Consider the following 72089-nt stretch of genomic DNA (forward strand, 5'->3'; position numbering starts at 1 on the left):
AAAATAGTAACAAGCAGTCATTATGGTCTACAGACCATTAGTAAAATTGTTTTGTTCGGGTCGGGAATAATTTAACTCTTTGTAACATTAAATAAAGTAAAATGCAGTTTTGTGCAGTAAAAACAAAAAAAAAAACATGCGTCTGTTATTGAAGACTTCATCAAGCCCAAACAAATCTTAACAACAGCCAATCAGAACTTTTGTCCGTATTTGTCGGATTTTGAACCCATAAACTTAGTAAACCTGCATCGACATTTTGATGGGAAAAGTTGTTCATCAATTGTTTTGTAGGGTCTTGGCATATAACAACTTTGAGCATTGGAAATAAAATTGTACCACACTTCAGATATCAATCCAAACTTGTCAGTTGTCAGTCTTTGTGTTCTTGTAGATCTTCATAATCTCCCCAAATCTATCCCGAGACATGGTGGCTTTTACAAAATCATTTGACTGACCACAGTGCATCTTGCGCCTACTGCCCCACGTACATAAATAATAGCCAGAAAAGCTTCGAGCTCTTCGATTGTTATGATCCAGTCAAGAGAGTGAATACGTCGCGCTTCTGCTATGGTGCAAGATAAAACATATTTCAATTTTTTTTTGTCAATCGTAACTCGCCAAGCACTACTACAGGGTTCATCCACATAACGTTTTGCATACGGAGTAGGTCCAGCATGAATTTTGATTAAAATTGACCCAACCGTACTTAGAGGTGAATTTAGATTTTTAAAAATATGTATATTGCATTTACGTGGTTCAAGTCTCGTATAAATAGTAATCATCATATTTCATGAAAAGTCATAAAAAATTACGATTATACGCCTAATAAAATATTGACTATAGCAGGAAGAACTTCGAAATGGGTCAAATTTGGGACGCCCGCGCTTCTAGTGCTAAAGGATAACTTGAAGAGTTTTTTTCCCTAAAATAATGAATTAAACGCGGCTGACGCACATGTTTTTTTTAAGGGATAGGTCGATTCAGGCGGTTGCTGACGGTTTCACCTCTTCCTCGCACTCCATAAATGCTGGCGTCCCACAGGGATCGGTTCTGTCTCCGACTTTGTTTTTGTTGCACATCAATGACCTTTTGACATGTGCACCGATTCATTGTTACGCGGATGACAGTACAGTTCATGATAGCTTTTTGTTTGATAAGCCCCCAAAGGGCACACAAACTCCAACGGCTCGGAGGGCTTTGAAGCAGAGAATGGACGGTTATCTCGAGAGTATTTCCTCCTGGGGTAAAAATAATCTCGTCGAATTTAATGTTTCAAAGACCCAATCCTGTCTGATTACGTCTAAAAGGGATCCAAATGATAATCTAGTCTCCTTCAACGGAAGCAATCTTCCGAACAGGCCTTCCATTGATATGCTTGGTGTAACTATAAGTGACCAGCTCAGGTACGGGGGCTCCATCGAAGCCAGAGTAAAGTTGGCCTCTCAGAAGCTGGGCGTACTGTACAGGGCCCGCAGATACTGCAGATAGTACACAACTGCTCACCCTGTACAAATCGCAAGTGCGCCCTACGGTCGAATTTGGCAGCCATCTCTGGTCTGGAGCCCCTAAATACCTGAAAAAAACCCTTGACTCTGTGCAGAAACGGGCGGTCCGTTTGATAGATTCCCCAATCTTAACAAACGGACTGCAATCTTTAGAGCACAGGCGTCAGGTAGGTATGCTGTCCTTGTTCTATCGGTATTACAATGGAAGATGCTCTGAGGAACTAGCGTCATTGATCCCTTCGGCACCGGTGCGTAGTCGGGATACACGCCAAACGCGCGCCCAACATTTGTCACATGAGAACGGGTCGCTTCTACGATTCGTTCTTAAGTTCAACAGCTCGGCTGTGGAACGAACTGCCGGCCTCTGTGTTTCCTCCCTCCTACAACATGGGACTCTTCAAGACCCATGTTCACTCCTTCCTCTCCACAAAAAGACCCCCCACACAGCATCCCCAAAGATGACATAGGCCCTGAGGGAAATTATTTTCTTCAGGGCCTCCTGTGTGGAGTTAATATAAAAAAAAAAAAAAAAAATGTGTTATACTTTCCTGACATTGTAGATCTCCATCCCATTTGAATTTTAATGGAAAGGAATGTCGCCACAATAGACTATATAGCACGTTAAGGCCTGATTGGCCAAACATTTGAATCACGAAACACGTCCTCAAGCATAGATAGCCAAATTAATAACCTAACGTGAAATCTGAGTATCATTTTGACGAGCTGGAGAACGCTTTGAATAAACTATTACACAATTCATATTTTGACCACCGAAGAGCGCACATTGAAATAACCAGATCATGCGCAGAAAAGTAAAGTTAACTACAATAAGGCAAAGGTTGGCAACGCTGTCCATAGCGGGACTTTTCAATCCGGAACCTGAAAGCGTGTTCTTAAACAAATCAGCCTGGTTTCTCCGATTTGGGATATGTAGTGAAGTTTTTTACGCAGCCAGCAATTTGTGTGTCATCGTAAAAAAGACTAGTGATTCATAAGCAGATTTTATTCTTGATGTCCGAATGGTGATATTACAATGCGATTTGTTGTCATAGTCCGATTAATTTATTGACAAATCGCAGAATCGTATTTGGATCTGTACGTCCACATGTTCTTCTTTATTCTACGATTGACATCATATTATTATATTAAATATTCAAAGTACAAGATAAGTGAATGTTCATTTTCCATATTTATCTGATCATCTGATTGGATCATCAGTCATAAGCCACTGTTTCCATCAAAGGATACTTCGCATCTCCTGTTAAGTAAAATGAACACATCATTTAAAAAAATTTTAATTGCTTCCAAATTATGTATATTCCATTTTAGTATGAGAGAAGGCAATTTTATTTGTTGTGTTTTTATTGTACGATTATTAAAAATGTGTTTTGTAATTTTAGTGTTTTCTATTTATAAAAAGGAGAGTGTTTGTGGCGGGCAGACAATGTGAATTTGGTTTTTAAACGAATCTACAGTTTTATTCTGAGATTGATGAAATTTTGCACACTTTGCCTAAAATAAGAGAAGGTCACTGTCTACCTACACGAGATTTAGAAACACTCGGTGTAAAGCCTGCGCAGTGCCGGAAATTTCAACCAGCTGTCCATAGGAAAATGGGGTGATTACTAGGATCCGGAATCGCGGTGGCTTTTTGAAGAATTCCAGGGACGCTCATTATTAAAGGCAAAACAATTAAATTATCGTTATTCAACGGGTTAAATTCGTTTTAAACATACTGTCCTTTTGCAGCTGCATGTAGTATACATACTAGAGGCCTGGTCTGAACAAATTCTCAATTTTACATTATTTTTTTAAAGAAATTAATTTTCATACGGGGAATATTATTATTTATTGGATAATTTGTATAGCGCCGCTTTTGTGAGAGGGGCGCTTTACAGTTGATGCAGGTATTACAGAAAATATAAATATTACAAAAATAGAGTGAAGTTAAGTTAAGTAAAATGAAGTATAGGAGCAGGTGACACGAAAATAGACGATGGAGACTCTGCAGCAAGAATCCTAGGTGGTGAAGAAACTGAAACATTCCACTTGAAGTGAAATAACACAGAAGTGCGCTATATAAATGTCATGTTATTATTCTTATTCCCTTTCCCTTCCCTTCTCGCCCTGCTTGTTTCGACACTAATCGCGCGCAACACTAAAATTTAACAAAGTTTCATCACAATAGGATGAATGATATAGAAAAAAGAGAATTTTGATCAAAATTTCATAACGCAGAGCTCACCATTATTTACAGAAACCTTTCCTAGTATCCACACAACTGGCCAAAGTTTCATTGCTATAGGAAGAATGGTATAGGGAAAAAAAATTATGCACACTTAATTACGCCAGAGCTCACTTTTATGTATAGAAACCTTCCCAGGCGTGTGCACAACAACTTGCACAACAACTCGCCAAAGTTTTATCGCAATCAGATGAATAGTATACGAAACAAGGGAATTTTATACAAATTTCAAAACACCAGAGCTCACCATTATATATAGAAACCTTCTCTTGCATCCACACAATAACTCACCAAAGTTTCTTTGCAATCGGATAGGAAACAATGGATTTTATGCACAAATTTTATGTTGCCAGAACTCACTTTTAGGTACATAGAAACCTTTCCAGGTGTGTGAACAACAAATTGCCAAAGTTCAGACATCCAAACATACATTGATTTTTATATATATTGAAAATATGAAATCAAGGTTAAAATTAAATTTAAACAATATTAATAAAAGACAATACAGTTTCCTTGTTGGTATCACTATGTAAGCCAGTACTGTGATTCAACTACGGTATACAAAATTTGAGTTTATGTGGATAGGTTTATATCAATCACACTAAAATAATATTATGTGACGTACTGCTCTTTATCCTTTTTGTGGTAAAAATGACTTTACTTGACCTGTTAACTGAAGCTCGGCCCAGGAAATATGAAATCCGATACTTTTGTTTATCGTACCACGTTGGCAATCGATAATAATAATTTCTTCTTTTTCTATTCAATGAACAAAATATGAGAAAGAAAAGAGACAATAAGTAATGGTAAATCGGTATGTTTTACTTTAAAACAAATATTTTTAAACGACAAGCTGATAGGAAATATTTCATTTTTTAGAAGTTAGTTACGAATTAGTATTCATCAATCATCACCACGGCCGCGTTTATAGTACCTTCAATTAATCTAATAAATAAGTGGATAAAACCCCATCCTGAGCTAAAATTTGATCGTGGGGTGATTTATTGTGACGTGTGTGATATTTCTTTAAAACAATTAAAAAAATATACAGTAACTAAGCACGTTTCAAGCAGAAATCATTTGATAATGAAGACAAATGATAAGTGTAAAACAGATTTCTATTTTGATTTAGCTATGTTTTTAATATGTTCTAATATTCCATGGACAAAACTAGACAATTTTAATTTCCGTCTTTTTTTTCGAAATATTTGTGTTGTAAATGTTCGACTATGGATCTTCCGAGTGAATCTACTCTCCGAAAAGTGTATTTAAATAAAGTGTTTTGTAGTGAAATTAACGATATCAGAAAAAAATTAGGACATTCATATATATGGGCGACAGTTGATGAAACGACCGATAAGTTTGGACGCAATATAGCTAATCTGGTCGTAAAACCACTAGGAGACATTGTAACTCGGTCATATTTGATTGCTAGCAAGGTTTTACCAAAAACCAATGCCGAAACCATAAAGGATTTTGTAAAAAACAGTTTAATTTTTTTGTGGCAGGAATCTGCAGTTGATAACTTCGAAAAACTTTTAATTTTAACAACAGACTCTGCCCCTTATATGCTAAAAGCCGGACGCGAACTTAAAGATGTGTTTCCCAATATGATACACTTTACCTGTTTGGCTCATTCACTAAATCTAGTCGCTTCAACTGTGCGGGATAAATATAAGAAAGTGGATGATCTTATTTCCTGTGTTAAAAAAATATTTTTGAAAGCACCAACAAGAGTAGACATATTTAAAACCATGATTCCAGATATTGCACTACCACCAGAGCCGATATTAACGCGTTGGGGAACTTGGCTCAAAGCTGCTGTTTACTATGGTCAACATTTCGAAAAAATAAAAAGTGTCATTTCAATTTTAAATGAAAAGGACACTGTGGCAATAGCGAAATCTAAATTATTGTTTGAAGATGCGAGTATTAAGGGTGACCTAATTTTTATAATGGAATATTTCGGAACAATTCCAAATGCTATTAAAAAACTCGAGGATCCTAAGCTTACTATCGTCGAATCGTTCGAAATTATAGATGAAATAAGGACTCTTTTATCGTGGAGCAATGAAGAGTGGGAAGAAAAAAGATTCGATGCCATATTAAATAGAAACCCTGGCTACGATTAATTACGGAGCATTAGTGAAAATTTAAATGTTACCATCGATTCAACACAACTCTATAAATTTGCTCCGCTGACATCTGTCGATGTTGAACGATCATTTTCTATATATAAGTGGATTTTTGAAAATAGGTATAATTTATCACCAGAAAATATGGAACGGATTCTTATACTGTATTATAAAAATAATGTTGACGTCAAAATGAATTGATCCTGCATCATGTACAATGTACATTCTGTTCGAATTCACAACAAGTAAGCATTAAATAAAGATACTATTAAGAGGTGTGAAAGTTATTTCTAATAGGCTTCTCCGAGAAAACTTTTCAATGTCGACAACATACTTGACTCCTGGCATACTAAAACTGAAAAGCGGTCTATAAATAAGTGTTTCATAAGTAGGTAATTATTTTCCCTTGAGTACAGCACTGGTAAAGCCACCGCGATTCCGGATCCTAGTGATTACTTTTTTGTTAAATCATTTGATGTAAAATATTATAGGATATTTATTGTACAGGTTTTAACTCGAAATATTATGTGTAAAAAGAATTGTTTTTTTTTTTTTTAATAAAAATTTAATGTAAATCAAACTTAATAATGTTATGTTATTTAGTTGATTTAATTATTAAGTTTTTATTATTGTGATAGCTGTTTTGGAGATCAATGCCACTTTCAAACTGTGGTTAGGTCACGTTGGGATGACTTATTTGTAAAGCGGACATTGTGCTATCTGCCATTTTACCTCATTCCTTTAACAGTCACCCGGTCCCTTTTATAAAGTTCACCAGGGTTGTCATTGGATATGTGGCTATGTCTTCTGGTTCCACAATGTGTCTTCCCGGGTTTCATCTCTCCTCTCCAATCCCCCTTGGTTCCCTGAAGGCCCCACAAGGGAAGAGTTCACGGAGGTGGCCTCCTTGGTTCCCTAAAGGTCCCACGAGAGTAGAGGGTACCATCTCTCCTATCCTCCTTGGTTCCCAAAAGGCCCCATGGGGGAAGAGTCCACTTCCCGTTGGTTCTCTTAAAGGCCCCATGACGAAAGAGTCCACTCCCCCTAGGTTCCCTGAGGGGCCCGTGAGGAAAAAGGGCCTCATCTCTCCTCTCCACTCCTCTTTGGTTCCCTGAAGACCCCACGGGGGAAGAGGACTTTAGTTCTCCTCTCCACTCCTTGGGTCCCTAAAGGCCCCACGATGGAAGAGGATTTCGTCTCTCCTCTCCACCCTCCTTGGTTCCCTGTAGGCCCCGCGACGAAAGAGTCTACTCCTCCTTGGTTCCCTGAAGGCCCCATGATGGAGGAGTCCACTCCATCTTGGTTCCCTGAAGGCCCCATGAGGGAAGTCCTAATATTTTTGTGTTGCTACGTTTGCTGTCTCACTTTATTGCGACATAAAATCTTCTACAAATAATTATATTATTTTTAAAAAGATTTAATTTGGCAATCATTTACGCAATTTAGTTAGAGATCACAACCTCACGTGAAACGTGACAGTTTCGTACTAAATCCAAAGTACGGCAATCACCACATCTTTTGCTTGCTACTTTGACATCTGTACAACGTGTTTATAAGTTTTGTAATTTCGTTGCATTTAACTAAATAAATAATACTGCAAGGCCAGCTTTTATGGACAAAATTTAAAAAAATACTCTTTTATGGTTTGGATAAACACAACGGGATGGAAAAATGATTTAGGAGCATGTTTGAAGCAAGCAGTAATTAACTTATTTATGTTTATAAAAGATTTTCCTATATTGCTTGGTGTAGGAGCCGCATTCAGAATTATTGATAATAGGTCTAAACGGCTTTAGCTATGTTAAATAATAATAATGAGTTAATTCCGGAATGTGTGGAGGTTTCTGCAATCCATATATTCCATAAAACACAAAAAGAAAAGAAAAAATATAGTTATATAACAGGGCCAACACCTTTCTCCAGCGTGCTGCGATGCTCGAGTCTAGAGTCTGGCGGGATTCCATGATAAGGACATTTTTGGAGTCGTTTGTCCTCCTTTAAATCTGCGACCCGGGCTCTTATGAGGGCTGCAAAACCTGGTACCCTTTTGTGAACATGTTGGAAGCACCGCAGTATCAGGGAAGACCAAACATCAGTAATTACTCGCGCAATCACAACATACACCCATTACGAAAAATTACTACATTTAGACATCTTTCATGATTCCTTTCTAACATACAAAACTAACTTATTAAATTTCTTAGCGTGACATATTTCAAAAATATTTTCACATCATTTTTCAAAACTCCTATGTATTAACAGTCAATTACAATTCGTGAGCTTATTATAATTCTTGTTTTCAATTCATTTATTATTATCTATCCACACACTTCCTTCCTTTCATAACAATCTCAGACGAAATTACGTAATGATATTTTATGGACATACGTAATAGGTACTAAAACTATGTAATAACTAAAAATATCTAACAGTATCTTATTGTACTCTGTATGTCTTAACAAATAAATAAAATCATGCGGTAGGCGTTGTTATACGGCACGCGTAGCTTTTCCATGCTTATCTTCTTAAAGTTGGCCCAAAGCTCGCACATATAAAATGATGTACAAAATGTAAGGTATAGCATTTTTTTTGCACGTGGACTGCAATGCCGAAACCTTCTACTGAGCACAGTCGAGTTTATGCTGAGCGCTCCTCTTTGCCGGTTGATGTCATCATCGTCCGTCAGCTTACTGTTGATGATGTGACCTACATACTTTGTTCTATTACTTTGGGAAGCTCGCCTTTCTGTAGAAATGGTGGAATTAATGACCAGATCTGAATAGCCAGGTTCTTCGCAACACATCCCAATTGGGGATGGCATAGAACTATTGGGAATCTTGTATAGTATAGTATTTAAAAAATAAACTAAAACAATTATGGAGATTATTATATTTTTTGGTAAACTAATGTTTAAGACAAGATTTTTTTATGCATAGCACAAAGGGTAACAATTATTTTACAAGCAATAATTATTCGCCTGAAACACTCATCCACATTGAAAAATCTCCTGATAAAAGATACATAACGCCAACGGGACTCGAACCCGTGTCCCTTCGATTTCCGGTCGACAGCTCTGACCACTGAGCTATGGCGGCTTATCTCTTATCCGCGAAATAATTCAATATATACTAGTGTTTCATTCAACAATTACTGCTTGTTACATTTTTTCATCTGAAAACAACCAACTTTATTTTATATGAGAAAGGCATTGTAAGTGCTAACTCTCTCACTAGATGGCGTCGAGACAAATTGTCTACATTTTTAGGTGCAATACTAGAACTTGTCAAATATTAATTTTTTTTTTTTTTTGGTAAACTAATGTTTAAGACAAGATTTTTTATGCATATAAAAATGTAACCAGCAGTAATTGTTGAATGAAACGCTAGTATATATTGAATTATTTCGCGGATAAGAGATAAGCCGCCATAGCTCAGTGGTCAGAGCTGTCGACCGGAAATCGAAGGGACACGGGTTCGAGTCCCGTTGGCGTCATGTATCTTTTATCAGGAGATTTTTCAATGTGGATGAGTGTTTCAGGCGAATAATTATTGCTTGTAAAATAATTATGGAGATGTTTTATTTGACTAGATATGGCAGTATTTTATTTATTAAATTAAAGACAATGTGCATAGACGCACAAACTGCGGCCCAATGTAATATGTTAAGATTTAATATCTTTTGATTTAAGCAAAAGCTTAAATGCGCCGATAATCAGCGTTATAACATAATACAACGCCCTTGAGGTAATTTTTCACAAAACGGCACTATATAAATAATCCAATTATTATTAGTAAATAATATATTAGATTAGATCACTTTTCAATAGTGTTCTGTTTGGTACTGTAACCTTCAAAGCACCTTAACCCAACATTAAGACCCTCCATACAGCATCCCCAAAGATGACACAGTCCCTGATGGAAATTATTTTCCTGTGAGGAGTTAACGTAAAAAAAACAACTATTTTACACTGCTTACAATCCTATTTACTTGACTTTTTTAGCGAAAAGTCCGAATCTAAAATATTAATGTTGTTGGCAAAAGTTGATGTGAATGTGCAATAGCTTTTGCAAATGGCGTCAAATGTCATTTTATTTATGGTTATTGTGTTTTGACATTTATGTTGTAGGTTGTAGACAGATAGAAAATTAGTTGTCAACAAGCAATGGAGCAATACACAACTGAAGAACGCGGAAATAGTGTTAAGGCTTATTCGACCAATATCCTTACCTACGTGGAAATGATTGATAATTATTGGTTGGAAGCGAATAATAATCATTCCTTATTTATATGAATTAAATAAAAAAATATAAGTAAAGCAACAACTTTGTGAGGCTAGAGTAAAAAGTATTTATTTTATTTTTAGTAATCACCTCATTATCATTAGGTACACAGTAGAATTTTTTTTATTTTGGTAGAGAAATCAATTAAGATAAGCTGCAGCCAGAAAAATAGAATGTATTTTCCCGTGCAGAAGTGTATATTTTCCACTCGAAATATGACTTCCGTGGATTGATTTATGAATGGTTATTTTTACTGTGAGTCATTATGTGCCTTATGAAAGATCTTTTTTGTATGCATGAATACGTGCAGTCAGAACATGAAAAAGGATTTTCTCTACTGTGAGTCAACATGTGAAATTTTAAATATCCCTTTTGAGGACACGAATAGACGCAGTTGGAACATGAATAAGGTTTTTCTCCGGTGTGAATCAGCATGTGTCTCTTCAAAGTTGCTTTTCGAGAAAATGAATAGTTGCAGTCGGTACATGAAAATGGTTTCTCTCCGCTGTGAGTCAGCATGTGTCCCTTCAAACCTCCCTTTCGCGAACAGGAATAGTTGCAGACGGTACATGAAAAAGGTCTCTCTCCACTGTGAATCAGCATGTGTCTCTTCAAATCTCCTGCTTTAGAACATGAAAAGTTACAATCGGGACATGAAAAAGGTTTTTCTCCACCGTGAGTCAGCATGTGTGTTTTCAAACTTCCTTTTTGAGAACACGAAAATGTACAGTTGGAACATGAAAAGGGTTTTTCTCCAGTATGGATGCGCGAGTGCCGTTCTAACGTTGACTTGTTTAAGCAGGAGTAATTACAAAGAGTACAAGTGAAGCGTTTTCTAGCAGGTTGCGTCTTCAGGTTTGTCATTAAACCTGAAAAAGATTACAAATAATTTTTAATTTATAAATGTACAGCTGATTAATAAAAAAATTAAAATCAATACTTAAAAAACAAGGTTTTTTATTAGAATACATCTATTTTTAAACGTATATATTTATACTTTAAAAAAAAGTTTCGCTGATTGAGCCTTTCTTCACAGAGAATAGCATCAATCGCGCTACTAATCCCATCAGATGCGAACAGGTAGGACCGACATTTATTTCGTATATTAATTGCTGTGATGTCGATCGGATGAAATCTTAAGAAAAGATACAGTACCACTCCAGATATTAGTAACTACCCACACAGTTGACAAACCAGACATCGCCCAGCAGTCAATCGTTAAGTTATACGGTGAAAAAGAATTTATAATTTTTAAAATAAACCAATTACAGATTTCCTTAATCTAATAAATAATTAGAAGAAATTGACAGAACAAATTGTAGTCTTTTTCAGTAAAATTCACCTTTTAAACCTTTGGTCGATCACGGAACGGTTTTTCGAAGACAACCTAAATTATAGAGTGTGTGATGTAAAAAAGAAATCAAATACAGTATAAAACTCTCGTTTGGGGTAAGCGTATTGCACCCGAAATGGGGGTGTTAAAATTATATTCTTTTAAATACGTCTTTTTGAATTTCATTTTTGTTTTCGATAAAGAAATCCTGGAAGCGGAAATTAATCCACTTCCCGCGTGTGTTTCTTTTAGTATAAGAAACAACTATTACGTTGAAGCGAAGTGTAATTTCCATAATCTGCGCCTATTGAAAGTGCGGCGTTTAAGTAAATATTTACAAAAAAAAAAAACAAAGAAATACCTGCATTGTTTTCGGAAATGGATTCCGGACATTCTTTTGTGATACAAGGATATTCTATGTCGATTTCCGTAAATATAACAGCAACACTCTCTTCCGCACTTGTGCCCGGTTCAACCTTGATAGCAGTGGAATCCATACTTTACGTAAGGATCTGGTAGTTCTGTTTTTGACAAAGTAGGAGAATTTGTTGAGAGAATGAGTGATGTTTTTCATCCAAGGTTTACAAATTGACGTAAGGGGTTAGGCCAAAAAAATATCCAACAAAAAAGTGACAGCAAGCATTCGGAGGTGGCATATAAACCACTCGGGGAGGAAGTTTATCCATAGATACTGAAGAAAAGAAAATAATTCTCGAGTTTATGATTAAATCAAAGTGCTGCCGTTTTTTAATGATAAACTAATGTTTATAAGACAAGGTTTTTATGCATAGCACAAAGGATAATAAATTGTTAAAAGCATTAAGCTGAAAATATCTCCCGAGCAAAAATAAATGCCGCCGACGGGAATTGAACCCTCACCTTCTAATGTCCGGTCAGGTGCTCTGGACCACTGAGCTACGTCGGATTATTCCTAACCCAAATGTACAAGTACTTCAATCGACTAATAATATTTTACAAGTCAAAATATTTCACGAACAAAAGGAAGATATAATATATCTCGACGCCATCTAGTGGGAAATTCAGCATTTACAAAGCCTTTCCTACAAAAATAAAGTTGGTTGCTTACAGGTGAAAAAATATAATAAGCAGTAATTGTTCCCCTGCCAAATGTGTTTAGCCCTCCATGGAGTTACCTGCATTTACCCTTCGTTCAACTTTTTATATTTATTATTAAAATATAGCAAGTTTCTGGTTTTGGTGCCAGTTATAAACGCCCTTTTTCCTGGGAGGCTGCTGACGCTCATGTACGTGATACCCGGGCTTGTCAAATTTTACAGATTTCAGTCATATTAGGTGTAATATTTGATACAGGTACTCTCAATGCTTTGTCTAAATTGATACCTAAGTCTTTTGCATTTCATAGTTTTTTTATAATAATTATTGTCGAGAAACAGATCGCATACAAATATACAATTGAAAACTGTAACAACATTCAATAGCAATTGTTCCAATCACGCTACCGCGCTACCGATTAATCAATATTGCTAGTTGAGAGCATTGCCACTCGACCACGGAAGACTAAGGAGAAAGCAAGGGTGCCCAGGTTCGTGGGGTGAGGTTTGTCAAAGTCTTGGCGGTAGATGCTTTTGATTTCTTACTGCGTGGTGGGCCGGATCGGGAGAGACTGGTTGAGGGAGACCTGTTGAACTCTCCAGCCGGACTCTCTCGACCCCTCACCTTGCACCGCAGTTGGAGGGATGAATTCATTCTTCCGTCATTCCTGGACACATTGACCCACTCCTCGTACCTTTTTCCTTCCCAGAACTTACTTTATTTCCTTCCCTCCACGTAGCAACCCTATAGATGATGTAGGACCTGAGTGTGGAACTATAAAGTTGGCCCTGTGTGGTACAAATTTAAAACATATATGTACATATATAGAGCCCTTGAGGTGATTTTTCACGAAAACTGCACTATACAAATATTATTATTGATTTATTTATTTGAGACACAAACAGGACAATTATAGAATGCTTTTATGTAATACAAAAATATGAGTATTCGATTATAAGCGTCGCTAGCCTACGCTATGTCTTAGGCCACATTTGCACATTTACAAAAACAAACACATGAATATAAAATTTGACAGTAAACGGCGGGCAAATACATACGTATGCCGTTTATAATATTATTTCTTATAAGCAAAATCGCCCCAATTGCATTGAAATCGGAATTTTCTTTCAGTTTTAATAAAAAAGATAACGGCACTGACACATAGCACTTAGGGTTAGAAAGCTATTTAATATACGGACCACAAATGGTAAAAATAAACTAAATATTCCCTAAATCACTTACAAGTAAAATTAGGATACCTCAAGGCACCCTCCTTGGACCATTTTTATTTGTAATATACAAACAGGATATTTTCCAAGAAAATTTGTGGTGACTTACTGTATTCTTAATTAAAAATCCAACATAAAAATAGTTTATAAATATATTATACTTTCAAACTATGTTTCGATAATACTTAATGTAAAAAACAACACATGTGTTAGTCTCATTACAGAAAATTAATATTATAATCAACATAATGTTTATTTTTATAAATATCAACAAAGTAACACAAAGCTCTCTAAGCATTTTCATAGTACCTTAAGAAGTTATTTTGTACTGTTGTTATAATATACAATTATTGAACTCCTTTGTACAACAGCACACTCTCTATGATAACTTGTATTGTTCCTGCTTATATCGTTCGTACTCGTTTACTAAGTTATATTCTATTTACTTGTTATTGTACTCCTGAAAACTCACATATAATTATATATATATGTAAAAGATATCAAGGCGTAAATAAATAAATAAGTTTTTATAACTATGTTATAAGTTTTGCATTTTAAATAAAATTGAATGTTGACAGAATGCCTCTTTCTCAAATAAGTTTATCAAAACAAATTAAAAGCTTATCTTTTTTATGGCAAAAAAATTTTTTTGTGCGCAACTATTTTGGTAAAAACTTAATTTATTTGTTATGTTTGGAATGCTTCAGCATGACGTGTCTCCTTAGTAGAGCCTTCGTTGCAGATATATAGTTGCATTCGAAACACGAGAAAGGTTTCTCGCCAGAGTGCTTCAGCATGTGAATCTTTAAATATTGCTTTTGAAAAGACGAATAAGTACATTCAGAACAAATGAAAGGTTTCTTTCCAGAGTGTATAAGCATGTGTCTATTTAAAACATATTTCGAAGAATATGAACAATAACATACAGAACAAGTGAAAGGTTTATCTTCAGAGTGCGAAAGCATGTGTCTCTTTAAGCATGTACGTCGAGAAAAAGAACTTTGGCATTCAGAACAAGTGAATGGTTTCTCACCAGAGTGCGTTAGCATGTGACTTTTTAAATGTCCTTTTCTAGAAAAACAATAATGGCATTTAGAACAAGCGAAAGGTTTCTCCCCAGAATGCGTTAACATATGACTTTTTAAATGTGATTTTTCTGAAAAACAATTATCGCATTCAGAACAACTGAAAGGTTTCTCACCAGAGTGCGAAAGCATGTGTCTCTTTAAGCTTGTATTTCGAGAAAAAGATTTTTGGCATTCAGAACAAGTAAATGGTTTCTCCCCAGAGTGAGTCAGCATGTGACGCTTTAAATGCGATTTTTGAGAAAAATAACGGTTGCATTCAGTACAATTGAAAGGTTTCTCCCCAGAGTGCGTCAGCACGTGACGCTTCAAATGCGATTTTTGATCAAAATAACGGTTGCATTCAGAACAAGTGAAAGGTTTCTCCGAAGAGTGCGTTTGTCGGTGTTTCCTTAGTTCGTATTTACGAACACATGAGTATTTGCATTTGGAACATGAGAAACGTTTTTCTACGGAATGCGTCAACATGTGCATCTTTAAATCATGTTCACGAGCACAAGAATAATGGCATTCTGAACAAAGTAATGGTTTCGAAATACTTTCCTTTATCGTATCAACTTTATGAGCAGCCACATAAGATTTGCTTCCAGTAGATGTATGTTGATTGCGTTCTGTTGAAAGAAAAGATTTTTTTTAAACAAGGAGACTTTTGAATTGTTTAACCTTAATTTGTAATAACGGATGTCAACGTATCATTAAAAATCATAATAAAGTTTTATTCAAAAATATTAAACAAAGCAATTGGAAATTCTCGAATACTGCTGAAAAAACTAGACTACGTTCGAAACGCTAAAAATGAGGTTGAAATTACAAAACAAAAGTACCTACTCGTAACTCTGCAGAAAATCCGCTTTATGTCAGTTTTACAAACTTTTTAACCTCCCCTCGAATAAGATATGATTCGAGATATTCATGGCCAAAATAAATACATATCGGTTTTTTATTTTTGCGGTATTGTGCCGTGTTGGACTACCTCCTTATTTATCCAAAAATCACATATGCCCCATACACTGTGCATTAACATCTGCCCTGGACGCCGTAACGCCGTTCGAAACGTTGGCTAAAGAAAGAGGTAGCGCAACACGGCATAAAACCCCAAAAAATCACGATAATCCTCATGAATTACTTTTTATGCGAGTACCGTATAACAATTCAAAGAGCTACCAAAAGTCAGAAGCCAGAGAGACTATGTCATTCTAATTGACATATGTTGTGAGACTGCAAGTAGTGGGGAGGGTAAGGAGATGGGGAAAAGGAAGGGAAGTACCTGGCTATTCAGATCTGGCTATAAACATGGCTAAAGCAATTTCAAGCAACATTTTGATTCTGAATGGTGGGCTTTCACTAGGGCGATATTGGACGTGCCGCAAATATACAATGTATTATTGGCGTTTTAAATTGTGAAAAAACACGGAATAATCTGATAAAATTCGCGCATGCCGGGATTTGAACCCGCGACCTCCATAATCGTAGCTGAGGATCGTAACCACTCAACCACGCAGGCCGTCGATCAGTTTTTTTTCACATATTTCTTACCTGCCACCCGATCAACACTTTCGCTGTACTCCAAACACTCTTTCTTAATATTCTGCAGGCCAACATGTATGTTCGTATCCGGCATTTCACCACCGACTCCCTCTAGAGTGCCTGGTTCTATCTTGATGGAAACACTATCTGTGTTAGGAAGGTCCATGACAATGCTTTAAGCTGAAGGTTATGATGACTTGTTTTGTAACACGTGATGATCACAGCGTACAGTAAATACCTAAAACATATAGTTAAATTGCAAACAGCTATCAAGTGGGATGTATTGTATGCATTCTGAAATCTTAGAATGTCACATTGGATACAGTTATTAAATAATTAACTATAATAACGACAAACCATAGAGTTTATTATTAATGAAGGGTTTTAAGCAATCAACGGCCTCGTTAAAAAACAAAAATTAAAACTCGACCCACGGGACGGTTATTATTTTAGTTTTAGGTATACAATATAGTGGCCGGATAACTCATCACAATGACAATGCAACACACCTATATGAAGTGATATGAAGTCTTGAAAGTGATGAAACAAAAAAAAAAGATTAAATAGGTTACGTAGGTTTGCAAGTTGGTTTAAGGGGTGTGAGATATTATGGAAGGGTGTGGGTCAATAAAGAGTACCGTGAAATATGGCTACTTCGATCGATTATATATAGAAGACAATTGGTTGGAAAAAGGATACCTAAATGTTGCACCAGTAGTGCAAACAGAATAAAACTTTCCCAAACTTGTCAAATTCCGCCTCACGCTTAGTAGGCAAAAATATATAAATAGCACTTGGTTCGAAGTTAGGCCTTAGACACATTAGGCAATATTATATATTACGAATAAGTTGGGCGTGGCATGTATGTATTATATATGCTGTGCTACAGTACGCTATAATATTCTTCAGGAGATGGCGTCAAATGGGACTGCTGCGGAATATCATTTGTTCGTATGGGAGCTGTCACTTTGACAGATGACAGTAAATTGTTCTGCCGCAGGTAGGAGAGGGGGTCGCATAATTTTCAAATAAAGCCTGGCTAGCTGATCACAGCGCATATCGTTGCCACGCCCACACTTATAGCACAACATCTTTTTAGGTGTGACAGGTCTGTATGGGATTGTATAGCGATCAATATGGAGTTATATAAACGCTTTGAACTTGTAGCGTAATCTGTCACCCCCTTTAATTACTACAAGAAATAATTATTTATCTGGTGGGAGATGATAAAAAATGCATTTTTCTTTGTCAAAGTTAGGTTTGAAGGTTAGAAAATATGCACAGATTATTAAAATAACCCAAACTAACACCTTAAGAACCTGTTTTGTGCATTTTTACTTAAGCCCCCGACATAAATAGTTGTCTCCATTAGATATTTAAGTTGAATCAAGTGTTGTCTTTTTAAAGAGCCTTTGAATGCAGAGAAAATTGGAATTCGACAAGTTTATCGAAAATTTTACATTGCTATATTGATAAACGTGTATTGAAATGGAAAATAAAATATATAATATCAAAGTCACACCCCATGTTGCGGCTGATTTGATCAGTGATTATTTTACGTACAGACGTACATAAGCTCAATTAATTCGGACACAAAATATGTAAAAAGAATAAGATAACACTAGTACGAGTACTATGCTGAAATGACTCTCGGAATATTTCGACGCTAAGTAAATTGTACTTACTCACTAGTGGCTCTTCAAAACTCATTTGAAATTCATCTTCATGTTTGGAGATTTAAAATCGGGCCGTAAAACGTCCTGTTCCTTTTTTGACAGCTGGGCCATAGAAACACGTATTAAAATAGATGGTTAGTTTATGACCGCACTGCCAACACGTATACAGACCTTATTGATATTTTCAAAACCTCACCGTCTTGCATCAAGGCAAAAATACTTGGTTGTGAATATAAATGATAAGTTTGTGAAATGTTAAATGTCTGTTTGTACCTACTGCATCATACTGACATGTTCTTCTTTATGTGTAACATATGTATGGTGTTCTTATACATATACATTCCACATATATACATATATGTGAAATACATATACATTCCACATATATACATATATGTGAAATGTATATGTATAGCATCTATATAAACTGCTTGCTTCAGATGTCTTATAATGTTGGCTAACGGATGTATTATTTTAATGAAAAATGTTATTTTTAATTGTCAAGTCTCTGACAGCCCTGGATTGTTGAAGCTACTTTGCCATACCCTCCGGCCGTAGTGGCCAAGTGGAGATAAATTTGATTGTAACAATAAACTCACTACTATTTGCGTTATTATAATATTTTGCTAGATTATATCTGTTGGCAAGTCACCTTTTCTGTATATTTTATCCTGTTTAAATGAAGTGTTTTCTATTATTGTAGCATTCTATGCCTTAAGAAAATTTCAGCTGTATCACATTCAATGTCGTTTTGTATACATATTGTTGTGTTCTTAAATGTAATACTATTATTCGCCTATGTACCACTGTGTACTTATAATCTCATGTATCACATTATTGTACAAGCCTTTTATGGCGTTTAATAAATAAATAAACGACTCGCAAAACGGTAGGTAGAGAAGCATCAAATTTAAAAATATATATTTTCAAAGTCACACCTAGATATCAATGCCATTCCATTTAATGGGTGTCTACATACTTTACGGAATATAGAGTAATAGCTGTTTTACATGACACCTTTTTTCATCTAGTTTGTCTAATCGGGATGAAAAAACGGACGTGTTCTATTCTGGTAATTGGTATTACCAATTGTCGTATATTTTACGATGGTGGACGTTATTTGATGTCTGCCCTGCCACCTGTCACTGTTTTAGGTAAGTATATTACGTGAAAATTTTACATGTATATTCACTTTTATATTAAAAATATTAGAAAAGACTACAATATCTATTTATTACTGTTTGTGTGTGTGAATAACTGTTAGATTTTGTAATTTTCGCGTGTATGTTTGATGATTTGACATTTTGTTTTGAGGAAATAATATACGAGAACTTTACATACGCACAGTCAACTCATAGAATAAAGAATATCTACGAATTCAAGTGTCAAAGCTCACAAATGACAATGGCAGATGATTTCATGATTGTAATATATGGTTATGTTCAAGGTCCTGCCATTTTTTGACGATTTAGTAACGTCTCAAAATATTATTTCATCTCTAATGGCAACTGTTTATATGATATCGTAAGTATGCTCATCTGTTTAAAAATAAAACACATAAATTTTATGAAAATACTCAAAATATTGTAAACACGAGGCACAAAACCAAAGAACTGATACAAACACCTAAAACAAACACAACATTTGGGCAAAGAAATTTCAAATGCATTGCGTCTAAAATATACAATAACCTCCCTGAAAAAACAAGACAATTGAATAATATTAACAAATACATAATCCTGATCAAACACTGTCGTGCAATAATTAGTCACCTCACCCAAATATAATCCTCTATCTTATTATTGTTACCACCACTTACCAACCTGAAAATTTTTGTCAAATATTTTTGCTTTATTGAAAAATGTACTTTATTTTAATATTATAAAATATTTGTAAACTAGTCTGTCTCGACACAAAGCCAAAAAAATATATGTAAACCTTTTTTAAATAAAAAAATAAAAAATCGTGTAAAGCGAAAATTTCTCGTGTGTGTCCAGATTAGGGGATCGGTATGAAAAAATTATGGTGTAAAGCAGTCATAAGGCCATCCGCTCACGGGGCAATTAAAAAAACAGTTATATTTCAACGGCGGTCCGCGCACTACGCATCTTCTTAAAAATAAGTTTTCAACGCCGCACAGTGGGCTGAAAATCGCCTTTCATAGACATAGAGACTTGAATTTTCAAGGGTATGTTTTTTGGCTAGAAATAGATTCTGCTGATCATTACTATGCTATAAAATTTCGTACGAAGCAATTGCGTGTACAAATGAAGGAGTTATAATTTTTTTAAGAAAAATTTGTATGGCACTGACATTAAAAATGAGGCTATCTCTGGAATCATAAGGTTGGAAATTCTATCCTTACATACATATATATTACTATTTATTTTTATTTTGACATACTTCGTATTGTGGCGCAACTAGCGATTTTTTTTTTTAAATCCTCAAGTTGAAAAAAAAACTTTTTTATGTTTATGATTCATTTTAATGCTTAAATGCTTTTAGGCTTGCAGTGTAAATAAAATATGGTAAATTAGAAAAAGCATACTCATATGTAAAGCATTTAAGCATTAAATGTAAATAAAATATTGTAAATTATTATATTCGGTTGGGGATCAAACAAAATTAATATTATTATAAAAAATAATTAATATCCTGAAACACCTAAACTAATTGAAAAAAATCTTCCGAGAAAAATAAATGCCGCCGACGGGAATTGAACCAGGAGCCTTCTTACTAACTGTCAGGTGCACTAGCCACTATGCTACATCGGCTTATTTTGAAACCGGCAGATAATTAATTAATTATTGCTAATTATATTTTTTCAATTTATATGTGCGTTTCATGCTAATAATTACTGCTCATAATATCTTGTTATCCTTTGTGCTTCGCACAAAAACCTCGTCTTGTAAATATAAGTTTAGCTTTAAAAAAAAATAATAATTCTGTTCATTAAAAAAATGGTATTTTTTTATTTTTTTTGGGTGAAATAAATTCTGCTGTAAAATTTTATGTATAAATATATTTATAGAATGCGGAAGGTGATTCCTATAACGTCAAACAAATTTTAGGCTATAATGAAAACCACACAACATCACATAAAAAAGCGTTTTTAAAATATTATTATTAATAATATTTAATGAAATTATTGAATACATTAATTTAATTATTTATAGTAATAATTACTTAGTAGTTTATTAAATTTCCTAGTTCGAGAAATACACATAAAAAAGTAATAAAAAAAATCAATACAAATGTAATTTTAGGTATCCTATATTTCTTCAGATCACTTTCGTTCAATGACATTCAAGCTTTTATGGAAAATGACTTAGAGACAACTACACATAAGGAACATCAACAATACATATTGATCGTGGACTGATAAATACAACACGGTAAGTAATGTATTGATATTAATAGTTTAAAATCATGATTTTTTAAAAACCTTTTCACTATTTATGGAAAAAACAACAGTTGTCTTATTCCCCTCACAGAATATTAATCTTTTAATCACTTTGGAGAATTCAATAAATAATGAACACATGATCTTTATTGTACTAAAATCAATTCTTCTTTGGAAATTCAAAACCTTCAGTATTATTGATCAAAACCTAAAGTGGAATAGGCACATTACAGAGCTAGTAAAGAGAATAAGGAAATGTATATATATATATATATTGTTAGGTTAGGTTAGATTCAACGTACATGTTCAGTCTTTGCTTATCTACGGCATTATAGGATGGGGAGGATCTTACAAAAAAACAATATAAATTCAGTGAAAGTTTCACAATGATTCATCATACAAGTTGAACAGTGGAACAGCTACATTACAGAGCAAGTAAAGAGAATAAGGAAATGTATATATATTTTTGTTGCAAAACAAAACAAAATAAAATGTAAATTTGGTAAAAGTCTCACATACAATCATCATAAAAGTTATATTTAAGAAAAATTCTACATTTTCAACAGTTTCAGTGCCGGCAACCCGGGCGTTTATTTAAGGTTGGTTCTGTACAGATGTTTTTTTTTTTCATTACCCTCATCACTAGACATAGTCTGTTCTGAGGCTGGCAATTAACAATTTATTTATAAACCAAATGTTTAGTAAAAAATAGTAAAATAAAAATAATAAGAAAAATAGTAGTAAAAAATGAGTCATATAAAAATAAGTGTAGTACTATATGTGTTGAAAACAAAATCAATTTTTAAGCTGTTTCCAAGAATTTTTAGAATTACGGAATTTTATTTTCTTTATTTTGTTTGCAAGTTTATAAGTCTTATTATTGTGTTTATTTCAGTAACATATTTATGTCAAATAAATTTTAAAGCAAATTTTTATTTGGATTTAATCTCAATTAAGATCACGAATACTACAATGAGAAATAAAAATCAATTTTATTTAACACTAAATATTAAGACAACCCAAATTAAAAACTGTTTTAATTAAAAAGCCATACAAATACAATAATCTCCTAAATTGCGCTGAATCATTGACCAATCAGAATAAATAAATAAAATTAAAAACACAACTCACAAATGCACAATAAAATCAAAATAAATATTATGTAACAACCAAAATAAGAATCGTGGCTCCCTTATCAGCAATGACCTAAAAAGCCCAGGACGTAGCGATTCGAGAACAATTTGAAGCCGCGGAGTGACAGAAAATCGTAAGCCGTTATATGCATTAACAGCACAAAAATAAAATAATTATACTTCATTATGCACTACTTTGAATACAAATCAGCTCAAAAGTTGATATTGATCTGGCTTCAATGCAAATCATACAAAATCACACTAATGCTCTGTACAGGGATTAGTTACATGCTTATCAGGCATGAGAGTTCCTCTTTTCTGTTAAGGTATATGCAACACAAATGCACAATAAAAGCATACAATATAAATATGTTATTTTGCAACATGCGTAAAAACAATATTTTTATATTATAATAATAAGTTTTTTCAACATAAAAACCGCTGACAAACTACAACAAAGTTCTTTGTTGGAATGTTTTTATTATTTTATAATGTTTTTATTATAATTTTTTATTTAAGTTTTAATCCAGCAGGACTGGGAGGATAGTGCAATCCCAGTCTGCCATATTACATGAAATGCAGTAAAACAGGGAAACAATAAAATAAAAAAATTATAAAAATGGAAATAAGATAAAACAAAGAGAAAAAAATACTAGGCAGGTACCTAAACATAAAATTAAAATATAAATCAAAAATAAAATAGTCATATACATAGGTAATACAATAAAAACAATTAGATTAAATTAAACCGTCCATCAGGGAGGCGCCGCATCATCTGCATCCATCGCTCATTGAGTGGGGAACTGAGCCACTCGGATGCAGCCACAACTATGATGTTGGTTGACTTCCGAGTCCTACCTCAGAAGCTGGCTAGTCATTGGCGAAGTAAGGCGGGGAATGAGGGCACCCTCCCTTCAGTAAACATTGTGGAGGCACTGCAGAACCTCGTTTTTAAAATGTATTTTTTTTTTAAATTACACCGTCCCATTAATAACATTTTGCTATTATGGGGTATGTATGAGACGATTACAGTTTTTTTAACGAAACTTTTATAACTAGCTATATTAAAAAAAAAATCAAATGCGTCAAATCACCTAAAGATATATACTATGTTCTAATAGAATGGAACCTCTCTTTATGAAATATTTTGATCAAAACGCACTAAAAGTTAGTTTTTTAACATGAACCAAAAAAACTGAGTTGGTGCAACTATTTTGGTACAAACATGTTATGTTTGGAATGCTTCAGCATGACGTGTCTCCTTATTTGTGCTTTGCTTACACATGAATAGTTGCATTCAGAACAATTGAAAGGTTTCTCTCTGGAGTGCGTCAGCATGTGACGCTTTAAATTCGGTTTTCGAGAAAAAGAATAATTGCATTCAGAGCATGTGAAAGGTTTCTCCGGAGAGTGCATCAGCATGTGTCTCCTTAAATATGGTTTTTGAAAACACGAATAAGTGCATTCAGAACATGTGAAAGGTTTTTTTCCAGATTGTGTAAGCATGTGTATATTTAAAATATTTTTCGAAGCACGTGAACAATTACAAACAGAACAAGTGAAAGGTTTATTTCCATTGTACGAAAGTATTTGTTTCTTCAAGCATGTATTTTGAGAAAAAGAATTTTGGCATTCAAAACAAGTGAATGGTTTCTCCTCAGAGTGCGTCAGCAAGTGACGCTTTAAATGCGAAATTCTAAAAAAATAACGGTCGCATTCAGAACAAGTTAAAGGTTTCTTCTCAGAGTGCGTCGGCATGTGACGCTTTAAATGTGATTTTTGAGAAAAACAACGGTTACATTCAGAACAAATGAAAGGTTTCTCGCCAGAGTGTGTCCGCATGTGACACTTCAAATGAGATTTTTGAGAAAAATAGCGGTTGCATTTAGAACAAGTGAAAGGTTTTTCCCCAGAGTGCGAAAGCATGTGACGCTTTAGATGCGATTTTCTAGAAAAATAACGGTTGCATTCACAACAAGTAAAACGTTTCTTCTCAGAGTGCTTTAACCGATGTCTCTTTAAATCGTATTTACGAAAACATGAATATTGACATTCTGAACAAAGAAATGATTTAAACCTCACATTCTTTTTCATATGATCTTCATGATTCGTCGGATAGGATTTCCTTCCAGTAGATGTCTGTTCTTGGTTGAGTTCTGTTGAAAGAAGAGAAAAAAATAAGGAAACAATGAAGTTGGTTGGTTTGACATTTGTACTGAAATATTTGTAATAATTGATGTTCAAGAATTTAGACCCGATAAAAAAATTCTGACGTGAGAAAAAAAATCAAAAAAATATGAAACAAAGAAATTCTCGAAAGCGATGTTACGCGTTCAAAATGTTAACAAATAAGGTTGAAATTACAAAACAAAAATACTCAAACTCTGCAGAAAGTCACCTATGTCAGTTCTAGGAGCTTTTTTTTAACTCTCCCTATATTATTTTTAACCGCCAGGGTCGAGGGTCCAGACCAACTGCTCCTAATCTCCAAACCGATTCTGATTGGTGGACTATCAGCAGGGCGATAATGGAAGTATCCGCTCGCAAACATAATATAGATTATTTTCGGTAAATAAACTATGATAAACGTAATAAAAAAATAACGCGTGCACGCCGGTATTTGAACCCATGAATGCCGCCGTAAAGTCTATTTTTTCATCATATATTTCTTACCTGCAATCCGATTAACACTTTTGCTGTATTCCAAACATTCCTTTTTAACATCCTGCAAGTCTATATTTATGTCCGTATCCGGCATTTCACCGTCTTCTTCTAGAGTACCTGGTTCCATCTTGATGCAACCAACATCTATTTTAGGAAGGTCCATGACACTGCTTTAAGCTGAAGGTTATGAGTTGTTTTGTAACACGTGATGATCACAGCTTACAGCAAATATCTAAAACATATAGTAAAATTGCAAACAGCTATCAAGTAGGATGTTTTGTATGCCATGATATTGCTTTAAGCTGAAGGTTGGGATGAGTTGTTCTGTAAAAAGTGAGTCTTAGAGTAAACACCTAAAACAGAGTTAAATTGCAAAAAGTTAACAAGTGGCATGTATTGTGTGTTTGGGGATGGTAAGGAGACGAGTGAAAGATGAGTGTGTGTCATAGCGGCGGCTTTATTGATGTAGTCAGATTACAGAGCCCAATAGAGTAGCCAGAGTAGTTACAGTTGTTGCTGACGATGAATGACAATGTCGTTGCAGTAGTTGATGAGCGTCCAGTTAGCGGCGGGCGCTTCCCTGGGACTGACCGGCTGAGTGCAAAAGATTGACTAGGTACCGCGACATAGCCGCTTTACATAGGAAACACCCGCGCCTAGTAATATCGAGAAACTTCTCAACCAAAAGTAGGTCGGCGGGTGTTTCGCCGCTTGTCCGTAGGTAGTAATGCTATGCGCGTTGCATATATCGATGTTCTAGCTTGCCGCTACATACACATTCCGAATTCTTAGAATGTCACATTGGATGATTTATTAAATAATTATTATTAACGAAGGGTTTTAAGCAATCAATTGCCCAGTTAAAGAAAAAAAACAACACAACTCGACGGATGGGATGACGGTTATTTTTTAAATTATAGAAAACAAAAGTAAACTTTTGGAAGTATTCATTCATCGGTGCGCCGATATTTACATAAGGGGGAATGGAAAATACGACATTTTAAATTACAATTATGTAATAATAATAATATTGACACTTTGGTATGTCAACATTCCAGATATTACGAATTTAGGTTAAATAGGTTTCTAAAACCAATGCCTAAATGAGTTTTGTAACAATAACAAAAAGAAGTTATAACAGACAGACGCGGATAGCGACTTTATTTTATACCTTTTTTATTAACTTTTATTTAAGGTTATTAACAAAATCGTGTGTGCTACCCGACCCACTAGACAATATCTGTTCTGAGCCGGGTAGCAGTATAATTAATTATATATATATTTTGTAAACAAATCAGGGCTTAGTAAAAATACAAAAGAATACATAAAATAATGTAGATATAAAATGTTACATACATATATATAAACAAAAAAGTTCAACAAACTTTAGTGTGAGAGTTCTTATTAAGATGGAGTAACCTATAAAAATTTATCATATGTATAGAGTAAGGTTGTATTTAAAAGTAAAAATAAGTAGGAAAAATGCTACTAGTTAGAGATTCGAAATGTCAGGAATATCAACATACCGAAATTTCATAATATGTACAGAAATTATTGTAAGACAATATGGTGGTCGTCCCAAAAAAATTCTTTTGACATACCTAATTGTTTTAATTCATTATTAATTTTAATTGCAGTATTTTCCACTCCCCCGAATGAAAATATTTTATATTAACTTTGTGCTTTTTCAGAAAAATGTTCGTATTGAGAGCGGCCATCTGTTCCAAAAGATACTGAAATAACAAACTGAGAGTACCGTGAAATTGCGCACTTTGATCGATTTCTTTTGAATTGTTAACTTATAATTTCGAAATTGACAGAAAAATTATTTGATAAATGATACCTAAATATCGCACAAGTAGTGCCTGCCAAATAGAACTTTTACATTGCCAATATGATAAACATTTATCGAAAAGGAAAAATCTGTAAATACACAGAAAACAGGGACACGATTAATACGCACTTAAAAAAAACCCTTTCTAGTAATTAGATAAATGGGACGTAAGTATGTCAGTTTATGAAAATGGAAAATAACGCATTTTAATGGTTATTTATTTAAAATTAACATGATAGCGGCCATTGTTATTGATGTCAAAGTTTTAAGGCTAGTTATTTCCTTCTCCTTTGAACCAAAATATTAACCTAATAAAAAAATAAAACTATTTTTAATATTTTTATGTCAAAACATGGCGTGAAGGAATGAAGCAAAATTATAAACGTGCACATTACGTTACAATATCTAAATCACAACGCAGGTTGAGGCTACGTTGACAAATCGTGATCTTACGTAAAAACCTACATAACCCAATTAATTTGGACACAAACAATCTATATATACTGGAATAATTACATGATAAGGGCACTAACAATAATGACTTACAGGCAAATGTATATATACTGAAGTAACTCTCGGAATAATTCCATAATGGGCACTCACAATAGCTACTTACTCACAGCCAGCTCTTAAAAATTCACTTGATGTTTGGAGATTTACATAAGTAAATGCGATGAGTCTTGTTCCATTTTTTGACAATAAGTCAATAGTCCATAGATGCTGTAATAAAATAGATGGTTAGTATACATTTTCAAATGTATGATACAATATTATACCACACTAGTGATGGGAATAATCGAAATATTTATATAATCGATTTTTTTTAACCGAAACATCAAAAGAATCGAATGAATCGCTCGGAGTGCGGGAGCAATAGCTACGGACAGGGGCAAAAATTTTCCGTTGGGGGGGGGGGGGGGGTAGGATTTCGAAAATAGAAACTCGAATATCAAGACTATTCCTATCGTAAAAAATGCATATTCCGGTTGTAATTTATTTTCATTAGTATGGGGCAATATTTTTGGTAAGCAGGTACTAGCGAAATTTCAATCACTAATTTTCATTCCTGGCAATGATTACCTTGTTGTCTGCTTGCAAAATTAGTATTATTCCTGTTAGCCACGAATTTCAAATATGTATGCATATGCAATTAACATTTTTATAAATAATTAATAAGATTCGAATATCTACATACGTACAATTAAAATAAATTATTATACAAGTTACACCGATGTTAATTTCATTCATGTTAATTTCAAATAAATTAAATATATTTGTTCTTAGCATAGGTAGCAGATATATTATGTTTATATGAACGAACACATGTCACTTGATGAGTTTAATATATACTGAATATTGTATACTGCCCGAAGAAGCTACGGTTGTAGTGAAATCCGATCAGCATTAAATATAAAAATGGTGTTTGCTAAGTTATTGGTTTATTTTATTTTAAATATACACTACCCGAATGTCCCGAATAGATGATACAAAACCTTAAAATAACATAGGTAGGTATTAAACCTTCAATTGTGAAAAACTATCACCATGAAAATCTTTTACACATGGAAACGTAAATCGTCACCTAAATGTATTAATTCATAATTTACAATTCACACACGAGGTTGATTATAACATCAACATGCTTCAGTAGGCAGCCAACAATGTACTTATAAAATATTTCTTTTGTCAAGCAATCTGAGATATTTTGACATCTCGAAATATAACTTCTCGAATGTGAGAATCGATTTGCGTTTTCGAACGAATTCTGACAGTTTGAAAACGATTGTCTCGGACTGAACATTCGAATGATTTCTGACATTTCAGAGCGATTGTCTCGATTCCACTTTCGATGACATTTGAAAACGATTATTTCGGACCGTGCATTCGAATTAATTCTGACCAATCACAACGCTTGGCTGGCATCGATTATTTCTGACCAATCACAGCGACGACTTTCGATGACATTTCAAAACGATTGTCTCGGAGTTGCATTCGAATTAATTCTGACAATTAATCGAGATATTTCGAATGGTAAAAAAGATCGAGTAAACCATCGATGATTCATCGATTCCGCCCATCGCTATACCACACGAATTAGTTTGAGGTAAAGTGAACGTAGTTATGCAAACTGGATCAAATGACAAGAGCACAGTTTTTAAATAATTCAGTTTTAAGGAAAAGTCGGTTTTAAAAATTATAATTAATTAAAGTGTTATTATAAAACTGTCCTTATTTCTGTTACTTAGTAGAGGAATATTTGTTATTTAGAAATGTAATATGTAGGATTCTAGCGTTTGCGTGTCTGCATTACGTGCATATGGTCTTCTGAAGTGTATATTCTAATATGTATCTTCAGTGCCGTATCTATTTGACCAAATTCTGTAAACTATCGGCAGGAAACCAGAAAATCTTTATGTTTCGGTTTTGAAAGCCGCAACTCTCGCTCCAGAAAATAAGTTTCTCGGCACTTATTATGTGTTCATGTATCTAATAAAGCACGACGCCATCTCCTGAGCACCCCTCCTAGGTTCACCTTCAACCCATTAATTGCCAAAACTTGTGTCGTCTGAACCAACATGAATGCTCAGATTGCACACCCACAGCTGTCTCTTATAAAAAAACTATTCTTGTAAGACGTTATGGTTTCAGCCTCATGGTCACTTTTAGCCATCATCAAGTCACTCCTTATTTTATTTTGCAAACACTTCCACAAATTGATGTGATGTTTAATTCGCTCAGCAACCGGATGGGGCACTTAGTTTCTATTGTGGATTTTTTCTTGAACAGCAAGAGCATCATACTTAGGATTGCCAGATGGTATCCAAAAGGAGGACATGTCCTCCTTTTCCATATGTTGTCCTCCCGTCCTCCTTTACCTACTGTAAGTCCTCTTTTTTGCTAAACATCCAAAATGTTAATAAAACAGCCAAATACCCGTGTTTTACCAGCGGGCGAGACTACTTTGACGCCAAAAATGTTATTTAAAACTGTTTACGACTGCCATGTGAATGTGGGCAACCAGGGCACTATTGCTTTAGAAAGACACGTAGCTACGAACTAGGTAACTTGATTTCATTTCTTAAATCAAAATCAGATGAAGATGAAGCATATTATGATTTGAAGTTGCACGAGCAGTGGGAAATCTACTTCAAAAATGTTAAAAACATTGAATTTTTCTTAGAACTGCTCAAGTTCTGCGAGTTTTATTTTTGTATAGGTAAGCGCACATAACGCAAATGTGGAAAGAGTTTTTTCACTGATTAATACTCAGTGGAGCAAAGAGAGGAATATACTAAGTGTGCAGTCAGTTAAATCTTTATTTCTTACTCCATACAACTTCAAAAACATGAAATGTGAAGATTTTTATAATTTTTTGTTAAAAAACCAAGAACTTCTTTCCAAAATTGGCAGCTCAGCTAAATGTGATTAAAATAAAGTAAAATAATATAAAAAATTCGTTTAATTTCTGAATGTCCTCCTTTTTTACAGAAAATCCTCCTTTTTGGACCCATCTGCCCTCCTTTATCAAATTATCATTTGGCGACCCTAATTATACTTGTTGCGCGTTTATTTTGTCAGAGGCTTGGTTCATAGAACGAAACTAACAAAATGTTTATGTATTTTTATAGCGATATTTTTTTTAAATGCAGTCTTACATACCATTACCCTCTTACTGTAGTATTTTTCAAATAAGTAAAGCACATATTTTTATATATTTCTTTCTTTTCTGGCATACTCAAATTACCTCTTTCTGCCTTTTGACAGCCCACCCTAAATAGTCGCGACTGATAATTATGAAGGTCCATTTCATAAAAACATAACAACAAAAGAACACCCAGCTCTTAATTTACAGATCCATTGCATTTTACATGAATAATTTGGATCTTTTGTGTTAAAATATGACGATTTGAATTTTGCAATAATTATCAAAGATCAATGCTGATTGGATTTCATTGGAAAAATTAATAATAGTGCTAATAGGACCCTCGTGACCTGGATATATTTTGAAAAATCAAATAAAAAATTTGTACCTTCATTTGAAATAACGCGACAGGAATCCATGTGCTTTGGACCCAACTTGAATTTTTAAATCTTTTTTGCAAACTAAATTCATACTTCTTGAATTTTTTTTGTAAGTTAAAAAAAGGTCTTTTGACATTTTACACAAGCATCATTTTGTAATGATATAAGAAAAAATATAAGAATATAGAAAAAAAATATCTTCGCAATGGCATAGTTAACTCGTTTTCAGACTTTTTGTGGGTTGGATCCAGTTTGCAGAACCATGAGCAAGTGTACTTTAAGTGAGTTCTTAAAAAAATGACCTTTATTTTCAGCTTTTATTTCTTTTGTGAGTTTTTTTAAACATTTAATGGCTGAGTACATGTAATGGTGTTGTGCAGTATTGAGTTCAGGTATTATTATTTTTTCTGTGGTTCTCGAGATTTTACATATATAATATCAAAAATCGCTCCACAACTTCAAATCTTGCATTTTTTACAAATTTTCTTCATGCTCAAATGGATATGCGATGCCAGGTAGATGCCATTTATACGGATTATTCTAAAGCATTTGACCGTGTTAATCATTATATTCTTTTACAAAAGTTATTAGGTCTAGGAATTCACGGTGACCTCTATAGATGGATCGCATCATACGTCAATAATCGGCACCAAATCACGGTTGTCAATGGTTTTGCATCTTGCTTAACGGAAATCGTCTCAGGTGTGCCCCAGGGGTCGCATCTTGGACCACTCTTATTTAATATTTATATAAATGACATTTACGTTTGCTTTAAAAATAGTTACTTTGTTTTATACGCGGATGACATGAAAATTTATAAAGCTATACAGTGTTTATCCGATTGTATGGAATTGCAAAGCGATCTTGATAATTTGTGCATATACTGTGAATCAAATTTATTGTCCTTAAACATATCTAAGTGTCACTCGATTACATTTACTAGAAATAAAAACAAAATCATCTATCCATACAACTTGAATAACAAACCTTTACAACCTATGTCTACGTGTAAAGATCTAGGTGTTTACTTAGATAGAAAATTAATTTTTGACAAGCACATTGAACACATTATTTCAAAATCCTACAGAATGCTAGGTTTCTTATTAAGAATATGCAAAGTTTTCAAAAGTGCTAAAACTCTGAAAATGTTGTTTTCTTCATTGGTCAGAAGTCCACTGGAGTATGCTTCCACAATATGGAATCCTCAATATAAGGTATACATAGATTTAGTAGAAAGTATACAGAATAAATTTTCGAAACATTTACTCAAGAAATACAACAATACTACAAATAATATGTTAACTTTACAAAAAAGACGCACATTGTCAGACCTGTTGTTTCTACATAATCTGCTAAATAATAAAATAGATAGTCCCGAATTGCTATCCGTCATTGGTTTAAATGTTCCAACGAGGCGTACCAGGCACACTACACTATTTCATATTGAAGCCAACAATACCAATGCAGCAAACAATTCAGTTATTACTCGCGCAATCACAACATACACCCATTACGAAAAATTACTACATTTAGACATCTTTCATGATTCCTTTCTAACATACAAAACTAACTTATTAAATTTCTTAGCATGACATATTTCAAAAATATTTTCACATCATTTTTCAAAACTCCTATTTATTAACAGTCAATTACAATTCGTGAGCTTATTATAATTCTTGTTTCCAATTCATTTATTATTTTTATTTTTATCCACACACTTCCTTCCTTTTATAACAATCTCAGGCGAAATTACGTAATGATATTTTATGGACATACGTAATAGGTACTACAACTATGTAATAACTAAAAATATCTAATTGTACTGTGTATGTCTTAACAAATAAATAAGTACAACAAGAGATACTCCATAATATATATCATCATATAATGTACGAGTATGTAATGTTAAAGACAAAATATGTTTATGGGGGATATTTGAAGGTTCCCTGTCTCCTGTCTGGCCATCGGGGGGACTCCATTCAGGCGTCCACGCCATTTCGATATTATTGATCTGAGTCTGCGCCATAGCATGAAAGAGTGTATTCGTCCCTCCAGCAGCCGGATTCTCAGAACATATTATTCCCATCCCTTGACTGAGAAATGCTCTGAAAGAGTGGAGCTTTTCCAGGAATTTCTCGGAATGCGAAAGAGTGTGAGTTGTGCGGTATGTATTGTGAATACCTGTTTTTATAATCGGCTGATAATGCATGATAATACATTTATATCTGGAACACGAGAACAGTAGTTATTACTACCGTATGCCAGCAATTGTTTTGTTTTAACATGCCTTTTGTGGATAAGAAAAATTACATATGGAACACAAGAATGGTTTCCATATATTGTGATCCATCCAGATCCATTCAAAACATGTCAATGGTTCTCTTCTCCGTGAGTCTTAAAGTGGCGATTTAAGCTCGATTTTCGTGAAGTTGAAAAGTTGCATTTAGAACACGAGAATGGTTTTACTTTTCCGTGAGTCATCAAATGGTTAACCAAAGTGGACTTTCGTAATGTTGCGTAGTCACATTCGGAACACGTGAATGGTTTTTCTCCTCCATGAGTGGCCAAGTGGTTTTTCAAATTCGACTTCCGTGAAGACGAATAGTTGCAGTGGGGACATAAGAGCCATTTTATGGAATTGTGAGTTAGCAGGTGGCTTTTCAAATTCGACTTTCGTGAAGTTGAATAGTTGCAGTCGGAACACGCGAGCGATTTTTTTGAATCGTGAGTCGTGAGATGGCTTTTCAAAGTTGACTTTCGTGAAGCTACGTAAGCACATTCAGAACACGAGAACGTTTCTTCTCTGTGGGTCATCAAGTGTATTTTCAAATCTGCCTTATTTAAGCATAAAAAGTAACATTCGGTACATGACAGCGGTTTTTCGTCTCTGTGAGTCATCAAATGGCTTTTCAATCTCGAATTTCGTGATGTCGAAAAGTTGCATTTGGAACACGAGAATGGTTTTTCTTTTCTATGTGTTATCAAATGGATAGTTAAGGTCGACTTTCGTGATGCTGCGTAATTACATTCGGAACATCTGAAAGGTTTTTCTCTAGATTCTTGAGATTCGTGAGTAATCAAGTGGGCTTTTAAAGTAGACTTTCGAATAGATGAATAGTCGCATTCCGTACACAAGAACAGTTTTTCTCCTGTGTGAGTCATTAAGTGGCTTTTTAAAGTCGACTTTCGTGAAGCTGCGAAATTGCATTTCGAACATCTAAACGGTTTTTCTCCATTATGAGTAACAAGGTGACTTTTCAAATTGGACTTTCGTGAAGTTGAATAGTTGCAGTCGGGACACGAAAGCATTTTTTTAGATTCGTGAGTCAGTAGGTGACTTTTAAAACTGTTTTTTCGGGAATATGAACAGCTGCAGTAAGGACATGAGAATGTATTTAGTGTCGAATGACCATAAAACTTCGTATTCTTGCTGGATTCAGTTAGTTTGGCGAAATGTTTCTCATTTTCACTCGAATGATGTGGACCTGGAATAAAAGATTATTCTTTTAATAGATGCACCTACATTTTTTATAAGTTGCATCTCACTATTCAAGAAGCAGTGACGAATTTGCCCCGTGTCGTTTTATTTATTGTTATACTTATATTATAACGTCACACCACAAAGCATTTGCTTTATTTTAAAATATATATTTAAATAATATTACAAAAAAAACTATACCACCATAGTGTGCTAGGGTAAAATGCCGTGCTGCCCGCCACGTGCCGACTGAATGCATTTGATTAAAAACTTTTTAGAGTTTTTTTTTTTTGAAACGATGTAGGTACATAAATTGTACCGTCTTACCAGTTAAAGTGTTTTTATAATTATTAAAAAAAAATATCTATCTATGCTGTGTAGTTTTCCCAGAATAGCTACTGATATTCGGAAAAGTGATTTTTTTCTCTCTAATCGCTGTCCTAGTTCTTGTATGTTCAATAGACCTTTTTTTGAAAAACTGAGTTATGAATGCCAATATGTTTATTAGCTTATTGCGCATTAATGAAGCTAAAAAAACATATTTTTGTTGGTTTTTAAGTGACATTTTCAGCAATTTTCGAGTGCCAATATCCACTCACGGAATAATGTTTCAGTTCTTATTTGTTCAATCTCCTGGATATTGAACATTCAAACACTCAAAGTTATGAATATAATATTTTTTTAAAAGTCATAGATATTTGTTCAACATCCCGCAGAAGGTTGAGGTCTTGAATGTTCAATCTCCACTGTCAACCAATCAGGAGCCGGCTAGTTAAAATGTGCGGCCATGTTGATTTTTAGTTGTTTTCTAAAAACGAAATTGTTCCACTAAAAATACGTTTAATTGCGAATATATACTGTTATTGAACTAAAAAATGACTTCACCGACTCCAGAATCAATAAACCTTAGAACAGTAGCTCAAATAGAAAGGTAAGTCTTAAAATTATGTCATTTAGAGGCTTTTTCACCATATTTTACATGTACTTCTTGAATTTGCTAGGAAAATATACAGGATGCTTCATTTATTATTTATTTATTCAATTATTTATTTACAAACTTAGGACTTTTACCTAAAATGAGTATTAATAAATTATATTAGTGCATTAAAACCTATTTTTATTCAAGAAATACAACAAAAGAGCCAGGAAATGGAAATGTGCAAAAAGTCGACTGTCCTCATAGTCTGATTAAAAGATGACACATATTTTGTCCGTTATCACTGCTGAGATCACTGATGAAAAAAGTCCAAATATTTCAATTTTGAATTCATTCAATTAAACTTTTCGGATTTTTTTTTTTTTTAGTCACATGAAAAACATTAAACATATTCTTATGTAGGAACTACAATAAAACCAACTAGGCAAACGACTAACAACAATAAATGTAATGTTAAATAGCGCACACCCATAACCCAAATCGCGAAATTTTATTATTTTAGGATTTTAAGAGCTGAAAGTATTTAAAAATATAATATTTTATTCACGATAATCAACATAAATAATAAGCTCACGGCAAATAAGACCTTTCGAAAGAAAAAAAATCTTTCTAAAGTAAGTAAACTTTAAAAAATACATTTATCAAATGTAGGTAACGAAACAATAAAAAACAAATTTTCAACTGAAAATTGAACTTCAATAATTTTACGCATCACTCGGGATTTTTTTTATCAAATACCGCACACAGTCTCAACTGCTCCCAACCATCTGGAGCCAGTGAGACTATGGAATCCCCAATTGGGGTATATTAGTATATTGTGAGGCTGAAAGTAGTGTGGAGGGGAAGGAGATGGAGAGGAGAAAGAGAGGAAGGAGGATGAAGGAGAAGAGAGATGGTATGTGAGTATCTATTCAGATCTGATTACCAAACACGGCTAAAGCCATTTCAATTCTTATGGTGGTCTTTACACCATATCTTCCTCTCTGGAACATGCCGCAAATAGACTATATGTTATTTTAAATGAATAATTTGTGAAATAACATAAATTAATCAAATAAAATTTACTTGGCCACGCCGGGATTTGAATCCGCGACCTCCGGATTTCTAGTCAAGAGTACCCCTAGACCACGGAGGCCGTAATACGATGTAAGAATATTTCACATCACCCATGCACTGACAACAGATAGTAGTATATTAGCGGTAGATACCTTTTGTACTTGTGCATTGTTTTCAAACTTCCAAAATATTTGATGATTTATATAAAGAATTTTTTTGTCAAAAATCAACTCAAGGACTCTGTTTGTATATTTTAAAGTAATACTTTGTCAACTACTAACTAAGATAAAAGTAAAGTATTTGAAATCTGAAAATCAACCTGTATATACAATTTACCACTAATTGGCTAATTGAACAAAAAATACCTCAAACTTATGGGAGCCGAATTGTTCAATCTCCAGACGATATGTTCAATATCCAAAATAATCATTCATCATTTTCAAGCCATGTTCAACGTCCACCTTTAAAGTCATAATACGGGCATATTATAGCTTCAATCTTTGAAAAATGATCTTTAATAATTTCCTGTTACACATATGTATTAAACGAAAATACCAAAATCGAGAATTTTTTAGAACTTGCCTGTAAAAACAAAAAAAACGTCTCCTGTAAAATTTGCTAAATGGTCTATTGAACATACAAAAACTAAGGCAGCGTAATGTAATAAACATATAATGTATTGCAAAAATACTAACGATACAACGACTTCATAGCATGGGAAATCATTACTTGGGTGATGTTGACATATTCAATACCAACTTGGCAAGTTTTGTGGATCATTTAAAACATTTATTTCAACAATACTCCTAAACACATCATGTAAACCTACAAATAGCTGTAATTTTCTGTTTTTGTTTCTTGTGTTTGTATGACTTGTTGCATAGCTTTTATCAAATGTAATTTTATTCTTATTTTTTATGTTTCAAAGAATCTGTCAAATTAAAATTATACTACCAACCATGTAAAATCCCTCTGGGCGTTAAATAAATAAATATACTTGAGTTTTATTATATTTTATAATAAAAAAAAAAACAGTACTACGACTTTTGAAAATCGGAATTATGACATTTGACACGTAACCTACGACGCGCAGACAGATAAAATAAGTATATTTGAAAGTGATGAAAGGAAAATCTACAATAATATTAAGATATTAATCCTTGCCAAGTGAATAATATATATTGCAGTATGCTAGGAACATTTTTCAAAGAACAAAATACCATAAAATTGAGGCACGCATGGTTGGCTATTAGCACATCCGCTGCGTATATGCTTGCGCACGACAGGTTACAAAAGTCAAAAATCCGCTACGGATTTCTTGGCATTCGACGGGTTAAGGACAATTTTTACATATAAATTATTATGTTAATACATTTTGATGTGAAAAGCACTTGAAGTGAAATAACACAATACTGCGCCACATAAATGTTTATGAAAAAAAAAACAATAACAAAATTAAGTAAGCAAAGCCAGTTTCTGAACACAGACAAGATAAGATGTGAAATTTTTGGTAAAATGATTATTTTTTTTGGTCTTTTCCACATCGTAATTTTTTATGAGAATGTTTTTTGTTTGCCTCATTTTTTATATCGAGTGTAAGATTGTTGATTACTTTTATCGTCTGATATTTACGGCCTGGTATTAAAGGCCTGCCCCCAAACTTTGCAACATTCATACGGAAAGGTTCGACCAGTCTTGTAGAGAATCCTTAATTTTAGCCAGATCCTTGAAGAGGGCGATAGATAGTTCATTAAATGCATGAAAGCGGTTAACGCTAAATAATCGCCCAAAGAAGCGTAGGTAGCAGTCCACAATTGAGTGCTGGTACCTACCATGATGTATAGCAGTGAGACATAAAAGGATGAAAGTAGACTGAATGCTATAGAACTGAAATCCCTGAGGGGTTTGTGTGGTCAAATCAAGTTTGATGGTGTGAGAAATGAAGAGATTCACAAAGAATGCGAGGCTGATGTAGGATTAAAAAAAGATGCTTAGATGGTTTAGGCACATAGGACAAATTAATGGAAAAATAGTTGCTAAGAAAGAAGTCGGTGTGCTCGAGGAAGCCATAGCACGATCATGTGAACGGAATACTTGAGTATTGAATGTCAATAGTCAATATGAGATGATGAATGAATGCGAATGTGGCAAGGAGTGTGTACCAAGACCGAGTTATTTGAAGGACCAATCTCTCTGCCTACCCCTCGGAGAAACGGCATGATAGTTAGTCAATTGTATCAATGAAAATTGGTTTACCTGCCGTTTGGAGATTTTTTTCAGAGTGCTCCAAAAATCCCTTTTTAATAATGTCCGAGCGTTCGATATCAATTTCGGTAAATGAAATGTTACTTCCTTTTTCTTTTGCCCCTGGTTCTGATTTAATAGTGACTCTCTCTAGAGCAGAGTCCTCCGTTTCATTAATCTTATCTGTAAACAAAAACCTTTATATAAAATTGGTATAAAAAAACGAGATTCTTGTAGTTTTATTTTTTTTATTTTTTTGGTTATTCAAAATACAATACAAATGAATTTATGGAATAAAATGTTAGACCAACTGATGTCTACACTGTTAGACGGGTTTTACGCAAGGTTTTAATGTTTTCGAAATCAGCTGTAATTTTCTCTTGTTTTGAACATCAAATGTAACTTCTAGCAAAGGTTATCCTAGTGAGGTGTTCACAAAACACTTCTACTAACCCACATTTTTAAGATTTTTATATGACTGGTACTGTTCGGGCATATATATTCAACAATTATTTCCTACCCTCCCCTCCGTTGTAACCCTGCCAGGAGACGAAAGGTTCACGAGTACAGTTTCTTTACCGCCTCTGTAAGGCTGCGCTCTGAGAGAAGTGCAATTTTGCCGTGGAGTTTCTTTACGTGCTGGCCGAAAGAGGAGCGTTGAGAACACCATTACCAAGATAGGACTTTCGTTATTCTGGTAGCATTCTCTTATAGATATTATCGCTATATAATAGTTTAGGAAGAAATTCGCGGCCGGCAATATATCCGGTTATATCCAGAGCTATCGAAATAGGTACTTAGTACGTAAGAGAATAGAAATGGATTAAAAAATAAATAAATTAAGCCCCAACTACATTGAAATCACACGGCCCGTCAGGCTTTTTGGTGTGGTCAGCAACCACAAGAGTGTAAAATAAAATACTTTCAAACGAAAGAATGTTTTTTTCACCGAGTTTCAGGTGCATTCAAGACATTATTACAAAACCCAGAGAAAGGTATAACATAGCTGACAATACTTAAGTACTTAGTACTTACTCGAAAGCAGCAATATGCGATCCAAAATCTCTTTTTATTTTTTTAATTTTATTATTTTACTAAAAAGAAATAAAATGTGTAATAAAAGTTATGAGTGTAATGCTAATTAAACTGGGGACTCGGTGACAGGTAAAATTACAGTTGTGGATTCATCTACAGACGCATTTATAAAGGAAACCAATCTCGTATTTGAAGTGCAATTATAAAATTCTATAAGACAATGTGCTTTAAAAATCGGAGGAAACCATTTTTGTGTTCTACGTGTAGTTTTAATTAAAGTTGGAAACATGCACAATGATTAACTCTTAAAGATTAAACCAGTTTTGTGGTCAGAATGTAACAATAAAATTCCAGTTCTAGATTAATCTGCTGACGCATTTTGGAGGAAAAAAAAAGATGGTGCAAAGTGCAATTATAAAATTCAAGATGCAGACTGTGTGCTGTGAAAATTGGAGGAAACCATTTCCATGTGCTGGGTGTAGGTTTAATCAAACCTGGGGACTCGCACAAAGTTTCAATCTTATGTTAAAAGCCGTTTTGTCTTCCGAATTATATGTTAAAATTCCAGTTTGCGGATTTATCTGCTGATGCATTTTAAATTACACCGTTCGCATGTTTAGGGTGAAGATTGAATTTAGTTTCACACCATATGCTGCCAAATTCCGAGGGAAACCATTTGCTTGTTCCGCGTGTGACGATTTTTAAGCTCGTGGTCCTTTATCCAGAATTACTCCCCCGTACGACGACGACGACCCATCGCTGATTTAGATGATGCGGCTTTACAACATTCATGTACCAAAGTTATAATATAGACCATACCTGCATTGCTCTCGGAAATGGATTCCGAATATTCTTTCTTGATAAATGAATGATCTATATCGATTTCCGTAAAAATTACATCAATACTTTCTTCCGTACTTGTGCCTGGTTCTACCTTGATGGTGGTGGAATCCATGCTTCTATGTAAGAGCCTTTTATTACTGTTGTCTGAAACCAATACAAAATTGAAAAAAATCTTTATTTATTTTACTGCTGAATACACCCAATTAATGAATTTAACTATTTATGTCGGGGACACGCACTAAATAGTTTCTCAGTTTGGGTTATTTAAATATTTTGTGTATTTAAAGTGGAACCTTCCGGAAAATGTCACTTCATAATAACAAATCCAAAATAGCGGACAAACGTTTCTGACAAGGGATTTTTTCAAATTTTTATTGATAAAATTATATGTAGCGGTAGTTACTGGAAGGTTCTAGAAACTCAATGCATGCAACACGCATCACAATGGAACCTACTAGTAAGACGGCGAATGTACACTGCATCTATCTACTCGCGATTTGGGGCTTTCAAATGGCTATTAATAAACACACAGTTGTGCGTGTTCTTAATGTGACAATATTGCTTTTAGCCATAAAAACGTGTAAATAATTCAAATCTACTGACGTTCACGGCGAAGCACCACGCCGACGGTTTTAATTTTAAATAAACTAAACAAGATTTCAGAACTAGATGAAGAGACGCCATTGACAATAGTAAACTGGACTACATTTCATTTGAAACAGACGGATTTCGCAACAAACTCAAAACATATAAGCAGTACGAATATATTATTGCGTGGTATATTCAATACTAATTCAGAATATAATTTAGAAAGCACAGCTGACAGTTGCTGACAGCCATAAATATACCACTCTCTAGATCGATATCTTCGGGCTTTTTGTATGTAACGGAATTATACAGTACTTAACCACAGATATACAAGCAGCATACAAGCAGTACCTACCGTGCGGAGCATAGCAGTAGACAAGGTAGAGGAAACTCAAGGCCATTTAAAAAAAGATGCGACCATAGACAACATAATTGCTCTCGGCCTACTCTATTCATTCACTAGCCCAAAAAAACTATTATAAAAATAAAAATGTCCTTGAAGCAGAAAAATGTCGAAATGTTTTCCAAGGGCAAGGTTCATCTGACTAAGAAAATAAACTTTTACAGTGCATTTCCTTAAGATGAAACTTGTTAATCTAAGAAGAAACCCAAAATGACAAGAAATTTGCAAAAACACTGAAGAAAATTTCCAAAACATGATTGTCCGACAGTACGACGAAGAATTCCGACATTTTTCAGCCTCATGAACTCATGGTTACATATGTTTAAAAAACTTTAATTTCACCAAAACAATAAGATAATACAGGATAACACTAATCAATAACATGAATAAGTTTATCGATATAATAAATAACATTTATACGTTGTGGAGGAAGACATATGCCAAGTATGAAGCATTGTTCAAAAAACCGAACGAATAACCTAAAAACTCTCAATTCACTTTAAACTTGAACTTACGTAGGTAGGTAAAAATAATTTTATATGTTTGTAACTCGCTAACACTATACTGGCTTATATTGTATTTTTATCACGAACAACTTTAACACGCAATATTTTCGACGGATATGATAGTATTTCGGCAGCAAATGACAACCCGTGTGTATAAATAAACCACACTCATTTTGTTTGAATGATTTGAAACTGTCAAACGGCAAAATTCCGTCATCTCTTTCTGTTACACGAGTCATTATGGTAGAGAGCGAGAAATCAAACCAATCCTTCTTTTCTCACCAATGAGATCGAGCTTTTAGCCATATTATTCGTTTTCTATAAGAATTTTGAGGTGGGCGTGGCGGTTTCAAATGAGTTTCAAGGCCAAAGCTTAGTTAAATGCCCCTGCTGACAGCATTGCAGCGCGCTGTCAACACAAATGGCGGCCGTTAGAGATGTGCGATATTCAAAACCCGATTACGTGGAACCGGTTCCTGCTGTCACTGGAACCGTCGATGTTATTTCTCCGAGGAACGCGTTATTGTTGGAAAGGGTTCCTCTTGGAATGCTTAAAAAAATGTGTCTCATTCGGTCAAAGAGGTATTAATTATCATTTCCAAAGTAAGTATGGCAGGACGACGACCCCTTTTATTAGTTATGTCCACTTCAACAGAGACTTCCTAAAACGAAGATCTCATCAAAATGGAGAAAGCTTTTTCTTTCTGCAAGAGAATTTCTTTAGTTTTCAACCGTGAAATTTTTTCACAAATGTGTTTATTTTTCTATACACAATATTCTTTCTCAACGCGACAGAGCAGAAAAATGCGAAGGGTCCATTTTATTGTGTGTTAAGGGTTTTTTGCGTTTGAATGTCTGCAATACGTGTGGTCTTCTGGAGTGTATATTCTAGTATATATCTTCAGTACCGTATCTATTTTTTTTTTTTTTTTTTTTTTTTTTTTAAAAAGAAAGACAAACATTCCCGGGTTACGAATAACCCAACAATGTTTGAAAATCTCCTACTACCATCACAGAAAGCCGAAAATGTTGCTTGTGTTGTGATGGAGGACTTAGAAACTTATTTGTCGAAAGTCTGTAAACTATCAGCAGGAAACTATATTTATGTTTAAGTTTTGATAGCGCAACTCTCGCTCCAGAAAATCCGTTACTCAGCATTTATTATTTGTTCACGTATCTAATAAGGCATGACGCTACCTCCTGAGCACCCCTCCTAGCTTGACCTTCTACCCATTCATTGCTTAAACTTTTGTCGTCTGAACCAACATGAATACTCAGATTGTACACCCACAGCTGCTGTCTCTTATAAAAAAATTATACTTGTAAGACGTTATGGTTTCAGCCTCAGGATCACTTTTAGTCATCATCAAGTCACCTCTCATTTTATTTTGCAAACACTTCCTCAAATTGTTGTGATGTTTAATATGCACAGCAACCAGATGGCGCATTCAGTTACTGGATTTTTTTTATTGAATACCAAAAGCATCACACTTGTTGCACGTATATTTTGTCAGAGGCTTGAAAGAAAATGTTTTTGTATTGTGATGGGTATATTTTTAAATGCAGTCTTACAAACCATTACCTCATATAAGTCAAAACTTTGAATGACATTAGAGAGTAAGTAAGTAAGTAAATGTTTGATAAACCTGATTTATTATATGTACCTAATCTCTTTTCATACTCCAAGCAGGTCGGTTACAAGACAGTACCTACCATATTATTGTAACAATTCTATATCAACGTCCCAATATCACACTCCTATACGACGGATTCAACAGCTAGGAAACAAATACTCCGATGTTGTTGATATATTAGTACATAAATTTCACTATATAAGCATACCTTATTGAAGTTTTTTGCATCAAGTAGGGGAATATTTTGATAATGCTATTTAAATTGATAATAGTACAGTATTTTGTCGGCTGAAAGAAAAAACAAACATTTTGGATTTTTTATATTTATATTTTGTACCTACATACTGTGTGGATCAAATTCAACAATATTTTTTTTATATGTGTGTTTTAAACAGTCATTTCCTGCACTATTTATGAGTATATTTTTTTAAATATTGTTATAAATGTATGTAAAGGCCTTAATAGGCGTAAATAAATAAATCTTAATCCCGTATCTTCCTGGTTTGTTCTTCATGTACACTCGAAATGGACAATTTCCGCTAAATGTAGTAAATCGTTCGTCAATTGTTATATTTGATCCGGGAGAATACAGCATTTTGCAGGAGTTCACGAATTGATCACACTAATTCCACTGGTAGCTTTCTCAGAGAAAAAATAAGACCATTTGAGATTTGCAATAAAGATCCATGCTGATTGAATTTCATATGCGCTTTGGACCCCACTTGAATTTTAAAATTATTTTTGCAAACTAGATTCGTCCTTCTTGAATCTTTTTTGTAAATTATATAAAAATGCCTTTTTGATGTTTTACACAAGCATATGTTTGTACTGATATACTATATAGCCTGGATCTAATTAGTAAAATATGAAGAAAAAAATCTCTTCGCAGTGGTATAGTTTACTCAGTTTTGGACTTTTGTGGGTTGGATGTGGGTTTGCAGAACTACGTTCTCTGAGAAGAAGAAACCCAAAATGACAAGAAATTTGCAAAAACACTGAAGAAAATTTCCAAAACATGATTGACCGACAGTACGACGAAGAATTCCGACATTTTTCAGCCTCATGAACTCATGGTTACATATGTTTAAAAATCTTTAATTTCACCAAAAAAATAAGATAATACAGGATAACACTAATCAATAACATGAATAAGGGTATATGCTGACTACGTGTGCCCAGTAAAATTTAACACTTTCCCGACATAATTACTAATTCCTGATGATCTCAAACTGTGCCCGTGGTATTGTTCTCAGGCGCAAAGCTTTCACTTAGAACAAATTTCACTTCGTTTCATTTTTACACTCAAAATAAATATGACATATTTATCAAAATATCCCACTTCGCGGCCATTTTACATCGTACTTTTGGCCGGGAACTTGATGGGAGTCGCTATATGCACAGCGACTAATCGACAGGGGGCGTGGCCAACATATCCGAGCATACCCGAAGTGAAGTATAGGTGGAATGTGTTTGAGCAATTTTGATACAGTAAAACACGGTGTTCCACAAGGGACTGTATTAGGGCCGCTACTCTTTTTAATCTATATAAATGATTTATGTAACATTGTTATACCTGGTAATATTTTCTCATTTGCTGACGATACTGCAATAACAGTCCAAGGAAATACATGGGAAGACACAACTAATAAGGCTAACAAATGTATTACTATTGTCAAAGAGTGGCTAGATAGAAACCTTCTTACTTTAAATTATGAAAAAACTCTCTGTATTCCTTTCTATAACACACTGAAGTCAGCTCCCAAAACTAATCTTAATTTAAGATTTCATAATGTAAATTGTAACCCTACCGCATGCTCAAACTGTAAAGAGATGAAATCAGGAAAAAATATTAAGTACTTAGGTGTAACCATAGATTCTCAACTAAAATGGACCAGCCACATAGAAAAAACTGTTAACAAACTGAGATATTTAAATTATATTTTTAAAAGAATGTGTAATATAGTTAATATAAAAACCATAAAATTAGTTTATGATGCACTAGTTCATTCATCTATTTCCTATGGAATAATTGGTTGGGGAGGAAGTTACAATAATCATCTCAAACCATTAGAAATTGCCCAAAAATCAATAATTAAGATTATGTACCAGAAAAGCAAATCTTACCCCTCCAAACAATTGTTTCGGGAAACCGATATTTTGGACCTTAGACAAACCTATAGTTTTCAATGTCTAAAATTTATCTACAAGCACCCAAACAATTTTATTAAAAACTCTAATCGTTCCAGTCGAAGATGTGGCGCCTGTGAGTATGTTGTACCCCACTGTAAAACTAGACAGGCCCAGAGACACATTAGTTTTATTGCTCCAAAAATCTATAATTCAGTATGTTCAACCCTTAAAGAGACCACTCGTCAAAATCTTCATTCATATAAAAAATATATCAAAACTTGGCTCAAAACAGCCAAAATAGATATTTTTTTCTTATAAGTTATTAACAAAGCCATTAATTATACTTACAACTAATTAGCTTTAAGAGTAGATATATAATAAAGTCTGCTATGTGTTTGTTGTATCAATTAATACCTGTTGTACCAATTAATATTCAATTAATACTTGTTGTACCAATTAATATTCATTGAGCACTTAAATATTTTTGGAATTTTAGTAAAAAGTAACTGAAATTACGGTAAAATCAATCACCATGTACAATATTTTATTTTTATCTAAACCACTGTTTTAAATATCCACATACAAATAATAATGCCCACGCACAGGCCTCGCCTTTGTGGGATTTTTTTGTTACTCTCTTTTATTTTTTGTCTTTTGTTTTATATGTATCAAAAAAATTTTCAATAAAAAAAAATTAAAAAAAAAGGGACACTTCTTTTGAATCACAAACCACGTTACACAAACTTAGCGTAGCCGCTAAACTAATTGAAAACTGGGATGTTTTTCTTGCCTGGACGCGAGCAGGCGGTATTAAGGGGACACTTTCTTTTGAATCACAAACCATGTTACACAAACCTAGCGTAGCCGCTAAACTAATTGAAAACTGGGATGTTTTTCTTGCCTTGACGCGAGCAGGCGGTATTAAGGGGACACTTTCTTTTGAATCACAAACCATGTTACACAAACCTAGCGTAGCCGCTAAACTAATTGAAAACTGGGATGTTTTTCTTGCCTTGACGCGAGCAGGCGCTATAAAGGGGGCACTTTCTTTTGTATCACAAACCATGTTACACAAACCTAGCGTAGTTCTAAAAAGGTTTGTTTACATTATATTATTACAACGCCATTTCTGACGTTTCGTTTCACCGCCCACCGCGTTTCACTGATTTTGCAACTCGGAACACCTCGGGTATGCTCGGATATGTTGGCCACGCCCCCTGTCGACTAGTCGCTGTGCATATAGCGAAATCAACATGGCCGCTTATAATTTGTTTATAAATGTCGATCTCAAACTATTTTCTGTTTTTTCCATGTTTTTCCTTTATTATTTCAACTAAAATGAAGCATAATACGTTTGCCCCAAGGTAAGTTCATAATTACTTCTCATCCTGTCGAGATTTGGCTTTAATTTGACAATTTTAGCGCAAAAACAGTGTAGGCACTGATAGACAGCATGTTCCAAAACTGTCAATTCACTTTAAACTTGAACTTACGTAGGTAGGTTGAATATATGATTGTAACTCGCTAACACTATACTGGCTTATATTGTATTTTTATCACGAACAACTATAACACCCAATATTTTCGACGGAAATGATAGTATTTCGGCAGCAAATGACAACCCGCGTGTATAAATAAACCATTCTCATTTTGTTTGAATGATTTGAAACTGTCAAACGGCAAAATTCCGTCATCTCTTTCTGTTACACGAGTCATGTTATGATAGAGAGCGAGAGATCAAACCAATCATTCTGCTCTCACCAATGAGATCTGAGCTTTTAGCCATATTATTCGTTTTCTATAAGAATTTTGAGGTGGGCGTGGCGGTTTCAAATGAGTTTCAAGGCCAAAGCTGAAAGAAATGCCCCTGGCAAGACGCAATGGAAATTGGAAACGTCAATGATATTTCCATAGAGAACGGACTATTGAAGAAAATAGTCACAAAAGTCAGAGAGTTCCTACTTTTGATAATTTTACATTATTAAACTTTCCATATCCAAAATGTAACAGCCGTCTACCACGCTCTTTAAAACTGAAATATCTCCTTGAATACATTTAACGTGAAATCGATATTTTAGGTATTTCTAAAACACATATTTTTTAATCCATAAAAAATACTTGAAAAATTTGAGACCACAATTTTCTTTGTGATTTACAGAGATACCAATATGTTATGGCATTCCAACTTCGTCAACGGAACCGACGTTCAATGTTACAATCCTTTTAATTATTTGTGAGAATGAGATGTCACATAACGTTAAAATCTGCTGCCAACTGTACAGACAACTTTACATATCTAAGTTGACATAATATTATATCATAAGGTTTGGCCGTCCAACTATTTAATCGTCACACCAATGTCATTATTTTTTTAATCCCTTTCCACATGTTTCCTTCAAATTAACGGCAAAAATCAGACAAGTTAGATCAGGCAAACAACAATCGACAGAATATTGTGCACGTGTTTTTTGATTAGTTTTTGGGAAGGTCACCATTATACCTACAGCTAGGATGAAATAAATTAATTATTTATTAATATATGTTATTTTTTTATCAAATCTTGATTTACAACGACAATGTTTGGCATTAAACAGACACAATCATGAATATAGACTTAATGCTGTAGACATAAGGCGTTTGTGTGTTAAAACCATGTACGTATAACCTAAAATTATATAAACCATGTACCTATGACCTAAAATATATAAACCATGTAGGGTAAGAGGGGGCACAGTGGAACGAAAAACGTATTTCGATTTTTAGAAAAATAAACCTTTAATCAATGAATTTAAAATCTTTATTAAATCTTAAATAGTCTTTGATTTATCATTTCAAACCAAAACATAAGAAAAAATGTTCATAGTAAAATAATTACAGGCATTTTTCCGAGATCAGAATTTTGTTCCACTGTGCCCCAGGTCTGGGGTAGAGTGGAACACCCCTAGGGGCACAGTGGAACATACCTACATAATTATTCAGAAACTCAGGAATTATCCAGGAAATTATACATTCTTAAGATGCGTTGTGGAAAGTACAAAATGTTGGCCTGTCCTTTTGTTGATGTTTGTCTTATCCGTGGCAATAATTTGAGAACTATGTCATTTTTAGACACACCTGCCATGTCAGGTTCAAGAGGAAAGTAAAATCCGTCAAACTTGCCACTTTTCCTGAGGTAGCTGATATCATATTCATCATTTTCTTTGTCACAGTCAGTTAGCAGTTGTCCAATAAAATATTTGATATGTTTCCCTCGAAATTGGACCACCACAAAATCATCTTTTTTCGGTGCCTCCAACAGGATAGTGGGATGTCCTGGTCTGTGTCTGTTGAATCATTTGATTCAGAAGAGCTCATATTTTCTTCAGAGTCATCAAAAATATTCTTTGTGATTTGTTGCACTTTGTCAAGGTATTTTATTTCCTTAGATATTTTTGCTATTTGACGTTTACTTTTAGTTTCAGCATTTCTTTCAAATTCTTCTTTAACAGGTGTATCAGTGGCGATGCAAGATTTTCCTCGTTTTCTACCTTTCCTCGTGTTCTTTTTTTCTTTAGCCTTTGGGTATCCTCTACATGCTATGGGACTTGTCAAATTTCCCTCCTCGACATGTTGCATCTGAGTTGGTGCCTTTGTGGATGGTTGTTCATGAGTCAGGTCGATTGATGGTTCTTGAACCGTGTGATCCTGTGTTTGTATCTGGGCTGCTGAGCTTGTTGAAGGTTGTGCTGTCCGGTCAACATATGCTTCATCATCGTCTTCTACTATATTTTGTTGCTGTCCTACAATTGGTTCAGGCATAGGCCGGTTTGTGACTTCGCATGGCATAAAATCGTCTTCGGTGAAGATATTTCGGTCAAAAGGGAATATCCCAGTATTTCGGAACCCCGATTTTATGTTTGCTGGCGTCATTGCTTTCTCAAATGCCACTCCCAGTATTTCCGATATGTTGTAAATAGTCAGTGGAACTCCGTAGTTTCTTGAGATCCATGAATCTGCTGCTCCATTGTAAAATGTCATTAGGGGTCCATAGACGGAAACATCCAGCGGTTGTAGCTTTGAGCTTGTATGCGGTGGGATCGTCAAAATAGTCACACCATTATCCTTGGCAATGTTCAATGCTTGTGGAACCAAATGACTCTCATGATTATCCAAAATCAATAAACAAGGATTTTCCTTTGATGATCCAGTGACTTTTACAAAGTGTGTTACAACATGTGGGAACAATTCGGTATTCATCCAGCCCGTGGGCTGGGCGAGGCCCAATGTACCTGCAGGAGCATTGTTAAGCATGTGTGGCTGAAATTTCTTTCGAGGAAATACCATTGCTGGTGGCAATGCTGCGCCTGTAGCTGATACTATACAACAAGTCGTTACAAGGGTCCCTCGCTCACCACTCGTGACGCTATTTAGTTGCTTTGAGCTTTTAGCTGCTATGACTTTCTTTGGCTTCTGCACAGTAGTAGTGCCAGTTTCGTCTAAGTTGTAGACCCTTGTGCCGTCAGCAAATCCCGGGTGTCGCTTCATGACTTCTTCTAGATTATCGAAGAATGTTTTTACATTGTGTTTATTAAATGATGTCGCCCTGGAAAGACTGCAAGGCTCCGGTTTTCTCAATGTCAATTCGGGATGTCTTTTACGGTATCCGTAGAGCCAATTAATGCCAGCCATTTTGTGATGTATCCAGCTTTGAGGCATAGTCAGTTTGTGATGCTTGGCTAGCTCGTATGCGAGTTTTCTTGTTTCCAGAGTGTCCATAGCACATTTTCGAACAAGTGATCAAATATATTTTAAGAGCACCTTCTAATTCCGTTGAAAACACTACGCGCGAAGCGTATTTCGGAGTAACACGCATATCTTCCATGTTTTCAACTCCAGACTCTGTTTTCTTCTTGACGTATCTATGGAGTGTCGCAAGTTTCACATTCTTCGTTTCAGCCGCTTTTCTGAAGCTCATTCCTTTTTCAACCAGCTCAATAGCCTCTCTCATAGCTTTTTCGTCGTGTAGACCTATTTCAGTCTTCCTTATGCGGTTTCTAACCATTTTGAAGCATTTTCTGAAAAAGCAAATATGGTTAGGGGCACACTGGAACACCGCGGGGCACAGTGGAACATGTTCCACTGTGCCCCGTTCCACCGTGCCCCACACCCGATTTCATGAAAACAAAAATTTTCAAAATTTTCAGGTTAACCTTAAGGTTATGTTTTGTTGTAAAATACATCATAAATTACATACGTAATATACAGTTTAAATGTCACTTACCAGTAGCTACGATATTTTGAGAAGATCGAAAAAGATTACACAATAATTTAAAAGAAATGAATGCCGAAAAACCGATTTCTCAAAATATTTAACGCGCGGCCCAAACAACTTTACTTTGACAACTGGATTAAAATGGCTGCTTGTGCTCTTAATTTTGCTGTTAATAAAAACAATCGAAATGTAAGACAGGGACAGAGTTATTGAAGGTGTTTCACTCTGCCCCGCGTTCCACTGTGCCCCCTCTTACCCTACATATGGACTAGATATATACTATGTCTTAAAATTGCGGTGATCCGGAAAGAATGCAAGGCTGATGTAAGCTTGGACATGTCTTTACGAATAAACAAAGAAAAGAGAATATATGTCATGGAAGTAAATGGTTCAAACTGGTTCGGACCAGTTTGTAACACTCGCCTACAGTCTCCCCACAGACAACCTCACAGGAAGTCACCACTGCAATGTCATATGATAAAGCTACCAGTGGAATTAGTGTGATCAATTCGTGAACTCCTGCAAAATGCTGTATTCTCCCGGATCAAATATAACAATTGACGAACGATTTACTACATTTAGCGGAAATTGTCCATTTCGAGTGTACATGAAGAACAAACCAGGAAGATACGGGATTAAGATTTATTTATTTACGCCTATTAAGGCTTTTACATACATATATAACAATATTTAAAAAAATATACTCATAAATAGTGCAGGAAATGACTGTTTAAAACACACATATAAAAAAAATATTGTTGAATTTGATCCACACAGTATGTAGGTACAAAATATAAATACAAAAAATCCAAAATGTTTGTTTTTTCTTTCAGCCGACAAAATACTGTACTATTATCAATTTAAATAGCATTATCAAAATATTCCCCTACTTGATGCAAAAAACTTCAATAAGGTATGCTTATATAGTGAAATTTATGTACTAATATATCAACAACATCGGAGTATTTGTTTCCTAGCTGTTGAATCCGTCGTATAGGAGTGTGATATTGGGAAGTTGATATAGAATTGTTACAATAATATGGTAGGTACTGTCTTGTAACCGACCTGCTTGGAGTATGAAAAGAGATTAGGTACATATAATAAATCAGGTTTATCAAACATTTACTTACTTACTTACTCTCTAATGTCATTTCACAATCAAATGCCACATATATTTGTAATTCTTTTAAAAAATATATTTCTACGATTTTAACTGTGACATGTTATCATTGTTTATGGTATATTTATACCGTTGATATTAAATAAATTGAATTAATGATTTTATACAAACAGGTTAAATCGGAAATGATTCTACGATCAGATAATTTGATTAAATTTAATGAACAAAGTACGTTATCGCAATTTAGGTTTTCTCTAGGAATGTCCATTTTAAAATTTACATATCTTAAAATTTTATTTTGGATTCTTTCAATCGCATGTGAATGAACCTCATAATTTGGGGACCAAATCGTGGAATTGTATTCTACATGACTCCTCACTAGTGACATATATAATGTTTTTACAGTATTGACATTATTGAAATCACTAGATACCCTTAAAATAAATCCCAACATTTTCAAAGCTTTATTAGTTATTATTTCTATATGATTGATAAAGTTAAGTTTCGTATCAAACCAAATACCTAAGTCATTAATTTCCGAGACAGATACTAACGACATATTGTTAATGGAATAATAAAAAAAATATTGGATTATTTATTCGATAAAACCTCATAATTTGACACTTATGTTAAGTTGCAAGCGGTTATCACGACACCATATAATAAATCTTGGCAAGTTATTTGACAATATATGGCAATCGTTAATGTTTCTGATTGCTTTGAATAATTTTAGGTCGTCTGCAAACATTAATACTTAAACATCGCTGAAAATATATAACACATCATTAATAAATAATAAAAAACAGGATTGGACCTAAGTGTGACCCCTGGGGAACACCACTCGTAGCAGTGAATTTGTATGAAAATGTACCATCAATTTTAACAGCCAGTAATCTGTTGGTCAAGTAACTATTAAACCACCTATATAGTGAACCACCTATACCGAATTTATGGAGTTTATTCAGCAATAACTCATGAGTGACTTTATCGAACGCCTCGCTAAAATCGGTATAAATAGAGTCAACTTAACATTTACTAGACATGGAATCAGATATGTAGTTTTGATACGTTAACAAGTTAGTAAGGGTTTAATCGGAAAATAATTTTTTTAAGAAGAATTTTTTTCAAAAACTTTAGGAATTGTTGATAAAAGGCACACCGGTCTATAATGTATCACTTCATGTTTATCGCATTTTTTAAAAATATGCGTAAGGAAGCTGAATTTCCATTTAGTAGGAAAACATCCTGATCGTTAAGACTGATTAAACAGCAAATATAAAGGATAAGCCAGATGGGTAGCACAATTATTCAAAAATACAGGAGGTATTTTATCTGGTCCACCACTTTTGCTTTGATCTAGTAATTTTAGTTCAGTCAATATATCATTATATTCTATGTGGATAAAAGATAAATTCAGATTATGATCAGTAGTAAAATTTGATACTGTAGTAGCAGAAACAGGTGTCTCACATTCATAAACGCTTTTAAAAAAATCAGCAAAAAGGTCAGCGATACTTTTAGTGTCTTTGGCCTTTTTACCTGCATATTCCAAGTTGGCGGGTATACCAAAGTTGTTATTTTTCATTGATTTTGCATAGTTCCAAAAATACTTTACATTATGATTTATTGAATATTATATTGATCGTCGCTCTAGTTGGACAAAAACGAACTAGAGCGACGATCTTATAAATATTATTTAAAGAATAACAAATTAAAATGTTAAATATTATTGCCACAGAACTAGAAGTTATTTAAATTATCTTGCAAGGGTTTGATATTATTTTTTACAGCGTTGTCGTCAGCAAACATCGTGGAAATGCTGGTTAAATCGGAATAAGGTATTTACATGATCAATTCTGGAGAGGTTTAAATTACCTTGTTTGATGTAATCGTGGCCTTGTTCAGCAGTTTTAGCATCCTAATTCCTAATACGTGGTATGGGATCGCGTTGGAATACGGATAGTTCTAAAAAGGAAAAGAAATTAAATTATTTGCCAGGAATCAGGAACATTGTATCAAAAAACGAAAGGTTGGCATTTGTATTCAACAACGGCAACGGGTCCTTTTTACGATTGGTGGAGATATATTGGTGTATTTTAAGATGTCTGGAAGATTAAGCGTTGGCAACGCATTTTTTTTTAATCCCAGTAGTACCGTATGTTTGCTTTCAATCGCGAAATGACACACACACACACAAACGCACTTCTTGCTAGCACCGGATTATCGAATCGGTCGAATAGAATATCCGTCTGAGCAACCTTTAACACAACACGGCATTAATTTATCACCTTGAAGAATTCTAGCACGCAAACTTATTCTTAGATGGGTAAAAGAAAATTCAAAATATTTACGCTTAAATCGTAAATATTTACGTACAAGGTCAGACGGGAGATATATGCCCCTGGTCAGATGAGAGATATATGCCCCTGGTCAGATGAGAGATATATGCCCCTAGTCAGATGGAAGATATACGCCCCTGGTCAGATGAGAGATATATGCCCCTGGTCAGATGGGAGATATATGCCCCTGGTCAGATGGGAGATATATGCCCCTACTGTCAGCCAAACTCGAAACAGCTGTTCATCAGTGTAGCCAGACATAAGGCGTCAACATTAAATATTAAAAATAACGGGATACTTGATTTATCTCAATCTAACTCATTACGCTTATGTAGGCCTTGCATTCTTTCCTGATCTCTTTATTTCTCACACGATCATTTATTGTTACCACACATGCACCTGTGGGATCTTAATTCTAGAGCATTCAGTATGCAGCGAGAAATTCGCTTATTACCCGCGCGATCACAACACATCCCCAGTAGAAAAAAATTTTCTACTTAATGATTTCATACAGATAATTTTCATTATAATAGAAATAGAATAATAACGAAAAAAAATTATGTATAAGTCTGCATATTGTTATCATTTATAATGTTAAATAATAAATAAATATATATCTTGGGACGGTACTAAATCGTCAAAAAATGGCAACACTTTGAACATAACCAAAGATCACATTTATGAAAGCATCTGTCACGGAAATTTTCAAGATTGATCAAATTGAGATTATCACAAGTTATCGGTAAGTTCGAATGCCGATATATTCCTCCCGAGTATTGTGTGTGGTCAAATGTAGAACTGCCCTGTGTCTAACGCGAAGTAACTTTACTTTTACCTGGCTATATCGATATTTTGTCAGAGGGAATGGCGGATTGACTATACGATAATGTCACTTTAAATAGAGATACGGAGGATTAAATCATCGGATTCTGCCAAATCGTTGTCAATTATCTTAACTTTTAAGTTTTATTCAGTCAAAATTATATATTTTTTAATAATTATTTATTATGCATACACCCAATTAGGTTACAATACATCAAGACTCGTTATTGTCTGACAAAGTCTGAAAATCTGTCTGACAAAGGCTGATAAAATGTGACAAGTAAAAACACTCCTATGTTTAAAGTAAATTCTTAATTCTAACGCTGTACATGTGTGGCTAAGATGTACACTCAAAGAATATTTCCGAATAAAACGATAGCGGTTGGCGTTTTGAAATTTGCATCGGATATATTTTACGTCACGGGCGTGACTAATATACACTTACTCGCTTACACTATAAGATGAACATGGAATACTGTATGAGATCGACTGCTATTAGGTTGTCCTCATTATACTTATGTGTTGCTACTTTCACTATTTCACTTTCTCGTATGGCGCTGAAAATATTAATATCTGAAAACAATCGAAATATATATTTTTCCCTTTCCTTGTTTCCTTGTCCCTTCGATTTCCGGTCGACAGATCTGACCACTGAGCTATGGCGGCTTATCTCTTATCCGCGAAATAATTCAATATATACTAGTGTATATAGCACATAGCTCAGTGGTCAGAGCTGTCGACCGGAAATCGAAGGGACACGGGTTCGGGTCCCGTTGGCGTCATGTATCTTTTATCAGGAGATTTTTCAATGTGGATGAGTGTTTCAGGCGAATAATTATTGCTTGTAAAATAATTGTTACCCTTTGTGCTATGCATAAAAAATCTTGTCTTAAACATTAGTTTACCAAAAAAAAAAAAATAATATTTGACAAGTTCTAGTATTTCACCTAAAAATGTAGACAATTTGTCTCGACGCCATCTAGTGAGAGAGTTAGCACTTACAATGCCTTTCTCATATAAAATAAAATTGGTTGTTTTCAGTTGAAAAAATGTAACAAGCAGTAATTGTTGAATGAAACACTAGTATATATTGAATTATTTCGCGGATAAGAGATAAGCCGCCATAGCTCAGTGGTCTGAGCTGTCGACCGGAAATCGAAGGGACACGGGTTCGAGTCCCGTTGGCGTCATGTATCTTTTATCAGGAGATTTTTCAATGTGGATGAGTGTTTCAGGCGAATAATTATTGCTTGTAAAATAATTGTTACCCCTTGTGCTATGCATAAAAAATCTTGTCTTAAACATTAGTTTACCGAAAAAAAAAAGTTTTACGAATGAAATTTTATCTGTTGGCTTTTTATAGTGGTTGTGGGATAATAAAAACATCTTCTCATCACTCACAAAGGTTTTTTATAATGTTTGTCGGGTAATAAAAACATTTTCTCATCACGTATGGGGGCATAATGGCACTTTGTAACTCCATTTACTTAGATGTTGCACACGACCTACGTGACGCGTAGCAGTTTAGTACTAATGCTACAAAATTGAAAGCAATACAGTTTCGCTTTTATCTTGCCACTTTGAGATTTCTACAACGCGTCAATATGTTTGCATACACCTCATTGTTCTTACAAAATATTCCAACTGAAATTAAAATATTCAAATATCTTCCAAATAAGATTTTCGTTCTTAATGTAACGTTCTAATTCTGTAGGTTTCAGTTTTATTGTTGGGCAGAACCAAACTATACTCTTACCACAGTCTTACCATGGATCTACTGAATCCAGAGCGTGTCTACATCAAGAAGGAACCAGGGCCACAGGAAGAAGGCGGTTGTGAAATGCCGTATGGAGATATGGATTTTGACTTTTCAGATGTAAAGAAGGAATCCTTACAGCATGCGGAGAGTACTCGGATATCCTGTAAGTTGCAATGCTTATGTCAAAAACTGTTTTGTGTAAAATTTCGATGCTAGTAATCCATGTCAGTTTTGAGTTGCCCAGGCAGGCCATAATTTTTGTTAAAAGTACTTGTTTTTGTTGTTCTTGCCGTACTTCGGTATTTACATTAAATATTATATTTACGGGATGCCACAAGTTAAATTAGGGTGCATTAAAACACATGTAATATTGATTCGAGCATCATTTCTCTAACAATACAAAACTGTGTATAGAATATGCTCAAGATTAAATAGTATATCCTCCTTGAAACGAACATCTGCGGTCCTTCTTATTTCCTAAATGAACCCTAAAAGCCTGTTCTCCGGATTCCCGTTTTTAAAGGGTATTAATCAATCGTGTCATTTATCGTACATTTTAAAAATAAAAGTTTAAAAAAAAAAATGTAGTACTCTCCAGGAGATGGACGACTGTAATTGTACTATTTTATAGTGCACTTCGTCTGGACTTATCAATTGAGTATTGTTGATTGGTTTTTAGGTGGCATTAAAGTGGAGACTGTTAGCTTCAAGGTAGAACCAGGAACTCAAGAAGAAGATGGAGAGGGAATCCCTTTTACGGAAATTAACATAGACCTTCCGAATGTTAAAAACGAATGCCTTAAACGCCTTCAAAGTAAAACAGAGAAAACAGGTAAATAAAGATTCGTGTTTTTTTTACATTTATTGAATTAATGATGCTTATACTTATACTTATTCGTAATGTTTTTCAGACTCGTTGACTGATCAAAATACACGTTCTTTGAAAAAACCATTCTCTTGTTCCCATTGTAAGTACTCCTGCAAGTCAAAGTCAAACTTAGAACGTCACTTCCGGACTCACAGTGGAGAAAAACCTTTTTCTTGTTCCGACTGCAAATATTCATGTTCTCAAAAGGGAGCTTTGACGACACACATGCTAACTCACAGTGGAGAAAAACCTTTTTCATGTTCCGTTTGCACTTATTCATGTTCTCAAAAGGGATCTTTGACAAAACACATCCTGACTCACAGTGGAGAAAAACCTTTTTCATGTTCCGTTTGCACTTATTCATGTTCTCAAAAGCGTTATTTGACGATACACATGCTGACTCACAGTGGAGAGAAACCTTTTTCATGTTCCGTTTGCAATTATTCATGTTATCAAAAGCGTTATTTGACGATACACATGCTGACTCACAGTGGAGAGAAACCTTTTTCATGTTCCGTTTGCAATTATTCATCTTATCAAAAGCGTTATTTGACGATACACATGCTGACTCACAGTGGAGAGAAACCTTTTTCATGTTCCGCTTGCACCTTTTTTTGTTATCGAAAGGGAGATTTGACGAGACACATACTGACTCACAGTGGAGAGAAACCTTTTTCATGTTCCGCTTGCACCTTTTTTTGTTATCGAAAGGGAGATTTGACGAGACACATGCTGACTCACAGTGGAGAGAAACCTTTTTCATGTTCCGCTTGCACCTTTTTTTGTAACCGAAAGGGAGACTTGACGAGACACATGCTGACTCACAGTGGAGAAAAACCTTTTTCATGTTCCGTTTGCACTTATTCATGTTCTCAAAAGGGATATTTGACGAAACACATGCTGAATCACAGTGGAGAAAAACCTTTTTCATGTTCCGTTTGCACTTATTCAAGTTCTCAAAAGGGATATTTGACGAAACACATACTGACTCACAGTGGAGAAAAACGTTTTTCATGTTCCGTTTGTGCTTATTCAAGTTCTCGAAAAGGACATTTGACGACACACATGCTAACTCACAGTGGAGAAAAACCTTTTTCTTGTTCTAATTGCAACTATTCTTGTTCTCAAAGGGGAGTTTTGACGAGACACATGCTGACTCACAGTGGAGATAAACCTTTTTCTTGTTCTAACTGACAATATTCTTGTTCCATCCTGGAGAATTCCTTAATTACGCATTCCTAAAGAATGCCTAAATAACGATAACGTACTTTGTTCATTAAATTTAATAAAATTATCCGATCGTAGAATAATTTACGATTTAACCTGTGTGTATAAAATCATTAATTCATTGTTTGATACCCCTGATTGATTGTATGTAATCTCTTTTAATACTTCAAGCAGGTCATTTACAAGACATTACCTACCATATTATTGTAGCAATTCTACATTTATGTCCCAATATTACGCTCATATGCAACGGATTCAACAGCTAGGAAACACATACTACGATGTTGTTGATATATTTAACACATCAATTTCAATGCTTAAGCATACATATGTACAAGTTAATAGTTATGAGTCCTCTTCCAAACTTGTCACATCTGGTGTCCCTCAAGGATCCCATTTAGGACCACTACTCTTTATTTTATTCACAAATGATCTAACGGCAAAAATTTTTTCTAAATGTTTATTATATGCGGATGACTTAAAAAATTTTCATCCCGTGAATTCACAAGAAGACTGCGAAACTTTGCAAAAAGACCTCCTCACATTGTCTCAATGGTGTATAGATAATGCAATGGAATTAAATAATAGCAAATGTAATATCATCTCGTTCACGAAAAATGTAAGTAAAATTAATTTCCCTTACACGATCTGTGATGAAATCCTAAAACGAGTAGACTCCATTAGAGATCTGAGAATCTTACTTGAGTCGAAGCTAACCTTCAGAAACCATTACCAAAACATTGTCAATCAGGCCAATAGAATGCTCGGTTTCATGACTAGAATCACTAAATCATTTAAGGAATCTTGTACTATTCATATGTAAGAAGCATCTTAGAGTACGGCTCTGTGATTTGGTCACCACATTATGCAATTTATAGTAGGAAAGTGGAGTCCGTTCAAAAAAATACTAAAGAATACTAGCTTACAAATCTGGAGTACATCGGAATCTCGGTAACTATGCTGAAAGACTTACCCACTTTAAAGAAGTCTCACTCGCCAAAGGAATAAACATACCAGATATAATCTCTGTGTTTAAAATCATATATTTAGCGAAGTATTTATTGAAGTTTCAACATTATTATTAAAGAATTGTAGCACATTTTTGATAAGATTTTACAATCTTTTCTAACGTTTTTAAATTCAATATAATTTGATAAAGACCTGTCTTCTTTATATTTCTTATGTTAAACTTTTTTAAGGGCAGTTAATTAGACAAGTTCTTTATTGAACCATCTCGGATATTTTGATTCTTTAAAATGAATGATTGGGATGAGATATGAAATAATTTTATCCAGCAAATAATAAAATGATTCAATGTTTTGATTAATATCGCCTTCTTTAAGAAACGACCAATCTTCCTTGTGGAGACGATTATTTATGTTGAAACATATAAACAAGGTTACAATTTTATAACAATATAAACACCAATATTTCAATCACTCTCCTAATAAAGCAGCTGCTTGTGTTTAGGAGAGGACAACAAAATATTTTTACATTTGTTTAAATTAAAGAAAAAATATTAGTAATTTAACAAAAAATAACAATAAAAGTAATAAAAATATAGGTTAGTTAATAAATGATTCAAAGAATTGAAAAGGCAAAAACATATTTCTAAACAATAAGTAAAGTTATGAGGTGGTACAAGGGTATTTTAATTTAATTTTTTTTAAATATTTTTCGTAGTTTTCTTCCGATCGTATATCAAGGGGTAATTTATTAAATAATTTTACACCCTTGAATATATAGTGATGCTGTGCTGTTGTGGTTCGTGCTAGTGGCACGGTTAGTCCTCCAACCACAGACATAGGAATTAATAGACGAGAAGATAATGGCGGGGGGTAAAATCAACTGTTGAAGAACGAAGGGGGTGAAGCTGACTGTGATTCGTCAATAAATCAATCTGACAGTAAATAGGCATCTCGCATTATAATATCACCATTTACTTCTTAAAAGTAAAATCTGCTTTTGAATGAATAGACATTTTTACATGGGAGCGCAAATTACTCGCCACGTTATGAACAAATTTCCGAAGTCCAAATTCGGCAAAAAAATTCGGTTCTATTTTCAGAGTCGAATATTTCGTTTAAGTATTTAGTTAAGACACTTTTATAAATGTTCATAATTTACTTCCCAGCAACCAACCAGCTTTGTGTTTCGCGTCCAGACATGTTACTACAACTGATCCATATTATACGATGTGAATATGCTTAAGTAAAATAATGCTTATATATGGAATGTAATACGACAATTGGGTTTATTCTCTTTTTCACATCTATTTTTACAAGTTTTCATAGCACAAGTCAACATTTCGCCGTGTTATTTCGTAAAATGAACCGATGATGCCTCGACCATAGTTCGCACAAGAATGATGACGTCACGTTTTCAAATTTCACTTGAGGCCATACGCCAGCACAGCCGGCTCCAATGGAACCGGTATGGGGAGTGGGGATAATACGCTTTTAATCACTTAGGGCAGGTCTACTAATATTCATATGTCTATGCCTCCAACAGATATTATTCTTTTGCTAATATTCAATTGTGGTAAATTATTTTTATTAAAGAAATCTTTATGTATTTGTAGAAGTGCAATTTTGTCATAAATTTTTGTAAGTGGGGGAACCGGGAAATCTTGAAAAACATTTATAGTTGGGTAGTAATATGGCTTTTTAAGATGATTTTTATTAATATTTTTTTAATAGTTTCCAATGGGAGTAGGGATGATTTATATGCACCCCCCAAGCCACGATTCCATATTGTAGTACAGAGTGCGCCAGTGCATAATAAATATCTTTTAGTAGTAGTCCCGATAGTTCGCATTTTTAAAGTTATACGTAGGAGTTGAATTATTTTGATCGCCTTCTTTAGTACAAGGGATAAGTATTGCTAGTGGGGGATGGTGGTTGTCTATCGGAAGAATAGACTAATGATTCATACGTTGCTCTCATTTGACAAAACTAGATCAAGAACACGATTATTAATATTACGTACATGGTTATATTGGGTTAAATTAAAAAGTAAAGACATATCTAAAATTACTCGTTCGCAGACGGTTGCTGGTATTGAATTAAAATTACTGTCTAAAAATTGCAAGTAGGTAGGTTATAATCACCGCAAATAAGTTTTTTTTTTTAAATTGCTACATTTAGAGGAAATTGTCCATTTCAAGTGTACATGAAGGGCAAACCAAGAAGATACGGGATTAAGATTTGGAGTGCTGCTGCTTCAGACACTGTATACATACTCAATTTAAAAATAGAAAAAGAGAGATACCAGCAGTTTTTTTTTCTGCGTCTATCTGTTTCATGTTTTTCTGTGTCTGTCTGTTTCACGTATTTTGTCTGTGTCTGTCTGGTTCATGCTTTTTTGTTTTCTATGTCTGTCTGTTTCATGTTTTTTTGGAGAGTGGTTGATATTATCTTCAGTCAAATGATTAAGTATAATTAAGAACCTCCCTTAATGTGCGTCCTTGTCTTTATGTTCCTGCTATATTTTCACTTTGCTTTGTAAACTTTTTCCTCTTATAATAATTCTATAATAAATAAATTATATAGAAATATTTTTGTAATATATACTATTATTATTATGGTACATTTCGTTTCTCTGGTTTGAGTGCAACTTTAATGTAAGATTGTTTAATCTTTTTAATAATAATGAAGGGTCAAATAGAAAATGTAAAATCAATGTCTTAATATTTATTCATCCTTGCCCTTTCTTAAATAATAAGATTTTATATAAGTCCCATTTGCTAAAAATTGAATGTCACCCAAGCTATCTTTATTATCGACTTGTTTCTTCTTGGGAATAATGATTAATAAGTTGGTATGGTTCAAATATTGTTACAACTACTCTTACTGTAAAATTACCCATCTGGTAACTCATCAAATACATATCTTTGTCATTCTTTTTGAAATAATAATAATAATAATTTTCCAGAATGTGGGGAGGTTAGTGCAATCCCACACGTCCCATATAGATATACATTTTTTTGTATAATAGATATAATAAATTAACAAATAAGGACAACTATGCAGGGTGTGGTCTTGAGTGCGCTTGGGCCCAGCGCTCACTCAGGAGTGGCGCTTGGTGCTGGTAGGCTGCGGTCACCAACGTGTTGGCTGAGGCCATTAGCCGCATCCTGGCTCCAGTGACCCGGTGTCTCATCAGGCCGGCAATTCCATTCAGTCCTAGTTCCGTGAACATTGTCGATGCGCTGCTGTATCTTCGGTATCCAAATATAATTCTACAGGCGTCATTACTATATTGAATTCGGAGTCGTTCACGTGACATGTATACACGCCAGTATAGAATGCGTTGAACAGTATTTTTTTAACAGTATTGCTGCATTTGCAAAATCTGCGGACAATCATATTAGACACTATGCTTAGGCTTCTCCTTTGTCGTTCGATATCACCATCGTCCGATAGGTCTTGATTAATATTTTGTAAATATTAAATATATTGTGTTTGTATGTAGTATTAATTTATGTTTGTGATTACTCTTATGTTTGCTTCACTCAAATGTAAATTGTTAACCTCGATACAGGCTTAGTCCTAGTGAGGTTGATTGTGTGTAATTTTGTAATCTTTTTAATAAAAGTGTGTTTATCTCAAGTGACCAGCCATTTAAGTATGTTTTTCTGTATCTGTTTGTAAAATATAAAATTAGATAAAGACTTGGAATTCTTAATTAATTGAAATTGTAAAAAATGGCGATATACAAATTATCCAATTATTACTATTATTTTTAATCGAGTTTTTTTAAGTATTGTGTAACTTTTCATAACTAATGTTCCAAAATAAATGTATCTACTTACAATTATTATGTGATCGCAGTAATGCAGCGATAATTATACAAAAGATTGTAAGTAAAAACTGTATTTTATTTGTTTTTCAAAGAAGAATGTACTTTTGACCTTCTGTATATAATATGTGTAAAATGTAAAACTTGGATCCACCCTCCTACTCTGTCGTCTCCCAGATGCCGCATTTCACAAACACATACGGCTTGCTGGATGCATGACGGCGAAGCCAGCAGAATTGCAAATTATATTTTATTAAAAAAATTACCAAAACTCACAGAGTAACGCTGTGTTCCAAGACGGCATAATAGGCCACTTGCATCATATTTTTTAATTTTTTTTTTCGGTTAAGGAAAATATTCTAAGACATTCTGTATTATTATTATTTTTTTAATCGTATTTTTGAAACCCTGGGGATTTTTTGAAAATTTCAATCCGAAAAATCAGACCTTTTTTTATAAACCGGAAAGACGGGACATAATTTTATAGGTGAGAAAAAACAATGATTACATAGCCGAAAATCATTTAAAAAAAAGAACGTTTTCCACACGAATGACACAGCAGAATAACGAGGCATACCAAAAATATTACATCTCATAAATATTTTTTTCCTTGATCCATCTTATTGATCATAAATCATTATAATGTACAACGTCTATATTAATAAATCCAATGTAATATACTTGTACTTGTAAATTATAATAATAATAAGAATATTATAAAATTTGATTTTGATAAAATCAGTACCATAACCATTATACCTCTAAAACACGTACCGACATCTAAATTGTACGAGGTTCTCTTCACATCTGTCAAAAATTCAAACCAAATGAAAAGTTCGCAGAGAACAAACAATAAATCTAGTGAACGAATTCAAAAATTCGCCTGAAATCAAAGTGATGCCATATAAAAAAATTAAATCAGTGTGGAATTTTACAAAATTAATAGGAACATTTTCAGTAGACGGGACATTTTCATGTAGTGACGACACGAGCCCAAATAATGGATTTATTTATTTAAAAATAAATGTACATTTCTACAAAATTTTACTAACATTTTCGTAATCTTAGTAAAAAGATCTATCCACACGATTTTTTCCAAGTCGTTATGAAATCCATGCAAGTGGCCTATTGGTTAGAAGGCAGAATATACGACTGAATAGGTAAGTATAAAACAGCAGTTTATTGAAATATGATTCTGAACTAGTTGCCGGAGATGCAAACGGATATGTTAAAACACATAAATAACTATTATTTTACAAGCAATAATTATTCGCCTGAAACACTCATCCACATTGAAAAATCTCCTGATAAAAGATACATGACGCCAACGGGACTCGAACCCGTGTCCCTTCGATTTCCGGTCGACAGCTCTGACCACTGAGCTATGGCGGCTTATCTCTTACCTAACTCTTAGTACCTTACCTTACCTTACCTTACTCTTAAAGAGTTAGCACTTACAATGCCTTTCTCATAAAATAAAGTTGGTTGTTTTCAGGTGAAAAAATATAACAAGTCGTAATTGTTGAATGAAACACTAGTATATATTGAATTATTTCGCGGATAAGAGATAAGCCGCCATAGCTCAGTGGTCTGAGCTGTCGACCGGAAATCGAAGGGACACGGGTTCGAGTCCCGTTGGCGTCATGTATCTTTTATCAGGAGATTTTTCAATGTGGATGAGTGTTTCAGGCGAATAATTATTGCTTGTAAAATAATTGTTACCCTTTGTGCTATGCATAAAAAAATCTTGTCTTAAAAACATTAGTTTACCAAAAAAATAATTACATAAATAACTAGTAAAAAAGTCATGGAGTTCGATAAATTTTGTTCCAATTGCGGTCGGAACCTTTGGTTTCATAAAAGTATATTTTAATTCTTCTATGGTTAACTTCTAGATTTGAATATAAAGCGTGATGTTTTCTCTTTCTAACACCATTTGAAACTTATTTCTACCCATGACAGTAAGGCAGACACAACAATTTGTACGAGACAAAAGCAAACAATTTACCCTTACTTAAATCTTAAATAATTAAAATGCATAAATAACTTTGTATCCACGACTATTTAATTTATTTATTTTTATTATTATACGTTTATCCTGATGAAGAAATGAATTTGAAACTCGTTATTTATTTATTTATTCATTTTCGGGAAATCGACAGTTTACATTTAATCAGTTAGTACATAAGTATTATCTAGTAAAATGAAACCAATTATGGATTTCCTCCTTGTGACTTTAACTGAGACAGCATTATATGGAATAAGTTATTTAAATAAATTATACAAAACAAAGATTATACAAAACGAAAAATTTACAAATAATACATTTATAGCCATGGAGAGAGGTTGTAGATATAAATCAAATCATAATAAGATATATGAACAATAGAGACATAAAAATTATTCACAAACCATCAGAGAAATATTCTTTTATGGTCCTCTTGTATTTGGTAAGTTCGGAACTGAAAATATCAACCTTGGATAATACGCTATTGTAATTATTGCATAGTCTGTTCAGGCAAGAATTCTGCTTAGAGTTCGTTTTGCTTTGATCAACCCTGAACAGGACACAAGGACGTGTTGAACGCGCAGGTACATTGAATGGAATCTTGTTTAGCAACTCTGGGCATTGAATATTATTGTTAACTACTTTATACAAGAATAGTGCATCCTTATGATGCCCCCGTACACTCAGTGAATCAATTTTAAAGTATGAAGCTGCCTCTGCATAATTATTAAATCTTATAAATTAAATAGTGCTTCATACAAAGTTATTAATTCTTTGTTCTAAAGGTGTATTTTTTGTTTAAAAACGTTCGACAGATGCTTATGTGAATTGATTGAGTGAAGATTGTTTATTAAGATAATACGGACGTGGTTTCACTGGATTAGATTCGGTGGACACGCTTTAGCAGTATGTTCATATATATATATTCTTTTGGCTATCCTCGTCATAAGCGCAGGGCCGGACCTATGCGGGCGCAATTGGAGCAGTCCGCTCCGGGCGCCAACATCTCAAGGCGCTAATAATATATAACACCTAACAGTCCCAACACAGCGCCCTCGAGATGATCTAAGCGTCGACTGGTTTTGACAAAGGGAGTCAACATTTTAGTAGCGCCAGGCGCTGCTTTGAATTAAAGGCTAATATATTTTTTAAATATTTCCAAATTCAACAAATCTTACAATTATAATGTCGTGTGATTTTTCACGTGTTTGCGCTGGTACTATACTGCCGCTGTAACACATTGTCTTCCGTGAGTCTCGAGGAAGAAGCTGTGTTTTTAGTTACCGCAGCAGTTTAGTGATTCATGATTCACTGACAATGTTAAAATTGTTCAACCTTTGGGTAATAAACTTACAAACATTAATATTGATGAAGAAAACCTCTACCTCTGAATAAAAAACTATTGACTCTGTGGTTACATATGTAACTATTAAACAAAGTTTTTGTTTCATCACTTTTAGTGACTCTATATCACTTTATAGGTGTGTTGAATTTTCATTTTGATGAAATATCGGGGAACCAAAATATATATATAATATACATTTAATTTAGGTACTAATAGGACAAAAATTAACTGTTGCTATTTCCTATGTGAAATGCATTAAAATAATTTGAAAGAATATATCAAAAGATTGAAATATAGAGGAATTTAAAAAAAGTATAGAATATAAAAGTAAAGGAAAAAAGAATTAAAAAATGTGTATTTAAGTTACTAAAATTATATATATTTAGCATCAAAGTGAGTATGTATTACTAGGCAAGCAAATAAGAAAAATATGGTATTTTTTTTGTTTTTATATATTCAATAATATTGTTATTGGGTTTATAAAAACAGTTTATTTTTAAACAAGTTCTGCTGCGTAATTACTATTACGCGTGACAGCTGTTTCGCCTTCTGAAGGCATTATCAAACTGTGGCTAGCCCACTTACAGACTTACAGAATAAAAAATAACGGCTTTCCTAAACAAATAACTTCGGATATCTTGAGAAAAACTCTGAAATCAACCAGTAAAAATAAAAATAAATTCAATATAAAAGAAACGGAAATTTTAAATGATATTAAAGCCAAAATTAAAAATAGCGACCTCACAATTACCAACGCAGATAAGGGGAATTCCGTTGTTATATTAAACAACGTTGATTACTTAAATAGAGTAGAAGCATTCCTAAAGCCAGAAGACTTAAAAAAGGACCCAACGGAGAAAATTTCAGTAAACGTAATAAATAATTGCCAATCAATATTCCCAAATAAATACGCTAGAAGAAGTGCAATGGTGATGAATCCAAGAGCTCCTGCATTATACGGGCAACCCAAAATTCACAAGGATAATATCCCCATACGTCCCGTCGTTTCTTTTATAAACGCCCCAACGACAATACTCGCCAAAAAACTTAACTTTCTTTTCAAACAATATACTAAATTCTCCCCAAAACATAGCGTTAAAAATTCTCTCGAACTTATAAATAAAATAAAAAAACATAAATCTACCGCACAATTGCCAATTCATATCTTTAGACGTAGTAAGCCTCTTTAGCAATATCCCTATTCAAGAATGCCTTAAAATCATTGAAGATATTTTAGACGAATCTAATATAAACCCAGTTATTAAAAAAGACTTATTCAATCTATTTAAAATTTGTGTGGAAACCAACTACTTTGAGTTTTACGATAAATTCTATCAACAAAACGACGGAATTCCAATGGGATAGCCCCTCAGTCCACTTCTTGCAGAAATATTCATGGATTATATTGAAAAACAAATTTTAAATTCAGCATTTAACAAATACATAATTTACTATGTTCGTTATGTTGACGACATTCTGGTCTGTTGGAAAGGTACCAACAGACAATTAGATCTTTTTGTCACATTAGCTAACTCCATCAACCGTAAAATCTGCTTTACGGTTGAAAGAGAGTGTAATAAGAAAATTAATTTTTTAGAATTAACAATCGGTAGAGAAAATAATAAACATACATTTGAAATTTTCCGTAAGCCTACGTTTACAGACACGACCATTGATTTTAAATCTTTACACCCATGGTCACATAAATTATCTGCCAACCACTCAATGATACATAGGCTTACTAACATCCCGCTCAACAAGAAAGCATACGAGAAGGAAAAAAATACAATTCTAACTATTGCTAAAAATAACGGCTTCAAGGGTAGAGATATTGAAAAAATAATTAAGAATAACAAACAAAAAAATAACCTTAAATTAATTTACCCAGCGACTAATAATAAGACGAATAATAAATTTGTGTGTTTAGAATTCATCGGACAGACATCTAATAAAATTACCTCATCTAATAAAGTCCTCAAAAAGTGTGGCTTAGATAGCGCCCTTGAGGTGTTTTTGCACAAAAACGGCGCTATACAAGTCATCCAAGTATTATTATTATTATTGCCTTCTGCACAAATAACAACTTAGGATCATCTCTTAAAAACTCAAAAAGTAAAGTACTCAAATTACAAAATAGTGGCATTTATAAACTCCAGTGTGACGAATGCAACGCTGTTTATGTTGGACAAACGGGCCGGTCCTTTAACACTAGGTTCAAAGAACATATAAGATCTTTTAAAAATAATAATAAAATACAATCTCAATTTGCCAAACATCTCCTAGATGAAAATCACTCACTTAGTGATAATAATAAACCAACTCCGTTACACGTACAAAATAAAGGCCGTAAACTGAATCTTTTAGAGCAGTTAGAAATTAATAAAAACTATAAAAATCCGAAAGCAATTCTAATTAATGAATAAACAAATATAATTCGTTCACCCCTACACAAACCTAGTGCAAATATGAGTGCATTATGAAGTACTTAATTATGCTATTAAAATAACTCTGAGTCATCTTTTGGGAATAACTAACATTAAGACCTTCAGTCAAATTTAAACATTACAGTAATTGGGAAAACTTTACTGGGGTAATAACCATTAATAATTTCTAACATTTTACTCAGAAATCAATTAGGAAATCAGTAATTGAAATACCTATCTAGAAATAATATAAATGTATCGTCTGTAAGTGGGCTATCCACAGTTTGATAACGCCTTCAGAGGGCGAAACAGCTGTCACAGGTAATAATAATTACACACCAGAACTTGTTTAAAAATAAACTGTTTTTATAAACCCAATAACAATATTATTGAATATATAAAAAAATTAAAATTAAAAATTGAGTTCTACAAAATTAAACTTGATAACAATAAAAAAATATGGTAATTATAGTGACATATGTGGATACATTATTCTTCAGCATTTGTTGTATAGATTCTTGTTTAAACTCCGGCTAATAATACTAGTGAAAAAATTATTGTCACATTACTGTTCTTAACAAATATGAAGCGTCTCTAATGTACATGAAACTTATCAGTGGTGTCAAACCATTTTTAATAATGAATGCTAATATAATTGTTATTTAAATACAAACACTTTTAGTGGTAAGATACTGCGAGGAACCAGCATCATTGCAGTCGGGAAACACGCCAAACACGCGTCCGACATATGTTGTACGCAGTTGACATTTGCCACATGAGTTCAACATCTCCGCTCTGGAACAATTTCCCGACCTCTGTGTTTCCTCTCTCACAACATGGGTCTCTTCAAGACAAAAAAATAATAAAACAATTTTTTGTAATTCTGTAAAAACAAAAATTTTTACTTTTCATCTTGACAACTCAACTTAGCAACTAACAAAAAATAACCCTAATCGCATCCCCAAAGATGACATAAACCCTTAGGGAAATTATTACATGTAGTTAAGGTACAAAAATAAATAAAAAGATCAAGTTGGGCTTAAAATATAATTGATTTTATAAATCAACAGTTGTCACTTAAATCAGTTGATACAATATGTTATACATATATTCATTGTTACTAATCTATATATAGTATATTATATTCATATGAAACATTCTAAATAAGCACAACATACTAATAACAAGGACGACCTTTCCATATCACAAAGCATCACCATTTTAATTTCGTAAGATTGACAAAAATACAAAAAAGTTTTGATATTATTGTTTAAATTCATAATTGGGATGCCTTAATTTAAATTCAGACAAACAAAACCGAATTGAACTTTCACGGACGGACGCTCCTTTATCTATCATGGACTGCACTATGGACCATACGCTGTGTCGTACAGCCTCGACGAGAGCTTCACCGCCACATGCGTTGACGTCAGCTCCTCGCTCCAACAGGACCCGCACCACATCCCACTTCCTGTATTCCGACGCCCTCGTTAGTGCTGTACCCCCACGTGCATCTGCATTGTCGGGGGCCGCCCCCTGCTGCAGGAGGTATTCCACGACCGGGAGAAAGCCTCTTTCTGCAGCGTAATATAGTACAGCATTCCCGAGGTAGCATACGGCATTGACATCAGCCCCGCGTTGCACCAGATATTCTACAGTCGGTAAATGGCCTCCATGTGCTGCTAACCGTAACACTGAAGGCCCGTCTTTTTTTGTATAGTTTATATTAGCACCATGCTGTACTAGATATTCTACTGCCGGCAGATGCCCCAGCCGTGCTGCTAGGTGCAGTGCTGACAAGCCCTCCTTATTTGTACAGTTGACATCAACACCGTGTTTCACTATATAGTCTACAGTCGGTACATGGCCTCCACGTGCCGCCGTGTGAAGTGCAGTTTCCCCGTGTTCATTTCTAAAGCGGATATCAGCACCGTGTTGTACGAGATATTCTACTACAGGCAGATGTCCGTATGCTGCTGCTCTAAGTGCGGATAGACCGTATTCATCTCTACAGCTGATCCCAAGGCTACTTTGCATGAGATATTGTACAACAGATAAATGTCCTCCTGTTGCTGCCCTGTCCATTGCGGTATCAGTGACTTCGTTTGTATGGTGGATGTCAGCACC

The 72089-nt window shown here is 34.1% G+C and overlaps 2 protein-coding genes and 2 long non-coding RNA genes across 5 annotated transcripts in view; all 4 read right to left on the bottom strand.

Annotated features, from left to right (window-relative positions):
* Window positions 1-14458: 14458 nt before the first annotated feature.
* Window positions 14459-18908, bottom strand: LOC149414059 (uncharacterized). Its single transcript, XM_089643970.1, has 4 exons — window positions 18742-18908; window positions 18099-18191; window positions 16423-16651; window positions 14459-15497 (listed from the first exon to the last, which is right to left on the bottom strand). Exons 3-4 carry the CDS (start codon window positions 16577-16579, stop codon window positions 14482-14484), a joined length of 1173 nt encoding a protein of 390 aa, XP_089500096.1. The 5' UTR covers window positions 16580-16651; window positions 18099-18191; window positions 18742-18908; the 3' UTR covers window positions 14459-14481.
* A 5799-nt stretch (window positions 18909-24707) lies between these two features.
* On the bottom strand, window positions 24708-27807 carry LOC149414060 (uncharacterized). The gene is made up of 3 exons (XR_016304067.1): window positions 27670-27807; window positions 25299-25521; window positions 24708-24781 (listed from the first exon to the last, which is right to left on the bottom strand). It is a non-coding gene; the product is annotated as an uncharacterized LOC149414060 (long non-coding RNA).
* A 5245-nt stretch (window positions 27808-33052) lies between these two features.
* On the bottom strand, window positions 33053-40878 carry LOC149414061 (uncharacterized). The gene is made up of 3 exons (XR_016304065.1): window positions 40716-40878; window positions 38874-39044; window positions 33053-34631 (listed from the first exon to the last, which is right to left on the bottom strand). It is a non-coding gene; the product is annotated as an uncharacterized LOC149414061 (long non-coding RNA).
* Window positions 40879-70879: 30001 nt separating this feature from the next.
* Window positions 70880-72089, bottom strand: part of LOC149414062 (uncharacterized) — a 15664-nt gene continuing 14454 nt past the window's right edge. For both annotated transcript variants that reach the window (XM_089643964.1, XM_089643963.1), the window contains one exon: window positions 70880-72089. This exon is cut by the window's right edge and continues 5105 nt beyond it. In XM_089643964.1, coding sequence (XP_089500090.1) covers window positions 71226-72089 — 864 coding nt within the window. In that variant the 3' untranslated portion in view covers window positions 70880-71225.

The sequence above is a fragment of the Hesperophylax consimilis genome, chromosome 20 (genome assembly GCF_061612785.1).
Source record: "Hesperophylax consimilis isolate HC1 chromosome 20, BYU_Hcon_1.0, whole genome shotgun sequence".
Lineage (NCBI taxonomy): Eukaryota > Metazoa > Arthropoda > Insecta > Trichoptera > Limnephilidae > Hesperophylax > Hesperophylax consimilis.

Bases quoted from the DNA above. Each gene is read 5' to 3' on its own strand.
- LOC149414059 (XM_089643970.1), bottom strand. From the start codon at position 16,579: ATGGACCTTCCTAACACAGATAGTGTTTCCATCAAGATAGAACCAGGC. The intron at 15,498-16,422 runs GTAAGAAATATG...TTCTTTCAACAG, and splicing joins AAGTGTTGATCGGGTGGCAG to AACGCAATCAACATACATCT.